This window comes from Cyprinus carpio, chromosome A21 (genome assembly GCF_018340385.1).
Source record: "Cyprinus carpio isolate SPL01 chromosome A21, ASM1834038v1, whole genome shotgun sequence".
NCBI classification, from domain to species: Eukaryota; Metazoa; Chordata; class Actinopteri; order Cypriniformes; family Cyprinidae; genus Cyprinus; species Cyprinus carpio.
In genome coordinates this window covers 25,039,754-25,111,842 of record NC_056592.1, presented here as the reverse complement: position 1 = coordinate 25,111,842, position 72,089 = coordinate 25,039,754, and the positions used below count along the sequence as shown (strand labels likewise).

The 72,089-nt window shown below is 35.8% G+C and overlaps 1 protein-coding gene and 1 pseudogene across 6 annotated transcripts; one reads left to right on the top strand and one right to left on the bottom strand.

The window, feature by feature from the left end:
• The first annotated feature begins 3,904 nt into the window (after window positions 1-3,904).
• On the top strand, window positions 3,905-22,808 carry LOC122134733 (rho GTPase-activating protein 26-like). 5 transcript variants are annotated; one of them, XM_042711411.1, is made up of 7 exons: window positions 3,917-4,646; window positions 4,928-5,087; window positions 15,366-15,401; window positions 17,858-17,893; window positions 18,547-18,639; window positions 20,262-20,353; window positions 21,345-22,808. In XM_042711411.1, the coding sequence occupies exons 1-7, from the start codon at window positions 4,508-4,510 to the stop codon at window positions 21,431-21,433; spliced, it is 645 nt and encodes a 214-aa protein (XP_042567345.1). In that variant the 5' UTR covers window positions 3,917-4,507; the 3' UTR covers window positions 21,434-22,808. The 5 variants fall into 5 exon arrangements, with proteins under 5 accessions (XP_042567350.1, XP_042567348.1, XP_042567347.1 ...); XM_042711412.1 differs by having other exon boundaries at window positions 3,941-4,646; window positions 4,931-5,087; XM_042711414.1 differs by lacking the exon at window positions 18,547-18,639 and having other exon boundaries at window positions 3,906-4,646.
• A 1,707-nt stretch (window positions 22,809-24,515) lies between these two features.
• On the bottom strand, window positions 24,516-54,416 carry LOC109065007 (annotated as a pseudogene). Its single transcript, XR_006153076.1, has 8 exons — window positions 54,389-54,416; window positions 48,394-48,565; window positions 41,133-41,249; window positions 37,752-38,029; window positions 34,070-34,214; window positions 32,459-32,589; window positions 30,097-30,254; window positions 24,516-26,110 (listed from the first exon to the last, which is right to left on the bottom strand). The product of XR_006153076.1 is annotated as a glucocorticoid receptor-like (transcript).
• Between the last annotated feature and the right edge of the window lie 17,673 nt (window positions 54,417-72,089).

Below are 72,089 nucleotides of genomic sequence, written 5' to 3'. Positions count from 1 at the left end.
TGTTAAGAACATTGTTAAGAAAGACTAAGTCAGTAAGCAACGAAAATTATTATTTACTATTATGTATCATTATTCTTATTATTATTATTATTTATTATATTATTATTGCTTTTGATTTCTTTTATTTATTTATGTTTTGTCCCTTATCGTGTCTAAAACAACCTCTGTTTTTATAGCTCTCTTCTCTCGCTGTACTCTTGTTACTGGGGATTCTTAGGATATCATGGCAGCCAGAGAGATCACTCTAATATTTCAATGACCTTTAAGAGCCCGTGTCTGGCTGGCGGATTAGCTTTGCCCTTAAATGGACACTGTTGTATCCGTCACGTTACACTAGGTGGCACTGTGCTTTTTACAACAAGGCAGACCACAAACATGCAACACATCAAAGCATTAATGTCCATTTTAATTGGAAAAAAAATGTGGCAGTGTGGGTCCAGACTGTGTGAGGAAGTGACCTCACAGAATCAGGAACAGGGATCTTTTTGTTCTGTTTCACGAAACATCAGCAACAGATGCAATGTTTCAGACCTGAAACGTGTCAGTGAATGTTGAAATGTACATAAAAATGTACACGGCCGAAGCCAGTGAGACCGGACTCCCATTCCTGCTGCGAATGCACTTGAGTCAAACACAGCAGTAAAACGCCTACAGTTCATGCGGAACAAAAGGAAATGTGCTTGTTTTCCTTTGCAACCACTTACTCTCTCGCTTCCTCTATCTCGGTCTTCCTAGAACTGGACAATCCCGAGGCGAGGGTGGCAGAGATCCACTCCACAGTGCACCGTCTCCCTGAGAAGAACCGCCAGATGCTGGAGCTTCTCATGAAACACTTGGCCAAGTAAGTTTTGGTGTTGACGCCCCTTTTTTACTGTGTTACAAATCCAGCAAAGACCTAAGAGGATTTCCATTGTAAAAACCACAACCCTGCTGATAGTAATAAAGACCTAATGTTTGCCCAGCTGAAAAGAGCGGCTTGTTTTCCTTCACCTGTCCTTTCCTCCATCTCCTTCCCCAGCTCCATTTTCTCTTTTGTGCGAGTTTAATTTGACACCCGGACTGCCGAGCTCTGCAGAGCCGCTCCTATGTGACGCTGGCAGCTCCAGAGGAGTATTTTGGAGCTTTATGGAGAAAGTCCACTCCAAAGCGAAAATGCTTTACACAAAGCAGCTTTCTGCAAAAGATCAGATTCATAATCCGAAAGAATTATAGGAAGGAGAAGATTAATACCCCCTTTGCTTGCCTTCAGGACAAGTTTGGAAATTATGTTGTAGTGTGGAATGAATAGTTTCATCTGACAGTAGCAGTGAATAACAACAGCATCTGCATAAGGTTAACTGGGAATTATTTAATATTGACAGTATGCTGATCAGACATTTGTAATAATTGTGTAAAAGTAGTTAAATATCTGACCAGATGGCTGAAAGTTTGCAAGTTAAAAACCCCCCAAAAAAGTTACACCATTAAAGTCCACATGAAAGGACAAAATGGTATTTCCTGTGTTGACATATTTAATGAGAGTGGGGCATATCGAATGCTTTGTCCTTTTTTAATTAGACAGTAGCTTTAGTTTGAAACCTGTTGTTCACTGTACACTCTTGCTTGCCAGATACACATGATGAGCGCTGCAAGACTTTATTTATTTATTTATGTTTTGAGTATCATTTGATGTATCAGGCTTTTATGGCTCATGGTATCAGAGAATTGTTGATATTTATATGCCCATAAAGTAAGATGAAATTCTGATATCTTGTAATGTAAATCAATGAGATCTTTGTAACAGTATAGAAGACTACTTACATCAAATGCATATAAATATCAGTTGCCTCTCTATACTGTATGTCCCAATAATATGTCTTAGTAAGGTTATATTTATATGTTTAGTTTTTTTGTTTTAGTTATGTTGTTTTTTTGTGCTTAATTTGTGATCAAAGCTAATACAATACAATGATTAAGAAATGAACAAATAAACATTCCTCAAAAGTCTGATGTATCATTTTCAAAACTTGCATTTTAACATGAAATATAACCAAGAAGAATATATATAAATATATGGATGTTTTTAAATTGATACAAAAAGGCCTGAAAGTATAAACTTTCAGTCAGACAGAAGATATGTAGTAGATTGTGTACAACAGTTTTTTTTTTTTTTTTCCCAGCAAAATTTTGATCATTATGATCATTTAGAGGCCTTAGATATTTGTGTATCAAGTATGATACAGTAGGCTTTATAGTTTTTAGTGGTTTTTTGGGTTTTTGGTTAGATTATATGTTTAGTTGTGTGTGGTCTTTTGTATCTGTTTGTGTTTTTTTTTGTGTTTGTTTGTGTTTTGTGTGTGTGTGTTTGTATTGATTAGTTGTTGTAGGTGTGTGTGTCTATTGTTGTGTGTATCAGTGTTGTTTTAGGATATATTGATTAGTTATTGTAGCTCTATTTTTTGTTATCAGTACAAGCTGACAATACAGAAAAAGCACTACAATACAATAAGAAATAAATGACTTCAGATGTCTTACTCTCTCACCAGAGTGGCCAGTCACCACCAGCAGAATTTGATGACGGGTTGCTAACCTCGGCGTAGTGTTCTAGCTCGGCCCTACGCTCTTGAGGGCCTCAGGAGAGAGACTGTCGCTGCAATCATGGACATCAAGTTCCAGAACATTGTGATAGAAATCCTAATTGAACCAGGACCGGCCATGGGTATGTTTATAAATGGATACCAGCCACTCATCACCATATTTTTCCAGGACAATTGGTTAAGCTTTAAAAAAAGAGATTTATTTCTGAACCTTAATGAGTGAAATGGCTCGTTAGGTTATTTCATTTCTATTGGTCACTTCTTTTCTGACCGTAATCACCATAAAGGTGCATGAGCTGTGTTGCTGACACCTAGGTGCGAATGAAGGATGTAATTCCCTTTCTGAGGGACTCACCCAGTCCACATTTGCTGTAATGGGTAACTTCAAACCCAGCAGGGGTTTAAAGGGTAAAGCAGCTTAGAGTAGTTGCCATGGCAACATGCAAATCGGCTCAAGGCTGATTTCTTAAGCTGAGCCCAGTGGTCACATGACATATGGCCACTTCCTCCTGCATGAATGGGTAAAGTGGGCGGCTATTACGATCAAGGTTGTCACTATGTCTTGTACAATTAACTTTCCCACATCTCATCGCCTTATAATACATGGCACACTCATATGCTCCACTGTGAATTAGGTTGAACCTTGTTAATGAATCTTTCAGCTTCAGCCTAAAAGCATTGTTGGCTACCTATCCTAAATATCTCAACAAATATACACAGTTATGTACAGCGGGACTGCAACATAAAACTGAGCCTCAAAGCACTTTTCATTCACAACCACACAATAGGCTCTTTGCATAGAAAGACTTGTGACCCCATTTTTGGCATCTTTTACTCACCCTCATGTTGTTCCAAACTTGTATGATCCATAAATGAGATATTATACATACAGTATAGAATAATAGATAGTGCCAAAACTGCTCTTTTTCCTTGCAAGCTTTTCTATTTTCTAAATGTATGTTATTGATATTTTTGCAATTGAAATATGTAACATGATTCAAGTAACATTTATTTTTAATAACCATCTAGTTAAAGAAAGTTCTATTCCAAGTGCATCACACATGAGTGCTCAACATGGTGTAAATGTAAATCTGGTGTTAAATGTCTTTGCAAAAAAGATGCATGTAATATGACGGCACATATTGTACAAATTTCATTGCGATTTTAAAGGATCAGTCCGCTATAGCATGTTAGCATGTTTCCTAAATATCTGCAAACATATTATGTTATTTTTATTCTTTAGTACAGTCAAAAAAATGACATACAGCCTCTTTAAAGATATTTAAAAGAGTATGTTGCAATAATTTAATAGGAACCAGAGCTGAGTATAGTGAATTCACAGTTAATTTACAATACAGTTTTTACAGTGCATATTTATACTTGCTGTGTTGCAGGAATCATGAGAACCAATTAATTAATCATTAATATAAAACTGACCGTGATTCGTGCTTGAATATTCAGACGTGCAAATGAGATTTAAGGGGTTTGATGGAGGAGAGGATATTCTGTGTGATGTGAAATATGTATCTAATTTCAGTCTGTTTGTTACACATAGCAAACGTATGACTTCAGACTTCAGACCTCAAATAGAGTGTATATGAGTCATAGGGATCTTTTTTTTTTTTGGTGTCTTTTAGAGCTTGACAGCCACTGGTAGCAGATTGATAGCTGTCATACAGTATTTTGTATGGAAAAGAACAGCTTTTTCCATGGAGGAAAAAAGTCATGTTTGGAACGACATGAAAGTGACCAAATGATGGTCGAATTGTCATTTTATGACCAGACACATCTGCGGGGTCATATCCTCCCAGGATCAGTAGCAACATTTCAGTCTGTTCTATTATTGTGGAGACACTCATCCCATCATTGTGGCGCTCTGACATTTTCATGTTGATTTGAATTTCCTTTCGGCTCTGCAGATTTTCAAAGACATGCCAGTGTCTGGAGGAGGGCAGGGCAACTCCCAGCCTAACCTGCCCAGACGGAGGAGTGCAGACAGCAAGGCCCCGTCCTGCAGCGAGAGACCCCTCACTCTTTTCCACACCCCCTCATTTTCAGAGAAAGACAAAGGTACACCAGCAAGTGCTTACTTTGGAAAATCTAAAATGATGATAGTTCATTATCTTCTTAATTCTTTTATTTTCATGTGACGAGTAAACTAGTCCCCAGTATTAGATCCCATTCAGTTATTGTCTAAAGACAGAAATCACTAGCAATATAACTTGAATTTGCTTATTTAAATACAAAAAATTAGATTCCACCAAACCCTGTTTTAGCCACAGGCTGGAGTAATTACATTAGCATACTATTAACTCTTCATTAGGATAGCAACATTTCTGCTTTTGCATCAGCAGTGGAGAAGAGGAACAGTGTGGTTGTAAACTCCAGTGCAGACTTGTCATCAGTAAATTGCAACAGCACACTCAGTTGCACTCGACTCGACAGCGTACCCACTGGAGACGGAGACCACGATGGGCTTCAGCTGCCCAAGCAGAGGCGGCCTAATTCACTGTAAGTACTTTCTTTAAAGCTAAAGTGAGTTAAAATACGGTCTCCTGTTCTTTTTGTTGCCTCTGTTTATTTGAGCGTTCCGGCCAGCCCAACACAACATTGGCCGAACCAATGCCATAAATTCTTTCAACCAACAGAGGGTAGGAGGAGTGTTCGAGAAGCTTAACTCTTTCCCCGCCAAACACGGGAATTTTCTGGGTTTCCGTGTTTTCACTGTTATATACTCAGGGGTGCTATTACACATCTCCTGAAAGAGTTCACAATCTCCCGATCAAAAACACAGACTAGGAAGACACAGAAAAGAGCGATCTCATTTGTAAGCTGATGCATATGAAAAATAATGAAATCACATGCAAATGTAATCAGCAATAAACAGCATATAAATGAAAACTGTCTAATTTTACTGAGCAAAATGGCGATCCAGGAAGTGGTAAAGGACTGTGAAGCTTTGGGGTGTGTTGATGGAAGTGATCTACTGCATCTATGCTTTGATCATCGAACTGAATATGATCCAGATCTAGTCTTTGATAAAAATGCGTTTTCTCAGCTTTTTTTCATGAAACCTACCTACATTCAAGTGTTGATAAAACAAGAATGCTGGAAGCTAGAAGCTTTTTTTAAGTAAAGGCTCTGTTCTTTATTTTGATGTATTGCATGTTCAAATATTCATACAACAAAATATTCTGGAGGCCATGAAATTTTTGTGAAACTGATGAAAAATGCTGGCGGTGGCTGGCAACTTTTATTCAAAAACGCTGGCGGGGAAAGAGTTATTTGCCATAATTTTCAGTTATCCAAACCAAGCAGGTTTCTGTTTCGTGTGACTAACTTAAACATGACTGAAACCTGAACTTTTTCACCCTCACTTGAAACTCCAGATTACACAGATTCCTATTGAAATGACTGGGTGGTTACCAAACAATGGTACACATGTTACCATACCTTTAGTCAGGGTTTCTTGCACCAAAAGTAGTCATAATCTAGTTTTGCTTGACCATTTTTCCTGTCTGTAATGGATTTTTAAGCCACTTTGAGGGCTCTTAGCTGTGCACGGCACAGAATAGGGGGTAGTTTTTTTTTTTTTTTTTTTTAAATGCTGCTTAACTATAGCATAGCAGATGTTTGCTCCACTCTGAATGACAAGGACAAACAAATGAAATAACCACCCAGTCTCCATGTTCATAAGAACTTGCTTTTCTGTTTTTGGAAACCTATTAGAAATCTGAATGCAAGAAGTTTTCTCAAAAAATTGTACTTTGTGGACTGCACTGAGGTCAGTTTAAAGTTTTCAAAAAAAGTTTTGTATTTTATTAGTGGTGTTTGATAAGGCAAACATTTCTATTACTATTGCTCATAATTCAGATTTGAAGAAAGTTCTAATTCAAAATATTATATTTTAGCACGTACTGCAACTTATCCTGCACTGTATGTGCTACTGATATCTTAAATTCACATAGCATAGCTTATTGGGGTGATGTTTGCCATTACTTTTCTATGCAATGGGACTTGTGAAAAGAAGGAAATGAAGGAGAGTTATGAGCCATTACTTCAGAGCAGAATATGATATAACCTGAAGCTAATATTAAGAGTCTAAGAACAATGTGATCAACATACATGCTACCTATATAAGGTTCTCTTATCAAAGTACTGAAATGGGTGTTCCTCAGGGGTCATTATTGGGAACACTTCTTTTTACATTATACTGTATATTAATGGTTCACCTGAATTTAAAATGTATGCAGACAATAGTTATGTATCAGGAAAGACCTCAAATACAATTTTGTGTACACATTTTGTATGATTAGACCTTACATATCAAGTAAAACAGCCAAGTTATATATGTATGCTCTGGATTATTTTTTTCTTATCTCTCATAATGTGTCCCCATTCTGTTATTATGCCAATTATCTCTATATAAAAAGGTAATATATAAACTTATAAGTCAATGATGTGGCATTGTTGGAAATATATATGTTATTTTTTAACTTTTATGTTATTGTTGTGGCATTGTTGGAAAATAACAAGAACATGAAATAACTAAAATGTAAAATGTAAGTGGGTTTACCCTTAAGGTTATTTGTCAATTAATAAGGAAACAAGAGAAAAGGGGACATACCAAGATGCAAAACAGCCTTGGGGCAGTCATCATTTTCACTGAAGGGAGTGCAATCATGGAATGCTTTACGATGCAGTTTAAAAGAGAAACAAAATTAAAATAATTCTATAAAGCTACTAAAATAGCTTAAAAAGAATCAAACTTTTTCAACCATTATTTAGGGTTTACATAACTAGTTAATTAGTTATTGTTGATAGGTGTTTTGATTCCCACATATATTGTTTTACCATGTTTTGATTTGATGCTAGATTTGTATTAATTTATTTACTTTTTCCTGTTATTAATATGTTTTGGTTGTTGTATATCTTAGGACAAGTGCTGTAAATGATCTATTAACTAGAAGCATATAGAACATCAGCTATAATGTATAATTAATAATACATTAAATAAATAAAGTAGAGACATCATAGAGCAACCATGTACTGTACACTGGCCTTAGCAGCCACTCAGAACACCCTAGTAATTGTATAACTATGCCTTAGCAAGAACACAATAAGAGCACCTTTGCTACTAAATTATTAGTATCTGAAATTAATAATGACATCTTTATTACTATTTGATCATTTTGGAGATCTTTATTGTCTTGCACATAGTTTTTAGTTGTATCTATATTTTCAGGGTCAAAGTGGCAGGTTTTATCAGAGACTGAATAACATTTTGATACAATCTGCATTTCATTTCATTACCTTACATTGGCTACAGTCTTTGCTTGCTTTGAGGTTTTATTATGTGAACGGAAATTATGAAACCCAGCACAGCCCTTCATTCTCTCAATTTCCTGCCAACATATTTACTGTCGAGAGCCGTGACTACTGAGTTCTTGATTTTAACCGGTGTTCCCCATGATTCTGTCCTCGGCCCTCTCCCAACTTCACCCTACAGTACCAGCAGGAGTTTACACTCTCATGTTTCACGTGGAAAAGAATTGTGTTGTGTAAACTTTAATCCTGTGAAATACACTCACAGTGATACCAAGATTATTGGGAAAAAAGCAAATCTTTTCTGGCCTTCAAACATTTAAAAATACTATCATATAAATATTTCGCTTTCTGTACATAATACACAAAGTCATTAATTAGTGTCAGGGCAAGTCAAGACATGTTCTGCTTTGACTTGGCTGAAGTAGCAGGTAGTCTTGCAGTGTTGCCATGTCCGCTTATTATAAGCAACATCTGCTTTTTTCCCCCATAATGTCCCTTATAATATAAGAAGTTGCGAGTTGCATTTTTGAGCTTATTTCCAGAATGCAGATACACACAGTATTTATAATTTAGTTTATTTCACCTACTTCCTTTTTAATATGTTTCATGCAGGTTTATAATTATGAAATTAATCAAAATCTCGATTTATTCTTGACCTGTATTTTGATCAGCCAAGTTGCTTATTTTGGGCTTGTTTTGTCTGCCCATGTTGCTTGGTTTTCTGCTATTTGGCAGCACAGTTCTCTCTCTCTCTCTCTCTCTCTCTCTCTGTCTCTCTCTCTCTCCCTCTCTTACTCTATCGCTTAACAACACTCTCTTTTGCAAACCATGCAAACAGCACTGTCGAATCTGCCATGTTTAACAGAGCAAGCAAAGAAACTCCACGCCAGAAACACACAAGAACATACATAACGAGAAGCAAATAGGGAACCAAGTATCAAGTGTGAATGCATAATTAATAAGCATGTATAATTTAGATTTTATTGAGCCAATTTTTGAATTCTGGGTATTTGGTTGGATTTTTTTTTTTTTTTTTTTTTTTTTTTCAGTCATATTTCACCATGGCCTAGTTCGAGGGGAAAATAAGAAAGCAAGCCAGCTGCTATAAGTGAGTGATAGCTTTGTATTTCTCTCACTGATAAGAAGGTTTATATGAGAATCAGTTATGTGGATAGCAGGAACCTTTTGACCGGGGAGGTAGAAAAATAAATAAATAAATAAAATAAAATAAAAAAGATTGCAAGACATTAAGGAAAAAAAAGCCCAAAGAAATATCACAAATATGAGATTAAATGGTGTGTAATTAATCTAATTTTTATAAAGTAACAGTAACATTTCAGAAGGAGGCATTGTGCTCTCCATTGAGCCCATGAAGCATGAAGTGAATGTGAGAAGGATAACTGCAAAATGTAGGTAAAACGTGATTGAATGCTATGATTGACTAATTACCTTGTCAATGATATAGTGCCTGCCTTCATGCTTGCAGACGGTCCACAAGTGGGCCTAAATGGGTCACAAATAATCTTGTGGCTATTTATAACTGTTTTATGTGTTGGTGTATAAATCTCAATCATATGTAATTGTATGATCTGCTTACGCCCTGGTGACAGCTATGTTAGTGTTGGACCTTCATAATTACTTTTTTTCTAAAGAATTCTAGAAAAATAATTCCCATTCTACGAATTCATACAAAATCATCATCTTTGTAAAACAGTTACTCTTTAAAGGGAGTTGTTTGTTGACAAATGGCCCAAAAGAAGATGACTAATAAAAATAACAGACAAACAACAGTTATAATAAAATATACACAATGTGCTTTTCACCATTTCAGTATAGTTAATGTTGTGTATTAAATGCACAAACTTGATGTCTTGATTTGGTTGTAATAAATAGGGCTGTAATGTTAATATAAACAGTATAGTAAATAATAGTACACTATATTAAACAAACACAAATTTATATTAGACAAAAAATAACTCTAAAGTGTTTTTTTTTTTTTTGAAAAAAATTTTTTTTTTGTTTAATTGTATTTTTTGATTAATTAAAATTTTTAATATAGTTAATGAATCTCTAGAAGGCACAGGGCGATTATAACTTTATCTGATATAATCACATAATTATTCACATCATCCAGTTTCTTTTCACATCAGCAGATAATGTGCTTGCTGCTTAACATTCAAATGCTTGCTGTAGCAGTTGCATTGCGCCTCTACCTTCCCCAGCTCCACCTGTATAGATCTGCAATGGGATGATTTCATGTATGTAAAATATGGGAGTTTTATTCATTTATGTTATACATGGGGGGATATTTGTTTATGTTGTATGTGCAGCAGCAGTATTTCTTACATGCTCAGCAGCATGTCTGTGGATCTATTGGCAGTAGCAAGTCTCAGTACTTCCTCTGCAGCAAATCTTTTCCGCCAAGACCAAACACATTAATATTGCCATGTATATGACCATGCTAAACTCTCCGAGAGTCGTCATGACAGATCTGCATTTACATAATACAGAGAGGAACATAATGAAGGTTAACTAAATGAACCTACTTTGGTTTATTGGACTGAAATTTTAAAAAGCACTACTGACTGGCTGTGAAATGCAGAAACATAAAGCAAAATAGAATTCAGCAGTTTATTCAAATATGTCATGATAGCAGTTATATAGCATCTTAATATTTTCATGGGTTAAGCCGAAAATCCTGTTTCTGCAATCCGAGCAGCACCTATTTGTTTTGTAGTCAGTGAAGGTTAATCCAGGGAAACTTCCATGATATTATGAGATTAATAGTCATAGCAGTGTTGTGTGTGTGTGTGTGTGTGTGTGTGTGTGTGTGTGTGTGTGTGTGTGTGTGTGTGTGTGTGTGTGTGTGTGTGTGTGGTTCAGGTATATGCTATGTTATGGGGACAAAATGTCACCACAAAGATGGCAATATCCAAAATCCTTGTCCTTGTGGGGACATTTTTTGGTCCTCATGAGGAAATAAGCTTATAAATCACACAGAATACAGTTTTTTGAAAATCTAAAATAGCAGAAAGTTTTGTTTGAGGGGTAGATTTAGAGTAAGGGGATAAAAATACAGTTTGTACAGTATAAAAGCCATTACGCCTATGGAATGTCCCTATACAGCATGAACACCTTGTGTGTGTGTGTGTGTGTGTGTGTGTGTGTGTGTGTGTGTGTGTGAGAGAGTGTTCGGTGGTAAATCAGCTGTGACGATTGGTGGCTCAAAGCCACAGGACTGAGATGAATGCTGTCATCTATATATAGACATATATATTAAGTGTGGCAGTGCTGATCTACCCGTCTCAAAGGCCTCAGAGAACCCAGCAGGCTGTAAATCAGTAGAGACCTGGAGATTGATTAACTACTGAGAGAACGTGTGATCAGTCGAATTATGTTGGCTCTCACAGTCTAGAAAATGAAAGTGGTGCCTTTACAAGAAACTGAAGTAGCTGAATGCAAAGGGCAAGTGTATGCAAACACCTACACATGGATGAAAGTCATAGGAAACTAAAATAATACATATTATGATAAATACATATATTAAACTTATGAAGATTCTGGCAGCAATTATGGACAAGCAAACTGTTGAGTGGATTTGTTAGACCATTCACAAAAGTGAATTAAGGAAAAGTAGTCGAAAAGCTGTGATTAGATTTACTATTATTGTCCGTTTGATAACGTTATAACCAGTAGGTGGCACAGTGACCAGTGGTTTTCTCAGATCAGATCAATGATAGGTAAGTGCCATTAGTAATAAATTTCATGTCAGTATGTAGAAGTGTTCCGAGATAATGACTGACTTCCTATTTGGCATTTTCATTAGTAACTTTGAGGGAATTATAGCAAAAATAAATAAATAATTGAAATTCTGAATCTGGAAAAGTTAGTGGCCATACTAATTTAGACATGGAGGTTTAGGGAAAATTATTCCAAATTATACCCTTTTTTTTTTTTTTTTTTCCCTTTTTATGATGCTTTGGCCAGTAGGTGGCACTAGCACAGAACATCTAGTACGTAATGCTTTGTGGTAATGATACCCAGCAAGTTGTGCCATAATATTCTACTTCCTGATTGATGTCCTCAGAGCATGTGTTATCGTGGCATGGGGCCCAATTAGATCTTACACAAAATTTGGATTGATAAAAGTTCTGAAAAAAAAAAAAAAAAAAAAAAAGTAATTATGTTTTTTGAAAGAAGACTTGTTTTCTTCAAGGCGTAACTTATTTGATCAAAAACACAGTAAAACATTGTCAATGGAATTAAGTTTTAATAATTGAATTTCAAATCACTCTGAAATTATAATTGGATGCTAAAAACATTTATTATTTTTCCATTGTTATAATCATTGTTGAAAACAGTTTTTTTTGCTTCTTAATTTTATTTATTTATTCATTTTGTGGAAACCATGATGCACTAAAATTCAAAGTTTGGGATTATGTATCTTTTTTTTTTATTAATAATTTTACTAAGCAATGACACGTTTAATTGATCAAAAGTGACTGCAAATCCATAATGTTACAACAGATTTCTTTAAAATATTTTTTTTTCTTTCTGTTCTTCAAAGATATTCGACACAAATAATAAGCATGTCTTTATGATTCCAAACGTTTGACCAGTAGTGTGTACAATACAACAGATTACAAAAGTTTCAAATGACAATATATCCCACAGATATTATACAGAATATAATATCTGCTGTGACTTTGCCACAAAGAAATCAAATAGTTAATGGTTACTAAAAATGGATTCATAGACATTCTGTGTCACATGTTCAGAATGAGTATTTGGAGTGGGACGCTCTTGCCAACATCATGTCATTTTGCTAACATATTACAAACAAAGTTTAGTTGAAGTATTTTATTTTATTCAGCAAATTCGTTAGCTTTCATCCTCCTGCTGGATGATATAGTTCCTGGCAAGGTTAATCGACTTTACACAGTGATACACAAATAAACAGAAATTTGCATCATAACTGTAAATAGCATGTTTTGGCATGGCTAAAACTCTTTTATTGACCAGTGAGCACAGGAACTTTTCATTTTATAAACAGTAAATACAGAAGGATGGAGACTAAATGCAGTTTGACTTCGACTGAGTGAGAGTCCATTAACACTACTAACTACTGCTGTTCCCATGACAACCCCACTATCTACTGTGAAAAGATGCTCATCAGTTTAGTTTAGCAGCGTTGTTTCATTAAAGGGATTGTTCACCAAAAATTTAAATTACCTCACGATGTACTCACCCTCAAGCCATCCTGGGTTTATACTGTATGACCTTCTTCTATCAGACGAATACAATCGGAGTTATATTAAAAATGTCCCGGCTCTTCCAAGCTTTATAATGGCAGTGAATGGTTGTTGAGATTTTGAAGTCAAACAAAGTGCGTCCATCCATCATAAAAGTGCTCCACACGGCTCCAGGGGAGCAAAGGCCTTCTGAAGCAAATCGATGTGTTTGTGTAAGAAAAATATCCATATTTATAACTTTATAAACATTAATCTCTAACTTCTGCTAAATGTCCTACGCGTGTCCACGAGAGAGTGGCTTTTTATGATGGATGGATGCACTTTATTGTACCATTGGATGAGCCAATATTGGCGGTCAGAATGCTAAAACAAACAGAAATAGTAAGCACTCCTCAACATGTAGAAAGTTGTTTCAAGCGTCAAAAAAAATAAATAAATGAATAAACTGTGAAACCTGTGTATTAAATAAATTCAATGCACACAGACTGAAGTAGTTTAAGTTTTTTGTTCTTTTAATTGTGATGATTTTGGCTCACATTTAATAAAAAAATTCTAAAAATTTTATAATATGGTTGGATGCCAATCAGCTAATCAACTTAAAACACCTGCAAAGGTTTCCTGAGCCTTCAAAATGGTCTCTCAGTTTGGTTCACTAGGCTACACAATCATGGGGAAGGACTGCTGATCTGGCAGTTGTCCTGAAGACAATCATTGACACCCTTCACAAGGAGGGTAAGAACACAAAACGTTCATTGCCAAAGAAGCTGGCTGTTCACAGTGTGCTGTATCCAAGCATGTTAACAGAAAGTTGAGTTGAAGGAAAAAGTGTGGAAGAAAAAGATGCATAAACCAACCGAGAGAACCGCAGCCTTATGAGGATTGTCAAGAAAAAAATCGATTCAAGAATTTGAGTGAACTTCACAAGGAATGGACTGAGGCTGGGGTCAAAAGCATCAATAGCCACCACACACAGACGTGTCAGGAATTTGGCTACAGTTGTCGTATTCCTCTTGTTAAGCCACTCCTGAACCACAGACAACGTCAGAGGCGTCTTACCTGGACTAAGGAGAAGAAGAACTGGACTGTTGCCCAGTGGTCCAAAGTCCTCTTTTCAGATGAGCGCAGGTTTTGTATTTAATTTGGAAACCAAGGTCATAGAGTCTGGAGGAAGGGTGGAGAAGCTCATAGCTCAAGTTGCTTGAAGTCCAGTGTTAAGTTTCCACAGTCTGTGATGATTTGGGGTGCAATGTCATCTGCTGGTGTTGGTCCATTGTGTTTTTTGAAAACCAAAGTCACTGCACCTGTTTACCAAGAAATTCTGGAGCACTTCATGCTTCCTTCTGCTGAGCAGCTTTTAGAAGATGCTGATTTCATTTTCCAGCAGGATTTGGCACCTGCCCACACTGCCAAAAGCACCAAAAGTTGGTTAAATGACCAGCAAACTTACCAGACCTCAACCCCAGAGAGAATCTATGGGGTATTGTCAAGAGGAAAATGAGAAACAAGAGACCAAAAAGATGCAGATGAGCTGAAGGCCACTGTCAAAGAAACCTGGGCTTCCATACCACCTCAGCAGTGGCACAAACTGATCTCCTCCATGCCACGCCGAATTGAGGCAGTAATTAAAGCAAAAGGAGCCCCTACCAAGTATTGAGTAGATGTACAGTAAATGAACATAGTCTCCAGAAGGCCAACAATTCACTAAAAATGTTTTTTTTATTTTTTTTTTTTATTATTATTTTTTTTTTATTGGTCTTATGAAGTATTCTAATTTGTTGAGATTGTGAATTGGTGGGTTTTTGTTAAATGTGAGCCATTATCATCACAATTAAAAGAACCAAATACTTATACTACTTCAGTCTGTGTGCACTGAATTTATTTAATACACAAGTTTCATAATTTGAGTTGAATTACTGAAATAAATGAACTTTTCCATTAAGTTGTATTTTTTTTTTGTTGAGATGTGTATGTATATATATATATGTGTGTGTGTGTGTGTGTGTGTGTGTGTGTGTGTGTGTGTGTGTGTGTGTGTAACATGAAAATAACTGCACAGTATTTCATACTTGCATGACCGTGCATGGAGAAACAACTTTTTAATGTTTTAATAATATGGTACATCTTTTTCTTTTCTTTGCATATTTGTATAATCATGCATGTTTAGCTGAGGTGGCAAAAAATATTTGAACATTGTTTCTATTATTTGCAGTCAAAATCCAAAGGTTCTCAGCAGTATGTCGACAGGGTAAGTTCATCCAGTTTTATAGTCAGCATTGCAGTTTTCATGGACAATTTTGAGAGGGCTAAAAAAAAAACCATCAGATTAATATGAGATTACTCATGTTACATTAACACAAATTATCACTAATGTTTTTCCTCAGCATGTTTAACTCAGGAACAGTTCCACTTTTATTCACTAAACCAGCGTCTGACTTTCTATCTCCAGTGGGAGGACAAAAAGAGATGCTTTTTGACAAATAATCACACTGCTACAGTATTTCACATGCAGTGACCCAGGGTCATTTCAGGAGCAAATATCCTCTTGTGTTCACACAGGACATGAAAGACATGAGTTGCATAAATGATGACAGAATGGTCATTTCTGGCTGAACTTTTCCTGTAAGCCTGAAACTCTCGAGCATGTTTAACTACGTTTATGTCTATTTCTTTAAACCAATGATGCAACTTCCTTTTAAAGTCTCTTGTGAAAGTTCTAATTCCACAGCTGCCGTAACATAAATGTTGGTGCTGGGATCACATAGTGTTCTCACCTCACCTCGCTCCCCCTCATGGCCGACGTTCTCTGCCCCCTCCAGCCCCTGAGCATATGAATAAAATTTTAATAATTGATTTTCAAATAATTCTGAAATTATGATTTGGTGCTAAAAACATTTTTTATTTTTCTTATTATAATCATTGTTGAAAACAGTTGTTTGCTTCTTTTTTATTATTATTATTTATTTTGTGGAAACCATGATACACTAAAATTCAAAGTTTGGGATTATGCATCTTCTTTTTTTATTAATAATTTTATTAAGCAATGACACGTTTAATTGATCAAAAGTGACTGCAAATCCATAATGTTACCACAGATTTCTTTCAAATAAATGTTTTTTTTTTTTTTTTACTTTCTGTTCTTCAAAGATATTCGACACAAATAATAAGCATGTCTTAATGATTCCAAACGTTTGACCAGTAGTGTGTACAATACAACAGATTAAAAAAGTTTCAAATGACAATATATCCCACAGATATTATACAGAATATAATATCTGCTGTGACTTTGCCACAAAGAAATCAAATAGTTGATGGTTACTAAAAATGGATTCATAGACATTCTGTGTCACATGTTCAGAATGAGTATTTGGAGTGGGACGCTCTTGCCAACATCATGTCATTTTGCTAACATATTACAAACAAAGTTTAGTTGAAATATTTTATTTTATTCAGCATATTCGTTAGCTTTCATCCTCCTGCTGGATGATATAGTTCCTGGCAAGGTTACACACAGTGATACACAAATAAACAGAAATTTGCATCATAACTGTAAATAGCATGTTTTGGCATGGCTAGAACTCTTTTATTGACCAGTGAGCACAGGAACTTTTCATTTTATAAACAGTAAATACAGAAGGATGGAGAGTAAATGCAGTTTGACTTCGACTGAGTGAGAGTCCATTAACACTACTAACTACTGCTATTCCCATGACAACCCCACTATCTACTGTGAAAAGATGCTCGTCAGTTTAGTTTAGCAGCATTGTTTCATTAAAGGGATTGTTACCCAAAAATTAAAATTACCTCACGATGTACTCACCCTCAAGCCATCCTGGGTTTATTTTGTATGTGATTTACAGTCGAGTAATATTGGGTTTATATTAAATTTTTCTATGATATTAATAGATTTATAATGGCAGTGAATGGTTGTTGAGATTTTGAAGTCAAACAAAGTGCGTCCATCCATCATAAAAGTGCTCCACACGGCTCCAGGGGAGCAAAGGCCTTCTGAAGCAAATCGATGTGTTTGTGTAAGAAAAATATCCATATTTATAACTTTATAAACATTAATCTCTAACTTCTGCTAACTGTCCTACGCGTGTCCACGAGAGAGTGGCTTTTTATGATGGATGGATGCACTTTATTGGACTTTATTATAAAGCTTGGAAGAGCCAGGACATTTTTTAATATAACTCCAGTGATATTCGTCTAAAAGAAGAAAGTCATATACACCTAGGATGGCTTGAGGGTAAATCATGGGGTAATTTTCATTTTTTTGAGTAAACTATCCCTTTAAGCTCAAAGGTGAAGTGTATCGTTTCTGCGCCACTAATGACAGCAAATGGAACTTTTGGGGTTTTCCATCTTAGAGTGGCTGGACAAACAGTACCACAAACTCGTACCATTGGATGAGCCAATGTTGGCGGTCAGAATGCTGAAACAAACAGAAATATTTAGCACTCCTCAACATTTAGAAAGTGCAAGAGTATCAAGCGTCAAAAAAAAAAAAAATTATATATATATGATATGATATGTGAAAATGATTGATTGGTATTTATTTCTTGCATGACCGTGCTTGGAGAAACAACTTTTTAATGTTTTAATAATTTGGTACATCTTTTTTTTTTTTTGCATATTTGTATAATCATGCATGTTAAGCTGAGGTGGCAACAAATATTTTAACATTGTTTCTATTATTTGCAGTCAAAATCCAAAGGTTCTCAGCAGTATGTCAACAGGGTAAGTTCATCCAGTTTTATAGTCAGCATTGAAGTTTTCATGGACAATTTTGAGAGGGGTAAAAAATAAATTAAAAAAAAAGACACCTTTACATAAGTCAACACAAACCATATCAGATTAATGTGAGATTACTCATGTTACATTAACACAAATTATCACTAATGTTTTTCCTCAGCATGTTTAACTCAGGAACAGTTCCACTAAATATGACAATTCAGTCATCTTTTATTCACTAAACCAGCGTCTGACTTTCTATCTCCAGTGGGAGACAAAAAGAGATGCTTTGCCAAATAATCACACTGCTACAGTATTTCACATGCAGTGACCCAGGGCCATTTCAGGAGCAAATCTCCCTTTTGTGTTCACACAGGACATGAAAGACATGAGTTGCATAAATGATGACAGAATGGTCATTTCTGGCTGAACTTTTCCTGTAAGCATGAAACTCTCGAGCATGTTTAACTACGTTTATGTCTATTTCTTTAAACCAATGATGCAACTTCCTTTTAAAGTCTCTTGTGAAAGTTCTAATTCCGCAGCTGCCGTAACATAAATGTTGGTGGATCACATAGTGTGTGTGTGGGATCATATAGTGTGTGTGTGTGTGTGTGTGTGTGTGTGTGTGTGTGTGTGTGTGTGTGTGTGTGTCACAGCCCGGCTTCACCCAGTCCCACCTCACCTCGCTCCCCCTCATGGCCGACGTTCTCTGCCCCCTCCAGCCCCTCCAGCGAATCCTCCCCCGTCAGGTGTGTGTCCTGCTCTGGCCTGCTTAGGCAGCTATCTATAGCAGTGCAGTATTCTAATCGTTCGGTGTTAATCTTCCACCTCGCACATTCACGCCTTCCCTCCTCACATCTGAGCATATCCATCAACTAACTTCATCACTGGGGCCATGTTTGATGGATTGTGGGTAATAATATACTGTGCTTTATGGGAAGTGTCATTTCTTTTGTTGCATATACTGTATGTATGATGATGTATTTCATGAAGATGTTTAATGATCAGTATAAGTGAAGGTACACCAATCATATTTTGGGTGCACTTTAATTTACAGTAAGTGTACATAGTACAGTGTACTTACCTAAGAAAGCACTGGGTAAAAAAGGTTAGAATAGGTTTAGGCATAGGTTCAGGGTTAGTACCTAACTATCACCCAGTCATATAATTTACTATAATACGTATGCACATTCACATATATATATTATATACATTATATATATATATATATATATATATATATATATATATGTATATGTATATATATATATATATATATATATTAATCCTTACTGTGGTACATCCATGGTGATACTATGTACTATGCTACTATGATTCGAATATTAATGTTCTATGGTACCTAAATGGTGATAATTTAAAGAATACTTTGTTTACATTTAAACGTTATTCAAATGTTATATATATACTAACTATGAATGCACAATATATCTGTACCATAACATCATTGATACTAGAGGCTGATTTTTATTTATTTATCAGTATCAGTTGTTATTATATATTAATTAAGAATGCTTATAGCCCCTATTTTTTACATCTAGATTAATTTTTCAGTCATCTAGTGCTAACATTTTATGTTTTAGATAAGTGAATAATTTAATAACGCAATAATATCTTTTAAGAAATATATTTTTCATACTGTACATGGTACATTTGTTTTTCATAATTTACTTTGCATTTAAAATTCACTAGCATTTAAAATTATTGTTTTATTTAGTGTTTTATTTTATTGTGTTATTTTATTTATTATCATTATTATTATTATTATATATATAAAAAAAACACATAAAATATTAATATTAGCTGGTATTTTTTAATGGGTGCATCCTTATTATATAATATGGTACAGAATGATTAACACATTCATATACCATAGTACAGTTTTTACATGGTAACACAAGGTATTTCAAAGACCAACATTATATATATATATACACACACACACACACACACACATTCATACATAAAATTACCATGGCATCATTTTAAAAAGACATGGTGATATAATGGCACTTTTGAGATGTTTTATTTATTAATATCAAAGCTCTATATATTTGAACTCATTAATGTTTTAATGGTTTTAATGTCCGATGTCAGGTGTTTTATGAAAAAGATAGATATTTTATGTGATTACACTAATGAAATAGTGCATTAGCCTGCTTAAACGTATACATTTGGAGCTTGAAGTACCAGCTTCAGATATAATTTTTTTTAACTCGATGTCTTTGAATTATCTTCATGTGGGTATTTTTCTGATCAGATATTGATTGCAAATAAATTAATAAATTAATCTGCAAATCATGAAATTAATTCAAAGTTTTAAAAGATTAATATATATTTCTATCTTCTCCAGTCCTCCGCCACGAAAGGCACGTGCACTATACGCCTGCAAGGCTGAACATGACTCAGAGCTGTCCTTTATCGCAGGCACCGTTCTCGAGAACGGTAAGTCCCCAGCAGCGGGGTTTCAGTGGGTGTGCTGGGTACTGTATATCTGGTTAGGTTTGAGCCTTGCGCGTCAGCATAAGAGCAGCAAACTGATATCTCTGCTTTGTTCCACCTTTTGCCCCTTAACAGGCATCAGAGCTCCAAGCTGCCGCAGTTTGACACTTGAAACCGTTCAGCAGTAGATCAGATTATTGTTTAATGAAACCTCAGGCGTGTTCACTGCGGCTCTACTGCAAGAGTAAACGGAAGTGTGCCTCCCGTCTAATAAATTGCAATAAGCTTAGTTACTTTTAATATGAAACAAAGTCTCAGATTTCAGATTCAGTCCATTTTATTACAAAATTCAAACAATAAATGCCATTTTGGTGCTGTTTAATGTGGAGTGACAGATCAGTGTAGAGCCTCAGATCAAGAGAATGCACCACATAACATTTCATTATCATTTTTTACTGTTCTACAGCTTTTATCTTTGAATAATCCGTCAACAGCCATCATTTAAATGTTTGTATTTCATAAAACGAATTGGAGTAAAGTTAGCATTATAACTTTATAATTAAAGCTTTGAGTGTAATTTGTGTTTGTACTAATTTGAACCTTCAATATTATAATAATGTAGTACCAACTGACTTTCACGCATATTTTACACCCCCCCCACACACACACACTTGGGAAAGTTTGCCATGTACTGTACCTTATATACATCCAGAATAATTGATATTGAATCGAATCAATTCAGAATTTAAATGAATCACATGCTTGTGAATCAAAATCGAATCAAAACGTGAAATTTGTGTCAGTACCCAGCCCCACTACACAGAGGCTTCAGAAGATTAGTTATTGGACCTCTTTGGTAGACACAGGTTTTGGTGGTTATTGTGTGATGCTGCTTATGCTTATTCCTTTCACACTGTGAAAATAGATGATAGATTGGAGGTAAAGTTGTCAGTGGCATCCAAAATGATCTTCCGTTTGCATCTTTGTCTCGTAGTGCATCCCTCAAGAGAACCAGGCTGGCTGGAGGGCACGCTGGACGGGAAGACGGGGTTAATTCCGGAGAACTACGTGGAGTTTGTCTAGCTGGAAGTCAGTGAGAGCGGTGCCACACAGAGACCGCTTTTGAAACAACTGAACTTCGACAGAAAAGCCGAGTTCATATGCCTGTGTGATAGTATGGGTTTTTTGGCAATCCCCTAGCGCTTGTTCCACGCATCCCACAATGCATTCCCGCTGTTTAAGACAAAGTTCAACACAAGATAAAAGGGAAAAAAATAAATAAAAAACCCGGGACCAAGTTGTTGCTGCTATCTCGGCCGCAATCAAGAAATTGTGTATTTAGGGGCTCATTATTAATTATGGATTTATTTTTATTACTAATAAATAATGCTTTTATACGTGAGCACTTCCCGGTTCACCATGATGTAAACTCTGTGTGGTTTCTGTGCAGACTGGGGCTTTTTGAATGTCTTTTGTGTCCTTCAGGTTTTGTTTAGAACTGCTAAGAGATGACTGTTAATTATGGGAAAGAAAACTCTTGCACTCTTTTGTATATCAGGAAGCATTTAAAAAAAATCTGAATTTTTTTTTTCTCCTTTCTTAGCATGCAAGTGGAAAAGTGTAAATTATTTCTTAATGTGAATTAACATCGTATGTAAACCACTCGTATTTAAGCATCATCTCTGACGAGATTTGTGTTCGTTTGGAGTGTATTAACATTGTAAATAAGTGATGAGGTATAATTTTTTGTAAATGTGAATTATATATATTTTTATTGTAGCACACTAACTTAATTTTTTGATAGCCCAATTGATCTTTTTACTTTTTTTTTTTTTAAATTATGTTAAATTTTCTGAGCCTTAATATTCTTTAGGATTTCAAATAAATAAATAAATAGTTCAGTTTCTTTTCTTTTTCTATTAAATAAAAATGTTAATCAAATCTTGGTTTAATAGGAGTATGTTTGGTACAGATGAACTATTGTATAAATCTATCTTTTTCATCTGTGTCCAAGTGTAGCTTTGTGTCAACATTCAGATACAACGGGAAAAATAGCAACTCAGCACAATGATTTCACAGTATAACAAAGACGCTACCCGCCCTCTGAACAAATTCTGTCCAACATTTAATCAAATATGTGTAAAGATCGACATTGACTACAGGAGAGGTGTAATACAGAAGTCATACAAAACTATTTTTTCAAACAAACAGACATTTTATATCCTTTACATTGGATTATTTTACATATAACTGAAATGCAAACAAAACAAAACCAAAAAGACTTTAATGAAAGCCATATACCAGTAATATATGATTTGCCCTTAATCTTTAAAGATAGTATCTGCATGAATTTTTGTACAAAATATACTATGTCAGGCCAGTATTAGGGTAGTGCAATTTCTCAGGCTCGGATACGTTACACACACAGCTTTATTTATATTTTTTCTAGTTCATTTTACAGCATTATACATGAGACCAAAGCCTAAATCTTTAGAAAAGGATAAAATAAAGTAAAAAGAGCCTAGAGTTGGGTAGTAAGTGCTACTGTAAAATGTAACTGCTTTAAATATATATTTTTATTTATTTATTTATTTTTAATCTGCGTTGCTTTGGTCACTCTGTTGCACTATACAAAATACACTCGCATCCCCGACTTATAATTTTAAGCTGTCATTCTTTAAAACAGTGATTACTCATATATTCCCTATAGATTTATAGAATGTACATTTACATACAACATAACACTTTTCTCAAAAGTGCATCTGTAATACAGTTCTTGACAAAAAAGATAGCAATTTCAGCTTTATGTATTAAAATTGTTTTGTTGTAAAATGATGTGTATATCAAAGAGAATCTGCGTTACTATATTTTAGTTTTAGTTTCATTTAAAAGTGATCAATGATTAAACAAATAACATTTGCTAGACATTTCAGTATGCTTCTAATTTATACAACCTATGTTTTATGGCTCACCAACTCCCTTTGCAAGGCCTACTGTGAAACGAATAGAAAATGTGACATCTCACAAACCTAGCGAGGAGTTAAATGAACCTTTAACCCTCTGATCGCCACGGGAGTTTTAATACTGTACATGGCCATACTGGCAAAATTAACATCTGAATCTTGTCAAATGACCAAATATAGTTTTATATTTAAAATCGTTTTGTTAGGTCAATGTTTGGATGTTCAGATGACTTAAATACTCAAACAAACGAAATTCCAGAAATGTGCAGGATACTCAAGTGCAAAAAAAAAAAAAAACGATTAGAAGGAATATCATATAATTAAAAATTCTGTCATTATTTACTCATTATTATTTGTCATTCCAAACCCATATGCTTTTTTTTTTTCTTCTTCTTTTTTTTTTCTCGTGGAACACAAAAGATGACATTGTGAAGAATCTTCCACACAGCACTTTTCCATACAACATAGTTCATAGTGACAGAAAAATCACTATATATGTGACCCTGGACCACAAAACCAGTCTTAAGTGTCAATTTTTCGAAATTGAGATTTATACATCATCTGAAAGCTGAATAAATAAGCTTTCCTTTGATGTATGGTTTGTTATGATAGGACAATATTTGGCCGAGATACAACTATTTGAATATCTGGAATCTGAGGGTGCAAAAAAATCAAAATACTGAGAAAATCGCCTTTAAAAATGTCCAAATGAAGTTCTTAACAATGCATATTACTAATCAAAAATTAAGTTTTGATATATTTATGGTAGGAAATTTACTAAATATCTTTATGGAACATGATCTTTACTTAATATCCTAATGATTTTTGGCATAAAAGAAAAATTGATCATTTTGACAAATACAATGTTTTTTTTTTTTTTTTTTTTGGCTTTTGCTACAAATATACCCCAGCGACTTAAGACTGCTTTTGTGCTCCAGGGTCACATATAAGTTTGGACCAACATGTTGGAGAGCAAATAATGAAACAATTTTCATTTCCAGATGAATTATTCCTTTACACTGGTAATCAAGCATATCTGGTGCAAAAACCCTGAAGCGCAGACATGAATGTCAGTTGACACATAACGACAAGCAAACACATGCAACAAATGTTCCTTTTGTTCTGATGTTACCACAAAAAGAGTACATCTGTGGCTTGGCACCACAGGGATACATCAAAGACAAAGACAAGAAAAGTGGGTCAAAACTTGTGGGCCTCATATGGGTTACCGGATTTAGAATATGCAGAGAGCATTCCAAAAAAAAAACATTTAAATTAAAAACGGTTTTCAAGGATGACAGAAAAAAGAAAAAGAAGAAGAAGAAGTCTGAGATGTTGGCAGATGTGCAGCTTCAAACAAGCACAAACACTGACTGAATGACATGAACACACAGCAGGGGAATGCTGGGATATGCTAATCTCAATATGACCAGAATGGATGGAAATCTGACAAATTAACCCTGAACTCATTCACAGATCACATGACTTACCATCACCTCTCTCTCTTTTATATCCAAATGCTTACAAGTAAAAATGGCCATTTTTATGTGAACCTGAGCAAATAATCAACATAAAAAAAAACCCTCTCTAACAATAGTTTTCTTTTATTTATATATATATATATATATTAAATCCTGGACTTTTCCCCCCCCCAAAGTAGTGATAAACAATGAGGACTGACGAAAATGTCTGATTCATAAATGTGTTGTTTTTCGAGTCAGATTTTCACATTAAATCAGTTGATCATAAAATGTCTAAATGAACCAGACTGATCTGGTTCTCAACAGCTCACTAAGGGAGACATTTTCAGTGAATAATGACTTTGATTTGGGTTTGCTCATCACACCATGCTATCGTATGAATTCATAAGATTGGAACACAGAGAATGAGTCACAGATGAGCCACTTTTACAAGACTTTTGTGTTCTACGGGTTTGGAACAACATGAGAGTGAATAAACAGTGGAAGAATTTGGGGAAGAGTTTTTTGGGAGACCTATCCATCCCTACAAATTATATTTCAGTGGAACCTATTCAAAAAAACAGAGAAACAACTCAGTATTTAATGTCAGTCATGGAACAGATTTTGATTTGAATCAAATTATCTTGTGGTTTTCCATGGTGCTCCAGGCTTGGAGATTCGATGAGATTTAAAAAAACAGCATAATATGGTCTTATGTTTCATGGGCTGCTTCAGAATTTGGAGCTGCCACTTCCAGAGAACCACCGCGGCAGGTTTAGACACGGGCAGAGACGGACGTGATGAATGTGAATCATCAACAGAAATTCTGAATGCAAAGTCATTGCGTTAGCCTGAGAAATGTTCGAAATCGATTCGCAAAGCGCAAAAAAGGCACATTTCCCTTTTTTGATATACCTTTGTAAACATTTCAGCAGTGTACATGCAAAAAAAAAAAAAAAAAGAGAGAGAGAGAAAATATCACTAAAAGTCATATTCTGTCTGCTCCAAGTACACCTGCTCCATGAACATTTCTGAAGAGTGCAAGTCACCTCTTTCCTCTGAGAATCAAGCAAAAGCGACTGTATCCCTCAATTCATTCAGATGTTTGGGGGAAAACGGGCAGGCTGGACTAGCGCTGGTAATAAAAGAGTGGCGTTTAAGGCATTGTTATGATCTTAAGGCAGTCATTTCTGATGGAACAGAAGAGGCTTGACACTCCCGTCTTTAAATTTTGGTAGCTGATGGCTGATGATCTCCGCCAGCATCTCAGGAAACTCCACGCTCAGAGATTTATTCACAAATGTGTAGAAACAGAAGTTGAGAAGCCCCTCCACCATCTGTGGAGAAAAGTAACATTTCAATAGGGCTTTTACAAACTGCATGATGCCTACAACGCAACCTAATTAGGGCTGCAACTAACGATTATTTTGATAATCGATTAATCGGTCGATTATTTTTACGATTAATCGATGAATCGGTTTATGTACTTATATTTTAGTTTTGCCCATTTACTTTTTTTTCCCCAAGTAAATTATTAACAAAGGGTCTATTATCATTCAACATAGACTTTTTAGAGATTTTTTAACCATTTTGCATTGTCATATCCTCATCAAAAACATACCTGGAGTTGTGTTTTTTTATATGTTTAGTTATCCTTTGTCAAAACTCTTCTGCAATCAAAACACTGACCCATACATACTCTAGCAAATTTCACAAGGAGATTTCAAATAATGTTTTCACCATGGCAGGTCCTTAGGGCTCCTAAAGTAGTTTAACATCCCGAACAAAGCTTATTAAGGAATCTTTCAGAACATATTATCACAAAGAATAAGAATAAAACAGAATTAAAATTGCAGTAAATTGCATTTTATTATTTTTTTCCTGTAAACAGCTTTATAGCTTCTGCTGTGAAATTGTAAACAATCCTTCCAATAAAGTGCCAATGGCATGAAACCTGAATGGAACTCACATTTTAAAGTAAAATTTAAAGTTAAAATCCATCAGAAGGTTGTCAGGAAAAAAAATTGGACACACACAAAAAACCTGCTGTGTGAAAAAGAGCAGTGGATACTTAGAAAAAAGTGCATTTCAAATACATTTAAACATTAACCTCTCTCAGTCAGTCATAATTAGGCTGCAAGACTGAATTATGAACTGTAAAACGACAAAGCTTTAAATGTTAATTGTTAAAAAGCAATGTTATCAGCTTTTACGACTTAACATTTGCAAACAACATTGTACTGCAGAATCTATTTCAAGAAAAGTCTTTGCACTGTGATTTTCATCGGATTTAAATATGTAGTTGTCCTCATAACAGTGCAAAATTCAAAAATGTAATAAAGCGATAAAATGTTAACAAAACAGCTTATGCCTGAACTGACAGGAATTCGACTACCTGTGGGAAATGAGGCAGAACACTATTCACTCATTATTTGAGAAAAACTTTGCATTGCAGTGCAAAAAGGGTCAACATGTCCAAATGTTCAGGGCTTAACGGTTTGGCTTGCTCTCCTTTTTGCTCCCACACTTTGGATGACCTCGTCCGATTAGTTTTATCTTCCGCTTTTTTTTCTTTTTCTTACTCGAGCTTACTCCACTGCCGCCTGCCTCACCCATCACGCTGAATGCAGCAGAGAGACGCTGTATAACGGGAAGCACGTGACATAAAACGAGGCCAGCTATTGGCTATTCGCTGCTTCTCCTGCTGTACTGGCTGATGTAAAACCTCCGGTGGCTCATTACTGCCACACTTTGGTCACCGCAGCAGATTTAAAATATGCACGAAATGAGCCGCTTACAAGGGCAAATAAAAATTATTTAGCAACGAATCGATTACTAAATTAGTTGACAACTATTTTAATAATCGATTTTAATCGATTAAATCGATTAGTTGTTTCAGCTCTAAACCTAATGCGTGCACATTCACAAGTAATGATCAGACGATATATCACCATAGCTGATATATCTGCAAATATTTGCCATTTTTAATTATCGACATCGGTCGATACTTTTTTTTGGCTGGTAAGTAACTTTATAAAAAAGCGGGAGACCCCAGCACACGTTATCCATCTTCATTAGTTTACTGTCTTTGTTTAACAGTTCTGCCTAATAAAAAGGCAAAACGCTATGGTAATTAAATTTATGTATGTTATGATTGTTTGTTTTTTTTTTGTTTTTTTTGTGTTCAAAAAATAATAAAAAGTTAATCACAAAAAAATGCATGTCTTAAAATGCCTATTAAATATTTTATTTTTTATTCACATTTTTAACACAAACAAATTTAACTGCGTTATTTATAAATGTATATAAACTTGGTTGTGTTATTTAATATCTTTAAACAGTGATATCATATATATATATATATATATATATATATATGTGTGCTTTATACTGGTCATTGAAGATACTGTCACCTGCCAAAAAAAAAAAAAAAAACCTAGTATTCAACGTATAAGGATTATTTATTTATTTATTTATTTATTTATTGTTTGAAACATGGTATAAATGATTTTCAAAACCAACATAAATACAACAATTACATTTGTAAGAAGTACACACATATAAGTCTAAGACCCTCTTTCAAAAAAAAAAAAAAAAAGTTTTCAGTTTTCTCTTTAAGGTCAACTATGGCAGAGCAACTGTTTTCAAGAGAATCCGATGTACTTTTTAAATACTTTTAGATTAATTTTGACCTAAATAAATATATCTTCAATTCTTTGTTATCGACAAACAAGTGCATTAAACATTACATTACACTGAGGTTTCCCGAACTGGGGGTTTGTAAGGGAATGAAAAACTAATCATTTATTAAATCATCAAATGTGAAATTGAACTAAATGTGTGACCTTTCCATTTTTTTGGTGTGTGTGTGTAATAATAGTCCCTGACTTGTAGCTGCAGTTGCATAAAACTGGAAGACTTTCCAAATGTATATAAACAGTAGGATTTTTTAGAAAGGACATTTTAAGAGAAAATAGAAGAATTAAAGGGATACTCCATCCCAAAATGAAAATGTTGTCATTAATAACTTACCCCCATGTTGTTACAAACCCGTAAAAGCTTTGTTTGCCTTCAGAACACAATTTAAGATATTTTGGATGAAAACCGGGAGGCTTGTGACTGTCCGATTAACTGCAGAGTAAATTACACTGTCAAGGTCCAGAAAAGTATGAAAGACATCGTCAGAATAGTTCATCTGCCATCAGTGATTCAATCAGAATTTTATTAAGCAACGAGAATACTTTTTGTACACGAAGAAAACAAAAATAACGACTTTATTCAACAATCTGTCTCCTCTATCTCTCTCCGCATCACCGTAGCGCCATTTTGGAGAACACATGCTGAACGCAAACTGAGTATGCTCTTCTGTGTCAGCCACGACACAAGGATACGTTTTCTAAGTGTATTTACACTTTGATTTGAAGGAAAACAGCGCATGCATGCAGCGTGGCTGCTTGCGTTCAGTGGATGTTCTCCAAAATGGCACTACGCTGATGCGTGTACAAAAAGTATTCTCGTTGCTTCATAAAGTTACGGTTGAATCACTGATGGCAGATGGACTATTCTGACAATGTCTTTCATACTTTTCTGGACCTTGACAGTGTAATTTACTTGGCAGTCTATGGGACAGTCACAAGCCTCCCGGTTTTCATCCAAAATATCTTAAATTGTGTTCCAAAGGCAAACGAAGCTTTTACGGGTTTGGAACAACATGGGGGTAAGTGATTAATGATAAAATTATCATTTTGGGGTGGAGTATCCTTTTAAGGCGTTTTGAAGAATTTACTGTCATTGTGTAAATAATATGTAATCATGTACTCTATAAGAAAAAGTAAATGTAATCAGATAACGAACACTTTAAAATGTAATATAATCTAATTATAAGTACTTAATTTTTTTGGAATCTGGTTACATAATCCAGATGATGTAATCAGATACTATGCAGCACTGTTTGTTACGGCAATGACGATGCACTTGAATGTATTCCTTAACGCAGTCCAAACCTGTTTCTGGAGCTCCAGCCCCAATCAAACACATCTGAACCAGCGAGTGAAGATCTTCAGGAACGCTTGAGAATTACAGGCAAATGTGTTAGATCAGGGTTGGAACTGAACTCTGCAGGAAGGTAGATCTCCAGGAACAGGACTGGGCACTCTGCCTTAACACAATGCACGATGAACGCAATATGCTGCCCAAACATTTATGTACTTGCATAAAGTACGTACGTGGCCAGGCGTGTTATTCTCTCTTGTAGATGCAATAAAACCATCTGCCAGTAACGTGTCTTTTTTGTGTTTGCTGATTGTAAGAGATGCCCCCTTACCTCCTGCATTGAGTCCAAAAGCTTAGTGAGCTGGTAGAACCTCTGCCAGTTCTGGCTGGAGTTCTCCTCGCGTTTAACAATGGCTTTGCCCAGCTCCTTGATGTACGACATGCGGATTTCATCAAACACAGCTTGGCTTTTAAGGCCGTCCTTTGGTACTGTGGAAACAGATGGGGTCAGGATGAGACGTTTACTTTACATTATTGCCGTTTAATCAAGAAAATATTCCAAGGAGAAACAAATTCTGTATCTCATTAAAGAGTCAGAATGAAACAAATGCCACATGCAAATACTAAAAAAGGCTTTCACACAGGAGAAAGCTCTGAAAGAGCATTTCACAGATCAGCTGATCTCAGAATTGTTCTAATCAGAAGTTACTGACTCTTCAAGCTTTATGAAAGGTCATACTTGACTGTCTTGACATCAAAATAGCAGTGGCTTCAACATCTGGACACATTTCTATTTGACATTGTACTCGCTGACGTGCTTTATTTTGTCTTAAATGTTTTGCGAAAGCACATGGAGGTCAATTAAGTCATTTGTTGTCATTAACAAGACTGAGCAAATGGATATATTTTGCGTTTGTAAGCGTCGTCATAGAAACAAATAACCGATGAGTATGAAAACGTGTAGATATTCAAGTTGACAATTTGGCCCCTTGGAATTATAAGGTTCTATCTGACATTTTTGTCAAAATTGAGTTATTCACGTATTCTTATTCTGTGTCAACGTATTTACATTATGTGATAGATTTTTTAATGTTGTGTACATTAGGGGACTTCTTATTTAAAAAACAATAAGGTTCTATCTACACAGTCAAATAGAACACAAAAACTTTGAAGCTCAATATCTCAAAACTACTCGGAATGCAGATAGAACTTTATAATTCCAAGGGGACTATTTTGTAATCGCGGTAATTCCAAAATGCCGTGAAGATCTGCTTTGAGGATGTGAAAAACTTTGAAAAACAAATAGCCTGTTTTGTAAAAGCGCAGTGGATGGTTATGAGAGTGTTTGTGTGTTTCTCCTCCACATTTTCACATTTTTCCTCAATTTTTTTTTTTTTTACACCATTTTCATTGGTTTTGCAGCATTCTCTGATCCATGAGCTCTGGTGTGCCGAGGCAGTCCACTTTCAAAAGTGAGAGTAGATGCACAAAAACAACACAAAACATATCTTTAATTTCATTTAAGGGAATAAACAGTAAAAAAGTTTTAATGTTTTTAACAAAAAGTAAAAGTATCCTATGTTCACCAAGACTGCATTTATATTGCAATTTAAAAGACATGTTTTAAATTTATTTTATTTTAAAATTCAATTTAAAGCTGAATTTGCAGCAATTATTCAAGTCTTCAGTGTCACATGATCGTTCAAAAATCATTCTAATATGCTCAATTATTATCAGCTATTATAGTTATTTAATTATTAATAACAGCTCTCATTACTTTAAATGTTAAAAATGTTTTTTTTTGGTGCTAAAAATTGATGAATAGAAAGTTCAGTGAACAGCATTTATTTCATATAAATATCAAATTTTGTAATATTATAAATGTCTTTAAAGTCTCTTTTGATCAATGGCACCCCTGCCTCAATAAAAGTATTGATTTCATTTTTTTTTTATACTTATATCAAACTTTTGCATAATAGTGTATCTTGGTTTCCACAAAAATATGACGCAGAAAACAATATTTTCAACATGTAAGAAATGTTTCTTGAGCACTACTGATTTCTGAAGGATCATGTGACACTGAAGACTGGAATAATTATGCTGAAAATTCACATAAGTCATTTATAGCATTGGTCAGTGGCTCCAAAAAGTATTTGGACACTGAAGTCCCATATTAAAATGAAGGTATGCATAAGTGTCCCTCAAGTGCACAACATAACCACAGGTGAAGTTCATCACATTAATTATGAACATGTTCCACTAACGTCAACAAAGTGTCCAAATACACTATTTAGTCACACTTTATATTAAGGTCCAATTCTCATTATTAACCATAACTTTTGCCTCAAAAAACTCATTATTATTAAAAACATATTCATTATTAACAGTGAGGTAGTTGTTAAGTTTAGGTGTGGTTTAGGAACAAGGGATCTACAATATGGTCATGTACAATAAAGCATTAATATGTGCTTTATAAGTACTAATAAACAGCCAGTATGCTAGTAATATGCTACCATAGTAATAGTAGTAATAAAGTGTTACCCATTATTTATTTGTTTTATTTTTATTTTATCATGTGAAATATCTGTGCTGTCTTCTTTAAAATAAATCCCACTTGACATACTTTTTGAGGTCACTGTACATGTACACTTCCTGTATGCAACACACTTCTGAATTCTGATGCGTGCTGATACCTGTGCTGAGGAGGAGGAGCACTTTCATGCAGAGATACTCGTCGTAGGACACCTGCAGCCTGACCAGCTCACTGGTGATCTTCAGCATCTGGCTACACTGGTCATTCATGTAGGGTAGTTTCATCCTCTCCCTTTAACACACACACAGAGACATTCACATTCTGCGAGAATTTCACAGAAAACATCATGGCTGATAGAAGTAACTTGAACATTTGACAAAATTATTGTTGACATTGACATAAAGCAGCATGCCCATGACATGAAAAACTGTTTGCTGATTGCATGACAAATTACAACTACTTAGTTAATTAAATCACAGCATTTTGTAATTGTATAAAGGCACTTTGCCGTATCGTGTTTTCAATTTCAGTTTGTTTGAAAGACGCCTTTTCTAAAGCAATGGTGCAAAACACAATGTCAAATGTCAGGTTTAACTGTATTTCTTGACGATGGAGGATATATTGACAGAAAAGAGTATGTGATGTGTCATGAGCAAACTGTAGTCTGTAAGCATACTTTATGTATATGACTGAAAATTGGAGTATATACATTTCCTAGTTACGCATTAGATGTACCAACACCCACAAGCGGTCATTTCTCACATAACACTGCATGCAATACATAACAGCAGATAAGATGGAAAATCTTGTGCAATTCACACTTTTCCTTCAGAAATGGTAAAAATGCATTTTGTCCATTGTTTGGTATTCTTAAGATATTTACATTTGTAACAGACTTATAATATGTATGCATAATTTAACTGATTGTGAAATATATAGTAGTATAATATATTTTTAAATATTATACACAATTTTAAAAATTGTTGGAGCTTAGATGCTATTTTAGTAATGTGAATTGTAAATTCACTAGCGTTAAATATTATATACTAAATATAATATAAATACTGAATATACTATATTAAATTACATTAAATTAAATATAATAATACATCATCATTAATTATTATACATATAATTTTGGATTAAACTGTATTTATAATAAATATAATATTAAATATAATACATTCACTTATATTAAAGATCTGGGGATTATCCATCTTAAATCAAAAAGTGTTTTTTTAATATACTGATACTTCTGATAGTCAATGGGGAAAGATATTTGACATAAGAGGTGTAGCCAAAAGCTTTAAGGAATTAAATCTGCAGGTAATTCAAATTAGTATTTTATAATGTTATCACATACCATGTTAATTAACATTAGCAATGTAAAATAAAAGATGATACACTAACATGTGCTCCTGTAGCTCAAGTGGTAGAGCATTGTGTTAACAAGCGCAAGGTTGCGGGTTCGATTCCGCGGGAACACATGATAGGTAAAAATTGATAGCCTAAATGCACTGTAAGTCGCTTTGGATAAAAGGGTCTGCTAAATGCATAAATTTAATTTTTAATTTAATTTAAATTTAACATACCACACTATTGATTCATTTTTCCATTCTTAGAAAAGGACACTTTGGGTTTTGAATGAATGCCATATGACTGGCTTTAGTTTACGTGACATTTGACTATGACCAGATACGATCTTGAAAACCACATAATGTGTCACTGAAAGCCAAAACATTCCAGCTGTGGGTAGTAAAGGTGGGCTCACTCATTGATGACGAGGTCTGGAGCGAAACACAGCATGCCTCCGTTACACTGCTGGTAGGATCTCCAGCCCAAGCCGAAGGACATGAGGAAGAGCCAGGAGCACTGCAACAGCGTCATCTGGTCATCCAGGTGCAGGTTTCTGAAGCCTAATGTGATACAGACAATAACTCTTAAAAAACACCATCTCAAGAGACCTACAGTACAAAAGTTCATAATATGAAGACAAATCTCTGCTGAACCAAAGAGCTGCAAAGAATCCTTGAAGAACCATCATTTAGGTCGTGCCTTAAAATGCAAAATGGTTTTAATTACACTTTTTGTTTTTGAGATTTAGTATTATAATATTATATGATTGCTGTAGCTTCAGAACCCTCTGGTGCAACATCATAATGACATCTCTCTGTTTTGATTTTTGACATGATTTTGATGTCACTAAAATCAAAACCAACCTTTGGCTTATGCATTTATTTATTTCTTTTATTTTTTTTGTTGAATAATCATAATCATCTTTCCTGGCATCGAAACCTTGCAGAGACACTGGACCAGAACAAATTTGTGTAAATCGTTCATGAAACCACTGTTACATAAAATGTCAGATTCAATTAAATGAATTAGTCATTAGAACCAGATATATTCGTTACATAAGAAAACCGAGAGCAAACACTTTAACATTTAACTTTCACATGCCTGTCATGTTTTCAAATCTCTGAACGCCATTACTTGTGTTGTCAGAATGCTGGCTACATTATAATGTTGCCTATTTAAAGAGGATGTACAGCGCACAGGAACGAGTTTGCTCAAGCGTGTGGTGCTTACGTAATCCTCTTCCACAAGTATTTTGCCCAGTAGGCCTATGACACACAACCAGAGCAGAGAAGAGAAAAAAAAAAGCTTGCAGCGATTAGAAAATCATGTGCTGCTTTTCTCACGCCATTGGCTGGTGAGGTCCACAGTGTTCGTCCTAAGCTAGTAGCCCTTACATTTGAACAAAACAAAACACATGTTGGGTTCGAAAACTATCCCACGCTGGGCTACAGATCTACGCAGTCACGAGCAGGTGAGCAAAGCAGCTCATTTCCTTTTCTCTGACAATGAATTCTTTTCAAATCTATGGAGTAGGGGTGGGCGAAATGACCAAAATCTTATTTCATGGTATGAGAAATTTTATTTCACAATAATGCTATATCTTGATATAGATATTTTTATTCAAATAAATAAAAATAAAATAGATAAAAATAACACAAAAATAAAAAAGACCAGAGAAGCAAACACAATAGAAAAAAATTAAATAAAGTTAAACTTAAGTCTTTCAGCTACTGTGGGTTTATTTAACATGTAGTAATAAATGCTACAAAAATGTAATAATCAAGTGTATAACTAAGACACTGCATAGTGTTAATTGTATGAATCAAATATGAATTCAAAAGTAATTCAGTCATACACAGTGTGTTATTTTCTCTGTCTTTTGTTGTTCGATTAACATCAATGACAGACAGCAGCAGGTAAATTAGGCTGCTGTCCCATTAAGACCGACTGCACAGATCCAATTTACTGAAACCCATCCGGTTTTCTCCCAACTGTTAACATTTATTTAACACATAACTAGGGTTGCAAAAAGGTGGAAAATTTCCAGTAAATTGTCCACCCCTTTGCAACCCTACACATAACTGACTGTGATTACATGAATACTTCACACGATGGGCATTTTGAAATTACTGTGTGCGTATTTGACCATTCAAGCACAATAAGACACAAAAGAGATCTGAATTCACGATCGCATGCTGTCTGTGCGAGCCATAGACTGTATAAAAACGTCCCCCGTAGGTTTCTGAAGAGCATTTTTGAAGCCTAAAGTAGGCGGAGCCAGCCGTCGCCATCTTGGCAGTGCGTCACTCTCGACATACTCAAACATAGATGGCTCTATCACAGCGCTTGCCATCTCAAGAATCAAAACACACACCATGTTATGAAGTAGGTGTGGATATAGTGCAATGAAGTTAACCAATCACAGCTGTGGGCGTTTATTTCTGTTTCTGCGAGAGGTTATTTGGTGCAAAAAACTTTGCAGTCTTCATTATCTAACCTAAAAATCTGAAACTGCATTTCATGACCCCTTTAATATAAATGTCAGAACAACAAAAACAAGAGCATCATTACATCATTAACCAAGAAGCCCTTTTTCTAGTTCTAATGTTCTATATTAAAGACAAGGTTCTTCAAAGTGACTCAACGTTCATAGGATTTGCTACGATAATCGAAAATGGGCAAAGAGGCGGGACGTGGGTGGAGCTGAGGTGACTGGTTGCTGAAACCACACCCACCTAGCTAGAGGGTGGTGACAGCAGTGGGAATCCACCTGTCACTCAAGTGGCCACACCCTTAATTATGCAGAACTTTAAAGCTTAATATAATTAAAAATATATATATATATCTATATAGACCAAAACAACTTTTATTCTGCTGTAAAGTTGGGCATTTTAACATGGGAGGTCTATGGGAATGACTCCCTTTTTGCGGCCAGTTGATGAATTGCAGTTTAAGTCACTTTTGTGTTGGTTTCAAGAGAGAGACCGGAAGGTAGCTGCTTGGTGCGAGCACTTCGGCTATGTGTCAGTCAGTGCAAGCACTGCATATTTTTCACTTCATATTGCTTTTTTACATCAAGCACGTCATACTCTTTATTTTCTCATTTATGCATGTCCCTTTGTCACTCTTAGGTATAAATAACTTTTAAGAAGTACTGTGCTATGCAGATATATTTGGATACCAGGAAATAAACAATATAGCAAAATCTTGTTAACACTTTACAATAACGTTCGTTAGTTAACATTAGTTAACTACTTTAGTTAAGGAACTAAGAATAAACAGTACTTCTAAAGCATTAATTAATCTTAGTTAATGTTAACTTCAACATTTAGTAATGCATTATTAAAATCAGAAGTTGTGCTTGTTTACATTAGCCTAGTTAATGCACTGTGATTTAACATGAACGAACAACTGTATTTTCATTAACTAACATTAACAAAGATTGATAAATACTGTATAAATGCAGTGTTCATTGTTCATGTTAGTTAATACATCAACTAACATTAACTAATGGAACCTAATTGTAAAGTGTTACCAAAATCTCTAACAATAGACACTTTATACCGTGGTAACGATACATACGGTCATACCGGCCAGCCCTACCATGGAGGGATTTTTTCAATCCCCTGGCCAGACATGATGTCAGCCTGCCCGCAGATGCTCATTAGATCTCTAGCATAATGGATTCGTTCTACAACTTTTCAGTCTCTCTCTGCTGACGAACTAGTGATTGGCACATTTGACCCTATAAGTACACATTTAAGATGACTGCACACATCCACAATGACATTCTGCCAACATAGTACCTTTTCAAGTGGAAGAAAAAGGGAATACAATAAGGGAGAAAACAAAAAAACAAAAACAAAAAAAAACAAAATCAAAATAAAATCAAAACAAAACAAAAAACACAAAATAAAATAAAATCAAAACAAAGAACAAAAGTCACCTTTATTTATATAGCATTTTAAACCATACAGATGGTATCAAAGCAGCTTCAAAGGGATGAATGGTAAATAATGATTAAAACAAAACAAAACAAAACAAAATAAATGGTTGAGTAATGATTAACTGTATTTTAGCGAATACTGAGGGCTCACCAGGAAGGGCTTTAGCCCACTTGACTGCAGAGATGACCTGACGGCCTCCCAGACGGTTAAGTGTGGTCATGATGCGGGTGGAGGTGTCCGGGATGGTGCTGTCGTAACCCGCGTAAATGATCTCAGGCTCAATGGCTTTGAGCAGGGACAGCATGGTGGGCACCAGCTGGGCATGGCTTTGGGCACCAGCGAACACATGCGCTCTTCAGGCAGAGCTGGGGCCTGCTCACTTGAGGACGATGACCGTAATCGCATCATCAGTTTCTTGTTTTTTCGAGCTAAAAAACGAAGGGGAGAAAATGTGATTATTTAGACTTCAATGAACAGTAATTTCATCTGAATGTTGAAATCAAAGGTGTAACAGTGAATAGCTACTCGATTCTTGCATGACTAATCGATGACTAAATACATTTTTATCTTTTGTATCCTGATACAATCTTATATTCGCATAGCTACTTTTGCTGCACCAGTTTTGTAAACAAGTCAGTGACTAGGATATCAAAGATGAATAGAAAGGAAATCTTTTGAAAAATCTAGATAAAGCCTATGTGCCAAGTCGTAAGATGCTTGCATCTGGCAAAAAAAGCGCAAAATTGCAAGAGTGAAAAACTTTCAAGTCGCATATTCCTGTACACTAATTTATCTAATTCTAAAAAGTCTCATTATTTGTATAGCACTTTTCACAATTCACATTGTTTCAAAGCAGCTTTAATAGAAAGCTGTACTATCGTCATGCTTTAACATAAAGGTTTATAATATTATAATAAGATAATATTGTTATGGTTACGTTCTGTTTTTTGGACTTCTATTTTGTATCACGTTGTTCCTGTTACCATATTTAATCATTTATTGTGTCACATCTGTGCCTTGTTTTACCCATCATCAGTTGTCTACGTCTAGCCCTCTTTCAGTTCAGCTCTTTGTCTTTTAATTAGTTTACTGAGTCTTCTCCTGCATTTCTGGTTATTTCTCCTTAGATTACCTTCTTTATTTTTGATTTAATAAATTTAACGCTGCATTTAAACCCGACTCGCCTTGTCCTTGTTTCCCTGACTCACCTGTGACAAATATTAATAATAATAATAATAATAATGAAGAAAAAGAAAATATCTTGACAGTTACACCAAACTGTACATATTGGACCGCAAAAATATTATTTGTTATATTTAGGTACGATTTAAAGTCAGAACATGTTCATCATAGAGAAGATGTATTTAAGTTCTAGTATGTATGAACTGCATCTATTTTTTAAAAAAAGGTCATGAAATGAAGAATCAAAATGTTCTTGATGTTTTTGCGTGTAAGAGGTTACTCTACAATAAAAACATACTGCAAGCTTCAGAACTCAAAATTAACTCCCCAGTTGAAAAGATACTTCTTTTTTTTTCATTGCTTCAGAAACAGCTGGATTTTAAATCAGGATCTGACTCGGGCTCAAACATAGATGGCTCTATCACAGCACTTGCCATCTCAAGTATCAAAACACACACCATGTTATGAAGGACGCGTGGATATAGTGCAATGAAGTTAGCCAATCACAGCTGTGGGCGTTTATTTCTGTTTCTGCGAGAGGTTATTCGGTGCAAAAAACTTTGCAAGCTTCATAAACTAACCTAAAAATCTGAAACTGCATTTCATGACCCCTTTAATATAAATGTCCGGAACAACAAAAACAGGGCATCATTACATCATTAATCAAGAAGCCCTTTTTTATTTTAAATAAAAAAAAAAACCAGAAGATCTAATGTTCTATATTAAAGACAATGTTCTTCCAAAGTGACTCAACGCTCATAGGATTTGCTTTCTACTCATTTACTGGAATTCATGCAAGTACTGAGTAAGGCTGCTATTACTTCCTCAATATTATTATGATCGTAAAACAATGATGAGGCAGAAATTTGAGCACGCCTTGTATAAGGTATATTCCCACTCATACTGATTTCTTAAAGTAATATTCCAGTGTCCTTTCTTTGTGAGAATCTTTTGAATTTTCAGCCCAGACACTATATAAATGAAGCTTACAGATACATGTACGTGTAACGCATGTTTCGCAACAGCTACAGTGAGTGGGGAAGGGGACAGCATTATCTATTAGAAATCTAGAGCCAGATATCAGAAAATAAGATTCCAGAGAAATCTCAAAAAAAAAAAAAAAAAAAAACACCCTCAAAGGTAATGTCTGTCATCTGTCCTACCAGATTGCCAAAACATTATATTCTGCTCTGTTTCCAGGTGTGGATTGGAAATCAAGGATTGCTAATTCACAACACGGACACGTAACCTCTCACTTAAAGGGTTACTCCACCGCAAAAATGAATATTTGGTCATTATTCACTTACCCCCATGTCATTATACACACACTCACACACACACACACACACACACACACATTTATATTTTTCTGATTCATATTAAAATAAATACATTTTACATTGCTATTCTATTATTAATATTACTATTCATGTTACAGCCATATAAACAACAAATTACTACCTGTAAGTATGAATGATCTGGGTTACATATGCCTCTGTGTTTTGATGTGTGAATGCCTTGAAGGTTTTCTCTCGTAAAATCACTCAGCCGTTCTGCTGATTGAGAGCTTACCATCAAACACAATGTCATTCTGTCTCATTTTTTTTAATTTTCTGCCATAAATGTTTCTATGGCAACTAAAAGCCTCTCTGGTAGAACCCCAGATTTAGTTTGCAGCTACTGCATCAAGGTCTTTTTTTTTTCTTTTTTTTTCCTGTTTGGTGCTTCACGCAAATAAATCATCCACAATTTTAAAGCCTTGCACAGAGATGGATGAGCTCTGTCCAATAACTGTGAAGTACATCAGCACACTGTCAAAGAAGCACTGCTGCATGTTCTTAAAGCTTTAGGCTATTTTAATACCTTCCTTCATCTTTTGTGCATGAAGGAAAAATCTTTACACACAGTCCTTGGTCTCACTATGTTTCCACCACCTACTTAAGGGTGTGAATTGAAAAATTGTGCATACGGAAAAAGCAAAGTGATCTGTAAAATCAGTAATACACACAATAAAAAAAAAAAAAAAAATGGAACTCAGTTGTTTGATAAATTAGAAAACTATAAATTATTTGATGACATTTGATTTGACAACATTTCATGAACATTGACATGAACAGTGTACCAATTTGAAAATTGGTCTTTCCTTCAGAACTGCTCAGTCTGGATTTATTGGGAACAAAAGCAAGTGAAATGTCATGATGGAAAGTAAATTATTATTTTTGGGAAACTCAAATTCCTCTTGACTGTCATTCCTAATTGCATACTGGTTTGCACCCCTGTGGAGTGGCATATAAAGGTCATATAAACCAATCAAGCAAACTGCTCGTCAAACTATCAGAGCATCCTCACCTTCCAAGTTCATGCCGGCCTGGAGACACTTGCGAAAGCGGCATGCCGGGCAGTTTTTCCTTCTTATCTTGTCGATGATGCAATCATTCCTTCCAGCGCAGAGATAGTTGTGCTGCCCTGGAAGAAATATGGGTATTACTCATCAGCTTTATGGTGAAACATTTGAAAGGATTTAAAGTTATAATAAGCACCTCGGATGTTTTCTTTTACAGCATCACACCCCAATACCCAAACAGAGTTTTATTTACAGCAGTAAAGTGACCACTGAATGCATATACTACTGTGTTAGGTGACTGGATTCATTTCGCTGGAGGGTCAGCAAGAATCACGCAAAGTGACAAACCGATTAGGTTACAAACTGTTTTTAAAGCTAAAAGGAAACGTAAAACTAACTAAAGCTGGCTTGAGTCCCTGATCTAATGATCTTTTCAAAGTAGTAAAGTCCCACTAAAATCCAATGCGACACTGAGATAATCATATATGAATATGAAACAACTATGAAATATGAAAACCTGATTAATAAAAAAAGCTTGCTTTAATGATTTTTTTTGGGTCTTTGGGGTGAAAAAAATCAATGAAAATTTTGGTTAATAAGGTGAAATCCAGTGCAAAACATCAAAAGTGTCATAATCTAGTTTATTACCTTCCGTCTTGGCTACTAAATCTTATTAATTTTAGAGACTAGAAAGATGGTAAAAAAATAATAATAAAGTCACTTTAGTTTAGGGACCAATTCTCACTTTTAATAAGTTGCTTATTAGCATGCCTATTATTTCACATATTGGTCTGTATATTAGTACTTATAAAGCACATATTCTGCACGACCATATTCTACATGCCTAATCCTATCCAATACCCAAACTTAACCAACTACATTACTAACATTAATAAGCAGCAAATTAGGAGATTATTGAGGCAAGTCATAGTTAATGGTTGGTTAATAGTAAGAACTGGACCTTAAAAATAAAGAATTATAGTGTGACCAATAATAATAATTAACTCAAAAACGTATGTGTGGTGTGTGTGTGTGTGTGTGTGATTGTGTGTATATTATATATATTTTATATATATATATATATATATATACACACACACAACACACACACACATACATATACACAACACCACACACACACACCACACCACACGCACACAAACACATATAATATGTATGTGTTATGTAATAATTATAGTTTTGGCTAAACTATCCACATAAAATCCATTCAGCTCCATGCCAGCAGAAACCATCACATCTTTATTCATTCCTATTCGAGAGAATCCAAAACTTCAAAAAGCTTTGAAAAAATCTTCAAAGCCAGACATCTTTGGAATTAGTACAGAATCATAAGCCAAAACAGATGAATAATCAAACGCCAACCCTCAACCAGTCGACCTGCCAACCACTCAGCCAACGACCTTTAAGCATTTCTCCATTGTGGTGTGGAGAACATGCCATCCACAGTCTGTAGAGACCCAACTTGCAGAATTGTTCATTTTGAAAGCATATCAAGCATGCAATAGCCAAATACAGTATTCAGCGCAACTAAAAGAGGTTTCTGTGCCTCTTCGTTCTATTTTTCAGCAACCAAAACCATTGCCAAGGAGGTTTTAGTAAGAAGCTATCCAGAATCTTCTCTAATGGCTATTTTTTTTACGGTGGCCAGAAGGGCAGAACAGATTACAATTATGAAGACAAAATATAACAATTACAAACGCAAATGCAAATCTAAAAAAACAAAATAACAAATTCATAAAACACAACAACAATTCAGAAAATAAAGTATAGGGTAGGTTTAGGGTATGTGTAGGTGCAGGTGTAGGGAGGGCTTTATTGTAACCATAAGGTAGCATCCATTTAATAATTTGAATTAAAATTATAATTTACACTCAATACGTTATTATTGCATACTTTTTTATAATGTACTGCAATACTGAAGTGCAGATAATTGCCACTATTTGCAACAAGTAGTATACATAGCAGAAAATCCTGCTATTTTGATACAGTGTAAACAGGTATTTGCACTTAGTGTAAATAACATATTGCTAAAAAAATACTGCTATTTTCACTTAGTGTAAATAAAATCCATTGCTAACACGAAATTTGAAAAGGGAGAAAATAAAGTTCGGCAAAAAGTGGTGGGGATCGAACAACCCGGGTGTCGATCAGTCTAAAAGCTAAAGAGAAGACGCTTAAACCATCTGCACCCACAGGAGCTGACAAAATACTGATACCAAAATGCCAATAAGGCAGATAATTTGCACAAAGTGTAAATAGACATTCCGTATGTTTTATTCCATAGTAAGCACAATTTATTACAATACATTTAAACCGAGCTACTTTAAGACCATCTCCGAACTTTCTACCACGACTCTGCTGTTTTTCTGCTGGTTATTTCTGTATACTTTGACAGATGTCTCGTCCAGTCAGTGGTGAGTAATCCCAAACCAATGGCGCTGTCTCAGACTATACCTACCTCTTCTAGTTTGTCCGATTTGTCGTTGTGTTTTCTGACTTGTTATTTTGTTTTCGAATTTGTCATGTGTTTTCTGATTTGTTATAATGTTTTCTGAATTGTTATTTTGTTTTTTAGATTTGCGTTTGCGTTTGTAATTTGTTATTTTGTTTTCATAATTGTAATCTGTTTTGCCCTTCTCGGCCACCGTAATTTTTACATTTTATTTAATGAATATGCCAGAACGTTCCAGGGAACCAAAAAAAACTGACAGGCATCGGAACTGCATTCAGGTTGTGACAACAGCACCTTGTGACAACAGAGAGCTTTATTTTTCATTTTTTTTTTAACCAATAAACCTCACTCAAATTTGTTAGAGTTTATGGTTAAATTAATCTGTTGCTCTGGCTATCACTACCTTGAAATATTAGGAGTATTTCCACAGTGTGACTTCATACTCTGCATGTCAATCAACTACTTCCTGTCTGATGCTGCTTTGACAGGTGTCCTTTAATTGGATTATACTTCGATGAACCTGACTTTGTTTTACTTGACACACTTACAAAACAGAGCACTGTTGAAATCCATTTCTGTCTGCCTTTCAACGAAATTTCGATTTTTCCGTGCTGAAGCAAAGTCAAGGAAAAATTCACCAAAAGGCCAATCCTTATCCTTATACTTCATCCCCGCCAAGACCACCGCTCCAAGCCATTTCTTTTGCATTAAAGGTCAGAAATAAAACCAATAATGTCACACTTCAAACATGTTTAGCAGGCTTGAAGCACTATGACTCAAGTGTCTTTCCATTAGTCATGGTCATGACACATCAGCAAAAATCACGATCAATATACTAATGCAGTCATACAGCAAACTCAGAGGGGACTATCTGTGGTGCAAGCAAAATCCAGAGAAGTGCAACTATATGATTATCAGAATGCAAATTAGTGACTAATAAACTAGTTGCCGTTAGCATGCTTTTTGAAGAGGGTCAGAAATAAACTAGCGTGAAAAAAGGACAACCACAAGTGAAAAAATAATAGCCTACATGTATAAACATATTTACTTTATAGAGGCGAGGCTGTGTTGCAGTTGCTATTATAAGCTATGATTTTTTTTTTGGAGAACAACAACAACAAAAAAAATCAGCTCTGAAAAAAGAACATAAAACACTCACAAGGTTAGTATATTGCTTATAATTACTATATAGACTTGCCATTTATTTAGCATATATATTAGATAGATAAATAAGATAGATAGATAGATAGATAGATAGAAGGATAGATATGATAGATATCCTGATAAAGGTAAAAGTGCCCTTGACGAAAATCAAGTCCATCTGGCAATATTGGCCCTTAATAAAAAACAGTTAATTTATGCCAGTGTCTGTAGGTGATTCTTTTCCTCGCTGTAATTGAGTTTCATTGAGGTCAGTGTTACTGATACTGGTGATTATTACTATAAGACTGAAGAGCATTTTAACACAGGTGCCTTGTGGGTCGCCTGAAACTGGAAGCAAAAGCATTATTGAAGGTGAATTTATTTACCCATCTTGCGTTTTGTGTCGCGCTCGGAATCCAATCCTGTCACCATTGCCAGAGCAACCGAAGAAATCAGGGAGAGCAGAAAAACAAAAATAACAGATATAAATGTTGTTCAAGCTGCTGAAAACAACAGCTCATTCCTCTTTAAGTGTCATGCTGACACAAAAATGTGAAGTTAGTTAGCAAAAGCAATTCATTTCAGTTTGGTTGCAAACTATGAAGTTTAAAATACGAAAAATCCTTGTTAACACTTTAAATTATGGACCAATTCTTACTATTAACTAGTTGCTTATTAGCATGCATATCACTAGCGTATTGGCTGTTTATTAGTACTTTAAAGCACATAATATAATGCATTATTCTGCATGACCATATTTTAGATCCATAATGCACCGTCTTCTTACCTAAAATTACCAACTCCCTTACTATTATATAAGTATACAAATTAGGAGTCTTATTTGAGGCAAAAGTAATAGTTAACAGTTAGTTAATAATGAGCAATCAGTCCCCCAACTAAAGTGTAACCAAATCCTCTATGCAGGACCCATTCATATCTGTTATTTATTTGGCATAAAGTAGACTTACATATTCTTCTTTTCCCTGAAATCTCAAAGCTTCTTGACACACAAAAACACATTTTACAAGTCCGATGTTTTTCACTCATCGCTCTGACCTTTTAAACAGTGTCCTAACCAGCCCGCACAATTAGTCTCTACACATATTAAATGCAAATCATAATCTGATGTTTAACATCAGAAGTATAAACCAAGTGATTTGCCATTTTAGCCAGCATTAAACCAAACATTTTTGTTAAAACCGGTTACATAAAAAGCCATTTATGTTTATAGAAAAGCTAACGTAACCTTTTATACTGATTATGTGTAGGCCTTACTGTCAGATCGCTTGTGTAACACTGTCTGCTAACTGTACCTTTAATTTAATTTTAAATTTTTCTACACCTGTACCCTCTGTTAGATCTGAATGCCAAATCATTATGCAAATTACTTACTGATCACATATCAGCATATAATCATCGGCATCCAACAGAAATGTTCATTTTCCAGTGGAGACCAACGAGAAAGGTATATTTGTTTTTTTTCACAAATTTTCTTGGCACTCTAGAGTGTAGCAGTGCACTTTTAGCAGTCTTGCTTCTAAAGCATTCATTTTCAGTTAAAAGACTGAAGGCATGAATCAAAACCAATCAGCTACCAAATGAATCATATCATAAAAAAAGACAAGACTGTTTACTTGACTTTTTTTTTTATGTAAGGCAAATTAAGCTTTGCACTCCCATAAAGCACTGCTTTGATTATGAACAATCAAATGGCCATGCTTACACCCATGAAACCTCTTGACTTAGAATCACTGAGTTTATGATCATAAAACAATCATATATTAACTCGACAACTGCACAAATGATTTAGAATCAAATACTTTTCTAATTTGTGGATTAATGGAAGTCTTCTCTAGGACTTTGGCTATTACCCATGGTTTCCTATCAATGCAATGCGCACCTGACTGTTCTGTGCATGGTTCTACAGAAACAGCATCTCTTCTGAGCACAGGGACGTCTGTCCTCGAAAGCTTTATGCATAATCTAATTCCTGAGGTGAAAATGAATTGGATTTTTTACTTTTCGAAATGCCACTGTCGAGCTCTATAGAAGAACGGATGGTAGAGGGATGCCAGTGGAGTGGATACTGTAGCAATATCATGCAGAGCTTGGACTCTGGTTTCAGTGCTCAGATGGAGCATGTCACTTAAAAACAGGAGGGAATTTTGTCAAGGAGCCAAGCACATGAGTCTTTATTGCTGCGTGCTCTTTTTCTAGAATATGTCTGTGCTCCAAACATAACGGGAAATATCCATCTCAAGTATTACACACCCTCTGCAGGAAACCACACTGACTTGACAATGTGATTCTTTTCCATGTCTAATTAAGGCAAGCTGATCATACTGTCTGCTAAGGTTTCAGTAAACCATGACTGATGGAGTAGATCACAAAAAAATATTCAAAGGATAGTGATTTAAAAGCACACTCTGTAAGTGCTTTGTGTTAATGATTCTATTATGGGGAAAATATGGCGGGGTGAAAACCTCTATGATGAACAAATGAAAAAGAAATATTATGCCAAACATTCTTGCAAAAGAAAACATTATGCCAAAATAAATGAAAAAATTATTTCAGACTCTGCAACTATTTGCTAGGTCACGTGATTTTTGTGACAATGCCATATGACACGACTGTACTAAAGGTCAAATTTTCCCTGCTGCAAATGCCCTTGGGAACACTCTCAAGTCATGCTGAATAACATGGATCATCAAAGCTTCATATGGTTTTTGCTTCATCATTGCTTATATGGCAGTTTCTGCTTCCATTATGGGTGGGGGGGATGTCTAAAGAAATTGATTCAACTTCAATTCAAATTATTGCAGTAATATAATTTTTAATGAACAAAAAATATTAACCTAGAAAAATGAAGCATTTTAGACCCCCAGCTACTCCATGATTTTGAACACAAGCAGGAAATGGATTTACATAAATATTACAATAATAAATCCACCTATCAGGAGATATCAGGAAGAAATAATAACAGACAATGGATAAGTAAATATGATTAAATACAAGTCGATATAGCCATTTTAAGATTGTACTGGCTGATTAATCGTAATCATTAGAATCTCAAATTTGACAGTGTACATTTTCTGTTATTAAATACTGCGTGAAATAAATGTTTTTATACTTTTAATAAATGTTTTTTTTTTTTTTTTCATTTTCTGTGACACTCATTTGCTACCATAAAATTACTATTAATAGTTTTAAGTTTTCCTGTCTGTTTGATGTATTTCCTGTTGAAATGGAAGCTTGGGGCAAGAAGATACAAGTATATATCTAGTAACATGGTAAGGTGCTCATCTGGTAAATTTTTAATAGACATTCCAAAATTAAATTCACACATTTTAATATGACCTAAACAGACATAAACTAAAAGCCAATACAATGTTTTGGGTGGCTATATACAAGCATTATTTTATCAGCCATCAAACGCTAAATCAAAATCTATTTGACACGGACAACCTTGAGCGGTACATGCAATAACCTGTTGTTGTTCAGCGAGAGAAGGGGGGAAAAGGGGAAAAAAAGTGGCTTTAATAAAAGTGAGATTCAAATGATTTATCATCCCAGGGCTAGTCACACTGAGTTCAGAACTACTGTCAAAACAGGAACATGAAGGGTATATATGTGTGTCCGCGCAGACTCACCCTCTACGGCTCTTTTGAAGAAAAACTTTGCAGCTGCCACAGGTGAGCCACACCCCATAATGACACCCAGAGGCCTCATCGGAGCACACCAGGCAGATCTTATGGGTGTTTCCGCCGGGCTTGACCTGATCCAGACGAAACTGGAGGCGCTCGCTTTCAGGCCTTGTTTTTACTGTGGTCAAAGAGTTGGAGACACAAAAAACAATAAGGGGGGACGGTTTAAGACATTTCAAATAAAATGTAATATATAAATACATAACTTGTATACAATCCGACCCAGATATTACATTAGATATCAACCCATCAGGGTATTAAATAATAAATGTTTACACGACACCATTTTCAACTAAAAACCGAAACGTTCGTATGCATTTTGCTGTTCATTTACATGACAAGGGTGTTTTGGGGGGCTGAAAACACAAACTTTTAAAAACAATAAATAGTTCATAATCTGTGTAAACTACAAAAACATAAAAAAAAAACAAAAACAAAAAAAAAACAAAGTAACATCGCCAACTACTGGCCTGGAAAAAATAATACAGCATTTTTTAGTTGTTTTTCGTGGATCTGTGTGAATGTGGGGGTCAATTCGATAACGCTGTCGTCTGTACACAAAATGTAAAAAATAATAACAATACATTTTAAAAAATAAATAAAAACCAAAAAGGAAACCCTTTGTTTTTAACATATTGTTGTCATGTAATATTAGACATATTTAAGAAACATACTGTGTTTATCTGAAACACAATGCTACAGTCAGTTTATTCTCCTTAGAAAAATGTTCGTTCAGGGTCGGAATGTATGGGTCTCTGTTTTGGGTTTGTGAAACCCCGCACACACTGCCAGTTTACCCAATTGTATTTCAGCACCATTCATCGTCAAGTGCGCTCATTCCTGTTGGTGCTCGCTCGGCCACCTGCGCGTTGCGTCAAGTCTGAGGAGGAGGGGCCAGGTGAAAAAAAAAAACGCTCTCCAATATTTGAATTTGGACTGCAATACCTAGTTCAACCACTCGGTTGTCAATCCTACAGACAGCACCTTTAAAGTTAGCTTGCTTTTACCAAGCGCAATTTGCACCAAAGTAGACACATTAGATGAAACAAGATGGGAAGCATTTTCTCCTCCTGTTTTATAGTTGATAAGCCAACTTGTAGGAGTTTCCCCATTTAAATTTGAAAGTTTTAAAGTAAATTTTTTTAAGTTAAGTTTTTAAATTAATCAAATGGTGATTTACCAAGGTTTGTGGGAGTTTGTATCCGAAATCAAATCGTCTACAAACCATTACATTAAAAAAACATATAATGATAAGTAATATCAGCTAACAACATGGTACCAATATATCATGCATACTTAAAGAAAATAAATTTGTGACGTTATATATATTTTCTTATCTTCAGACTCCAAACACACGCGATCGATACGAAGATTTAAAATGTTTGATATTTGAGCCAATTTTATAACATTATTTCATGCATCTCCTAACAATGAGATGTGTGTTTCTGTGTGAGTTTGTTGCATTCAGAACAGCCTGAAAGTCTGGTAGTGTATCATTTAGAGTATGAGGTCCTTTTAATAAAGTCGGCAAGTGCATGATACCTAGCTGTAAGTTCCCCTGCAGGCACTAATTTTATCCCTTAAAACTCATCTTTGATAATCAAAATGACATATTTAAATGTTTTTTTTTTTTTTTTTTTTTTTCTCCATAAAAATAATTTATGGCTTGAATATAACTCTACACCTTTACCTCATTTAGAACCAGATTTACTAAACAGGGCAAATTCTAGCAAAGGCGCAATTCCAAAAAAAGCACTAATGAAAGTGGAAATTTTTGCCAATGCACAAATTAAAGAACACAGATGCAGCCAGATCATTTTCATAATGAACAACACAATCTACCAAGAGGAGCGCAAATTAGCATCTGCTTTAAAGGTGCAATGTATTATATTTACAAAGATCTATTGAGAGAAATGCAATATAATATACATAACTATGTTTTCAGACCTTACTTAATGAACCGTTATGTTTTCATTACCTTAGATTGAGCAATTTCTATCTACATCCACCGCGGGTCTATGGGATCAGAATCCCGCCAAATGTATTGCAGTCATAGATCGAAAAATAATAAGCATAAATAAAATATTTAAAAACACTAAAATAATAACGCACAAAACTGAAAAAAACAAATGCAATTTTTTTTTTTAAATAACAAACAACGCGGTCATTGATTGAAAAATGATAAGCGTGAATCAAAAATGTAAACACATTTAAAATTATATTGCACAAAACTGAAACATGAATTTAAAATTTTCCAAATCGCAAACAAAATCAGGTTTCCTGCTCATATGTTATTTTTTTTGTGTGCTTATGGTCTTTTCCCCTTTGCTCTTGTTTTTCCACGTGTCTGCGCTTGCGTTTCTAAATGTTGCAGTTAGAGTTTCATGTAAATCAGGGCGGGCTTCAGCGTCACCATTGGGCCACAAGTTCTAGATTGACAGCTGCTCCTCTAGCCAATCAGTCCAAGGGGGAGTTGACGTCACTCCAATGCGACTCGTGGCTGCTGTGGCAGGTGTGTGTGAAGCTGGATAACCAGTGTCAGCAGGCAAATCCCGGACGATCTCAGGTAATTAGCCATAAATATTTTGTTAATGGGTGACAGAAACATTCCCTTTGTGTGTTATGATATTTTCTGCAAGCTCTATGTTGTCCGACTAGGCCGATATGTAGCCCGCTAACACTTGTCTTGTTAGTTTGGTTTAGTGAGCAATACTTCATATTTTAGGCAGTAGGGCTGCACTATAAATCGCACGATATTTTGATGCTCAGCTTGTCAGTGAAGCCGGTTCTGTAATCAGCGGTAAATCTCCATCACCTGCGCACTTTCATGGAGCAGCATTTACTACACAGAGCCGTTATGCTGCTCCATGTGAAAGTGCGCAGGTGATGGAGAATTACCGCTGATTACAGAACCGGCTTTACTGACAAGCTGCGCATCAAATATCGTGCGATTTATAGTGCAGCCCTACTGCCTAAAATATAAAGTATTGCTCACTAACAAGACAAGAGCTAGATCGGCCTAGTCGGACTACATAGAGCTTGCAGAAAAGATCATAACACACAAAGTGAATGTTTCTGTCACCCATTAACAAAATATTTATGGCTAATTACCTGAGATCGTCCAGGATTTGCCTTCTGACACTGGTTATCCATTCCTCACACTAGATCTTCACACTGTTAATCACGGGATTGGGACGGGGACAGGGAAAAAATGTCAGCGGGAGTGGGCGGGGACCGAATCGGAATCGGAATATAACACTTTGATCCCCAACTTTTATACACAAGTATAGCCTACCTTTTAAATAAACTATAAACTGTAGGCTTATATTTTAATTTTGAACTCAATTCTACTTCCCCTGCCCTGTGTCTTTATGTTCTCCTCCTGTCTGCTTTGGTGTGGCTGGTTCAGTGAATGACCTGCGCGTGAAGGACAGACCGTTAATGGCAGGTCTATGTGGTAATACAGTAGCCTACATCGGGCAGGACATCCAAAAGCCCAGCTATCATTCATAGACCTCAAATATAGCTTTTCATCTAAAAGATGTATGTAGTCATAACTTTACATGGCCGCTCAATCTAATGTTAACCCACAGGAAATGTGCGCTATTGAAGTGTGTGCGCAAACTGAACAGCAGCGCACTCACATCAGGACAGATAGGCACCGGTGCTCTCACTGGCTCTTAAAATACTCCGTAATCTTTGTTCATACAGATAAAAGTAATAAATCTTTCGAATCCGTATACGTTCATTTGTGTGCACTTAGAATAACAACGAAACGTGCTTCTGTAAAATAATTAAAGCAAATGATGCGGTTTCTGTCGTCTCTGTAGTTTTATTTTTTGGGAGTAACTTCGAAACTCTGTGTATGAAAAATAAATCTATAGACAGGTGAAAATGTCTACGCTCAAATGAAAAAAAAAAAAAAAAAATAGAAAAACGTGTGTGTTAGCATGGATGTTTTACATTAAATTTAATGTGTGTGCAATGCACAATGTGCATTAAGATGGCTTTCAGTTCAATAAAATAACAAAAAAAACTACATTTTGAATTTTTATTTAACTAAAGTGGGCATGCTGTGATCTGTACTGTATTTTATTTTTATTTTTTTTTGTGACAGATTCCGGCCAAAAAGAAACACAACATAGTGGGAGGGAACGTGAGTCATTCTTCCGGGATTGAAACGGGACGGGATTTTCCCCCAGTATTTTTTGTGTGATTGGGACGGGATGGTATCTTTTTTTTGCGGGAGTGGGACGGGAGAGATTTGAAAATCCACTCCCGTGTCACCCTCTACTTCACACCAGAGCATGTGAGCGGAGTGGAGCGGTGAGAATCTCCGCTCATCGCTCACGGAACTGTTCACCCCTCCGCTCCCCCGCTCAAAGCTACATCACGCCGCTCCTCTCATTATCGCTCAGCGCTCAACACAGTTTGCTTCGCGCTCCACTCAAATCGCCCCCCGCTCGCTCCAAAAAAGAAAAAAAATCTATATATGACTTTTAGCTTAGACCACAGCCTTACCTCCTAAACACTAATGAGCAACAACAACATTTTTCAAATAGAAATGTTTTATTTCAAATTACAAATGACAAATTAGTCACAAAAATTCCTGTAAAATTAAACGAATAAATGGGCCTAATAATATAAATAAAAATTATATAAACAAAAATATACATAAACATTTTAAAAGTAAATTAACTATTAGGCCAACATTCTTATAAATGAACTTTTGCGCAGCGCGCAGGATTAAAATTTAAATTGGCTTATATCAATTGTACGAAAAACAAAACCTGCTGTAAAAAAAAAAAAAAACTGCTGTAAAAATTAAACGAATAAATGGGCCTAATAATATAAATAAAAATTATATAAACAAAAATATACATAAACGTTTTAAAAATAATAATATAAATAAAAATTATATAAACAAAAATATAACTTTTTGCGCAGCGCACAGGATTACAATTTGAATTGGCTTATATCAATTGTACAAAAAAAAAAAAAAAAAAAAAAAAAAACTGCTGTAAAATTAAACGAAATAAATGGGCCTAATAATATAAATAAAAATTATATAAACAAAAAATATACATAAACATTTTAAAAGTAAATTAACTATTAGGCCAACATTCTTATAAATGAACTTTTGCCGCAGCGCGCAGGATTAAAATTTAAATTGGCTTATATCAATTGTACGGACCAAAAAAAAAAAACTGCTGTAAAAAAATAAACGAATGATAAAATGGGCCTAATATATATAATAAAAATTATATAAACAAAAATATACATAAACGTTTTAAAAGTAAATTAACTTTTAGGCCAACATTTCTTATAACCGAACTTTTGCGCAGCGCACAGGAGGATTAAAATTTTAATTAGCTTATATCAATTGTACAAAAAAAAAAAACTGCTGTAAAATTAAACGAATAAATGGGCCTAATAATATAAAATAAAAATTATATAAACAAAAATATACATAAACGTTTTAAAAAGTAAATTAACTATTAGGCCAACATTCTTATAAATGAACTTTTGCGAAGCGCACAGGATTAAATTTTAAATTGGCTTATATCAATTGTACAAAAAAACTGCTGTAAAATTAAACGAATTAATGGGCCTAATTATATAAATAAATCACTGTTAGTTTCGTTTTTTAATAGTACACCTGTATGATTTCTCGTTTTCTTTTTTTTGAAGTAGGCTACTTTTTGAACTCCATTATTAAGCCAAGTTTTTGAATGAAAATAGTCTGTTGATGACAGTAAAAGACAGATGGATTCTGGGTCAGGCTTGACTGAGCATGCTTCAGACTCGTGGTGAGCGGAGCGAAATAGAGCGACGCTCCGTCCTTTTAAAAATGCCGCTCTGCGCTAAGACCCGCCCGCTCGCGCTCCCCGCTCCCCGCTCGCTCCCGCTCCACTCCGCTCACATGCTCTGCTTCACACACCTGCCACCACAGCAGCCACAAGTCGCATCGGAGTGACGTCAACTCCCCCTTGGACTGATTTGCTAGAGGAGCAGCTGTCAATCTAGAACTTGTGGCCCAATGGTGACGCTGAAGCCCGCCCTGATTTACATGAAACTCTAACTGCAACATTTAGAAACGCAAGCGCAGAACGTGGAAACAAGAGCAAAGGGGAACAAGACCAGGGGGAAAAAAAAGCACACAAAAAAATAACATATGAGCAGGAAACCTGAACCTGTTTGCGATTTGGAAAATTTTGAATTCATGTTTCAGTTTTGTGCAAATATAATTTTAAATGTGTTTACATTTTTGATTCACGCTTATTATTTTACGATCAATGACCGCGTTGTTTGTTATTTTTTTTTTAAAAAAATGCATTTGTTTTTCAGTTTTGTGCGTTATTATTTTACATGTGTTTTTAAATATTTTATTTATGCTTATTATTTTTCGATCTATGACTGCAATACATTTGGCGGGATTCTGATCCCATACGGGTCTCCTTACATGGAAGTCGCCACCATGTTTCTACAGTAGCCCTAAATGGACAAACTGCTCTACAGAGCGCGTTTCTTCACTTTGTTGTTCTTGCGAATAAAACACTGGCCAATGAACAAGTACATTAATATCTGCAATAACATTGCTTTATTGAATAATCAAGGAGATATAATTCCTTAATTTAACTTTGTACAGAAATCTCATTGCTCTCTCATGCTGTCTTGACCAATGACATCTTTCCTGTGTCGGCCCACCGTAGCTTCTCTAAAAGGGGGTAAAAGGGGGGGGTGACTGAGCCGTTGGTTGTAATTTGCAACCTTACCGCTAGATGCCGCTAAATTTTACACACTGCACCTTAAAAGACATGCTGTTTTTTAGCTTTAAATAATGCGCAAATACCAGATAATATTTGACAGTAATTTGACATGCGCAAATGTTAGTAAATCGCGTTGCGTGATTCATTTTAATAATTTTTTTGCGTCTGAAAGGGAAACTCCTACAAATGCATATTCAATAAGTTCATGCGCAAAAATAACTGTGTCCACTGCGCGTCTTTAATAAATCCCGACACTACTATTTTAACGCTAAAAGATGATTTGCTCTTCTGCAAGCTGCTTAATCTGGCCCTTAGTGTACACAGATCCATGAATATGCTAACTATTCCCACCTCTACTCGGACCTGCTCCACTTTTTACTGTTAACTGAAATAATAAACGGTAAACAACGGCGGCAAGTGGCAATATTGGATAAATGTTTATCCAGAGTGAATCCATTAGTGAATTTATTTCAATTCTAAATATATAATAGCACAAAATGCAGGTAAATAGCTCTCCCTTTGTAATCACTAAAAGGCTGTTACTAGGGATGTCCCGAGCTTATCTCAAGGATCGGGATCGGGGCCAATCAAGCATTTTGTTAACTGATCATTATCGGCTCACCTCAGTCCGATCCTTATTTTACGTCAGCTGTCATGCCGGTGTAGTGCAGTGTGGTGGGGCGGTACATGACTTTTAAGTGGGTTTGCCAACTCCCATTAAAAGGAAAAGATGACGCTCAAGAAAAAGTGATGTTTGTTGTAGCGCGTTCACACAGGTTTGAGCTTCCATATTTGATGTGCACTTTTGTAACAATCAGGGGGGTGGTTTCATCATTTATTTATTGTTTACTTTTATCAGCAGTCTGAAGATATCGTTGTCATGACGCGTTGCTATGGGTTGCGTCTTGATTCAGACTTGACTGATAGACCGGCGTTCTGACAGCGCAAGATTCATGCTTTCTAACTTTATCTTCACTTTATTGTTGCAATTACTCTGCCTTAGTACACATATAAAATACAAGAAGCTTACATCAAGCAGTCCCATATTCATAATAGTGACCACAAAGTCTGTTTACAATGTCTACAATTGTAATGTTTACAGTACATCTGCCAATGTCTGTATACAGTGTGTGCATATATACACATAGAGTGAGAGAGATAAAATCTGCTCAGATTTAAAAAATGTGTTAGTAGAGTAATCCAGCATTTAGCATTTAACATGACGGGGCCCGCCATCTGAGGTTTATCACTACTAATTAGCAGGCAGGAGACGCTCAGGACAGCTAAATAATCATTGGCGGCATAGTGCCACAAAGCCACTGGTAGTCAACAACTGTTTGGAGCGATTTCACTCTCCCGATACAGCTTCATTTGTGCTGGTTTTACCTCTTTGATGATCTGCTTTAGGTATTACAAATCCCTGACACCTTCTCATGTAACCAGAACTGTCTCGCAGGTTAGCCAACATGCCGAAACCCTGCCATATTTAGCTCCCATCTGCATGAAAACCTTAAGCCATTTGTCAGCTGATCGACAGGCTATTCAGAGCAGAGAAATATGCTGTTACAATAAGTAATACCTTCCCACACATTTAAAGAACTACACCAATTGCAATAAGGGTTTCAGGTTTCTGAATACTGTAATACCAGGCCCCATGTTTAGCTCTCAAGAATGCTTGTATTCTCAAGCCCAACAAGTCTGACCTAAAGTTAGGTCTGTGGTTAGACTAGAAGGGGTCACTAGAAAGATGACACTGGTTATAAACCGGCGAGGCAAGCTGGGACATTTGATGTCAGCCAAAATCACTTACGCTGTGACTGCAATTCAGTGTCAAATGAGTAGTAGGACGAGCAATCGCTTCCTTTAAACCTTTTTTCTCCCTGTGAGTTACAAATACTGTGTTTAAGGTGTTTGGTGATATTTTGCAAGCATCCGTTTCCAGATCCAGTCGCTACAATTCTTCGCAGCAATGATCCGGACAAACCCGGTATATGTATATGAATTATATAACTAAAATTAAATAACTGTAATTACAGATTTAGGTTGAATAAAGTAATAATTCAATAATAAAAATAATTTGACTGTTTCTCATATTCTGTACGTTGCTTAAAAACAAAATATATTGTGTCCAGTGGGAATTTTTTTTTTTTTTTTTTTTAACCCTGTCATTCAAAAATAACACATTTCAGAGCTGTAACAACAATACCGTGATACCGTGAAATTTTTGCTTAAGGTTAACATACCATCAAAATCTCATACCGGCCCATGCCTATACGTTGTACTGTGTATTTTTACATACATGCATATATTTGAGAAGTATATGTAATATATATTTATGACACCAACCTTTATTTTTGGATGCGATTAATCGATTTGATTTTAACATTATTAAATTCCATATTAATGGTATTAAAATGTCTTTTGAACTGCACAACAATTAATGACAGTAATAATGTCATATGTGTTATTCTCCATCAGAAACATCTGTGAGTAATGATGTTTCCATGGGAACGCGTATTAAGAGACACTCCCATGTTTTAATTTTTTTGCTGTCATGTGAGAGAGATGTGCTGAGCCAGTAAATGCATCAACTGCAGCTCTACACTGAAGTATTATTTTATCCATTTTAAAAGTTTAATATTATGGCGGGCCGTCACAAATAAATCAATGTGGAAATAATGGGTAGTATTATGAAAACAGCACTAGCATAACTGCCACTTCATGTACAGTACTAATATTATTTGCTCATATTTTAAACAAAGTTATGTCAGCAGTAACTTAAAATAATAAACAAACAAGGACTGCAATGCTTCACACTGCACAAGACTAACACTGTAGTCTGCACTGATGCTAGACTTATTATTAGGAATCTGATCTTTTGGTTTGCATGCATCAAGTTTCAAATAAAAAGAGAAAAGATTCAAATGAGAACGCAAATGAAAAGTAACACAATTAACTGCATTAACCCCCCCCTAACCCCCCCCCCCCCCCCCAAGCAAAAATAACCATTGTAATAAATGCAGTGAGCATGGTATAAAATTAAAATGTAAAATTTAAAGTTCAAATTCTGGTTATTCCACACACATGTAATGGTATTAATTATAATAATCCTTGTGCAAACTGTAAAGAATTAATTTAACAGCAGAATGCATCACATTCAGTATAAGAAACAGCTGATTCAATGGTGCTGTGATACTTAAGCTGGTCTGTGATTAGAGTATCTAGACAACCCTAGTTAGTACACCATTTAAAAATGACGTGTTTGTACAAGATCAGTCATATTTCAAATTGTGTTACATTTTTGCTGGTTTGCACAAATCAACAAATGATTCTAATACTGGAGTTATAATCCGATGCTGCCAATCCGAGGCTGTGCCTGCAGGGTTTGTTGATTTCCCCACATGACTTTTGGGATGTCGATTTGAGCTCCATCCAGCAGGTGGTGTGTGACTGCAAACCTGTCCTCTTCTTGACATATTTCCTTCTACTCTCGGCTTGCATAACAGTCCTTTGAGAAACTGAGATCTTCTCGACACAAACACACACAGCTCCGCACCAGGAGAATGCAGTTCAATGACCTCATCAATCAGTTGCCGCCTCCCTGTTTGCAGGCCGAGGAGAAAAGTGCAACGATCATAACCCGTGTCTGTGCTAACTAAACACTTCAAAACTTTAACTATGAACTACTGAAGTGTTTTGGCACCACTGATGGTGAAAATAATGCTAATTCATTTGTGCCTCCATGAAGCTCTAAAGCACTTCACAGACTGTAACGTTTCTTTGCGTTCTAATAGTAAGTCTCTGAGTGGTAATTTATACTAGTTTAAAGCCGGATGAAACAGTGCTGACAAACAGCAGAAACACTGTGCACAACTATACAGTCAGAAGGTTTTTAAATCTACAAATCGCCATCATTTAAACTAATGGTTTAATAAAACAGTCAGAATAACTATATTTCACAATATAAAAATGAAGTTTCACCATATAAAAATGATGAATAATAAATTTATATCTGCATCATAACTCAAGCTACTACAACTGTCAACTCAAGCTACTGTCAAATATGAATTTCTAAGAGACAAAAAAAATGAACATTATTAATATTGCAGCCTGCATTGCAAACTGTACTTAAGATACATATATGGTTATGAAAAATGCAAACTGTTCACCCAAATGTTAGAGTAGCGAGGCTACATTACATGTGATCCTATATGAGGCGCTCCCTCCTCACTCAATGTTTATTTTTGGGAGACGTTCCTCACAGCAAGACGTTAAAAGATACTCTTCTCCGAGAACCAAGCGCACTAGCAGATACAGCTGAGCACACGCTCCTCAGTGACATGACACATCCTGAGATTCTTGAAGAGGAACATTTTGAAACATTTCTCGCACACTGAGCATGTACCAAAACTAAGTAAATATATTCGGGAAATTGGACCTGACATGTGGTATACAGTCGGTGCCATTCACAGAAACGTTCAATTCTCTGAAGTATTAGACACAAATAAGTGCCATGTGTTTAATAAATTATAATAACATTAGCCTTTTTCCTTAGGCAAAGTGTCTCATCCAAACAATGCCTTAACCAACGTGCTAATGTGCAAAACAACTTTGTTAAATCAAATTGGAACATTTTACAGCTATTAGACCCAAAAAACAAACTAAAATAAAAATAAATTTTGAGTCTTTCTGCAGGACCTTTTTATCTTCATTCTCAAGAGCAACTCCATGTGAATCACGGGTAAGTGGTAAATAAAATATGATAATGATACATACAGTATGAATTTTTGGTCAAACGGAGGGGCTGTTATCACTGAGACTGCTCGTCCAACAGGAAAGGCTAGTTTCATAACAGCCATATTTGCAAACTGCTGAGAAATTACCCCCCAAAGGATCATTTAAAGGAATGTTTGTGTTCATTGAGAAAAAAAAAGGCTTTGGAAAGAATCAAATCTTGATTCAACATAGAATTTATTACACAAACTTTTAAGGCTACCATGTGGACATAATATTGTTTTCAGAAGCTGCATCTGAAGTGACATTTAGGTATATTTACAAAGACTGTTCAGAGGCGGCATGAAGGCATTTTACACTGCAATTAGAATTGCACAACTAGTGCTAGGAAATTGGGTAACACTTTAACAATAAGGTTCCATTTGTTAACTACATGTAATGCATTAAATAACATTAACTAACAATGAGCAATACATTTGTTACAGTATTTATTCACCTTTGTTAACATTATTAGAATCAACATTAACAAAGATTAATAAATGCTTTCAACGTATTTTTCATTGTTAGTTTATGTTAACTAATGTCAACCAATGGAACCTTTTTGTAAAGTGTTACTGGAAATTGAGTTTGAAATGGGCATTAAAAAATTCATACTGAAATATGATTTTTTTTTTTTTTTTTAATGAGATATGAAACTATGAAACCATGTCGGATTTCCGTGACCATATTCAGACAATGCTGGCAAAAAGTTATCAGAAGATTTTTGACAGACCAAATCATTCTTATATATTGCATCAACAAATTCGACAAAGAGCCTGCCAAAAGGGAAGTTAGGCTATAATTCCTCTCATTACAAGCCTGACCTGAAGGAACGTACACTGTTTTCTTTTTGAACGTACAGTCCTTTTTGCCAATAACAGTTTGGCCAAAAATGTTTTGGTCTCATTAGATTCGGTGTGGTATCAAGCAATACCTGATTTTCTCAAGAGCTTTTTGGCAGCAAACCTACCAGGGATATATAAAAAAAAGTACCCCATGACCACCGATGAGGGGAAACACCAACATGGAGCTGGGACTCTGAAGGATCTGGAGTGATTCCGTATGAAGGAATGGTCTCTGATCTCTTGTCAGGTGTTCTCCAAACTCATCAGGTATTACAGGAGAAGACTCAGAGCTGTTATCTTGGGAAAAGGATGTTCCAGTAATTGGGTGCCAATAATTCTGGCCAATGTGAACTAGAGAAAAACATTTATTTCATAATGAGATTTCCCCCCCACTTTCCATTGTTTTACTTCAATGATAGGTTAGAATTTTGTAAACTTTTTGGAATTAAAGATCAAAAGGATAAACAATGTAAATTTATTTTCACAGCCGCCTATATTTAATACATGTCTGCACATATTTACCAAGGGGGCCAATATTAGTGGACAGCACTGTATCTTTTTTGTCAGTACCTCACACCACTAAAATGTACATGTTCTATTGTGAAACATCAATGTTGAAGTCTTAAAAAAAAAAACTTTGCCTAAAAACTAACATCAGTGCTCCTTAGAAATGTCGAGCCCTGAGTGCAATGTAGGGCTGTGCGATTAATCGAAATCGAATCACAATCGCGATTTTGAGACATTGTGGTTTGCTAATCGCAAAGCCTGCGATGTGGACGCGATATTACTCTGTTCCAGAGCATATGCATGACTGCTTTTTTTGAGTTGGTTTCTTGGTAAACATTGGAGTGAGCGCACCTCCGTTCTCCCCAATCAGCACTGCTCTAGCCAACTGCGTAAACACACACCATTAAAAAAAATAAATAAATCAGAAAGCAGGAGAGAGAGAGTGTGTGTGATTATGACGTCTAAATGGTCAGATCGATAATTAATACTAAAGAAAAACTTATGTAATATGAGATTACTTCAGCTTCAAAATGACAGATGCCAAACAAAAAAGGTAACATTAATTTGCAAGAGCTTTGTCACAACACGTATCAAGAGCTCCCTTATTGGTTCTGCTTTCAGTACCGGAGAATAAAAGATGATTTTTTTAGATCTTTTTATAAGAACATGAACGTTATATCACACATTTTATCTCCCCAACAGTTTCTAATTTGAAAAAAAGTTTATAATGCATGTTCGCTATTCCCAATTCAGAAGACCGCACACACAGCCTGTGTCTCTGAATGCTTCTTATACTCGCTCCTCTCTGCCGTGTCTCACGGAGGAGCCGTTTACACTTGCCGCACACATGCAGTCTGTCTTGTAATGCTCGGTTATACTCGCACGCAGCTCGGCACCGCAAGTCTCCACGAGCGCATCTGGCAATATGGACGAGGCTAGACACGCGTGCAACCTGTGTCAACTCGTGCCTGGCTCCGCATTTAAAACAAGTGTAAATTCATTAGCTTTGCTAATTTCATTTGGATGAAAGGAATAATTCAGCACATTTTCCACTTGATCTTAAAATCCCAAATACTTAAAAATGAATAAATCAACCTATGTAACTTATGTAATAGGCCTACTTTGATAACTGACTAAAGTAATAGTTCTTTACACAAAATAAAATAATCTTTACTGTGAAATTCAGTAATTAAATAAATTCTATAAAAGTAGTATTACCATTATAATATTTCCCTGCTGAAAAAAAACTAAACAAAACAATAGAACACCTCCCAAAACAAAATAGAAAATTTTATGGATTTAAGGGTTATAATGGGAATTATATTGGCTTTAATGTAAACTATAATGGTGTCTACTGGTATTTGTTGGATTCTATTGGTGGGATGTAATCTGTCAGATGGGAAACAATAAAACAACAGTAATTCCTTTTGAAATAATGCCCAAAACACACTACAAAATTCATTTTTTAATTGTTTTAATGGAAACCACAATAATTTCTGAGATGGTTTCTATTGTTTTGTTTTTTTGCTGTTTGTTTGTTTTTTTCAGCAGGGTAACGATACCCATACTGTGCTGCACACTACTGACAATATTAAGCTGAAGCTTGACTTTGCAAAATTAAAATCGCAAATCAAATCACAATATCAGTCAAAAAAATCGCAGTTAAATATTTTCCCCAAATCGCACAGCCCTAGTACAATGTACACTGAAGTCTAGCCAATGTCACATACAAATCACATGTGTTGGACTGATAGAGCAAAGGGCCTAATGTTTGACTTCCCCTGAGGAGAACACACCAGTTTGTTGGCCCTTTGAGTGAAAAGAGTTCTCACGGGTCTCACTTAAAGAGTGTATTGGAGAGATGTTTTCTTCAGCTGCAGAGCCCTGCCCTCTCTTCCTCCCTTAACTTTCACTCCAGTTATGAGGTGCTTATATAAGATCTAAACCGCCATTACGGCTGCCCTTGCAGAGCTTGAGCTCGGCCAATCCCATTACACATGAAAAATAAAAAGGAGGTCACGCGGATCATGGGATTATACGATTCCACCACCCGGGTAAAGTCAGAAACACACATGTAGATGTTTCTTTCAGTTCTCTTTGCACTCTTATGGTCACAGTTTTTTTTCCCCACTTTTTCCTTGGGCAACAGATCATAGTGCCATAGATGGTGTTTCTGTCAACTCCCGCTAATGTTATGTACTGACTTAACAAATATTAATGTTCTGGAAACTGGAAATGAAACTAATGTTAACCACAATAAAAATTGTACTACATACCCTCATTTCGGTCCAAACCTGTGTGCTGTTACTTTTTCAGTAGAACACCAGAAGAGGATTTTCAAAGTTTTTTGAAATGTTAAAAATGTGACAATGCCAGCATTTTCTGCTAGCATTCTGAGCGGATTCTTAAAAGGCTCTGATTGGCCATTATGTTCACATGCTCAACAGATATGACTGTGATTGGCTACAATGATCATCGCTTCATGCTTACACAGATACACACGGGGGCGTTTAAAAGGCGCGTCTATCAGCGGATCCGTCTATCAGCAGACATATTAGGGTTCCATGGCCTTGAATCCTTTGCCATTGCAAGCAACATGCTCCACTGTTTGAGCTACAGGAATGCTGGATATAATAGCAACATATCATGCTTCAATACCGTAGCTACAGTAGCTGAACAAATTCACATTAATAGCAGCCAGTACAGAACTTTCAGGAGAAAAGAACTTCTATTTTCACTCATGTTGATGTTTGCATGTTTTATGTTCATTCTCTTTAGCCAATAAAGTGTGATTAGCCAAACTTGCCATGTTTCTCATTACCACTAATTTCCACAGAGGCTGCCGACAGATCACTGAGCTTTCATGCTGAAAAAAGAAAAGCTGTTATTGCAGCTAAATATGATACAATTTGTCATTCATTACTGAAGAGTGTGACCTAAAACTATTGTGCATTACCTTCAGTGAATCGCTGTCTTTTTTATAGTTTAATGAAAGTGTCTATTAGACCTCCACAACTCTTGATCGAGAATTTAATTGCGGAGGGCATAACAAAAAACCCACAGTGTTCCTTTTGTGCATCCAATTTGTGTCTGGAACGCTGAAGAATGAGCCTTCTGTTTTCTTCACAGTTTTCAAGAATATCATTTGGACTCATCGCTGAAAACCATCTGACCTTCCACCTGCTAAACTATTTTAGGCCCTCTCTGGATGCATCAATCTCTTTAAGCAATGGCATTCACCGACATGGTGTCCTTCGCATAATGCTATAGGAAAGATCTGTGGACTAAATGAAGTGGACAATCAATATTGCTCTCATCAAAGTTAATCATATGCAACACCTGTGCTAATCACTGAAGGTGCAAAGAAGAAAAAAAAGATTTTCTTTTTGTAAATTAAAAAAATATGACTTGAAAGCAAAGTTAGCAGCTAAAAAAATCTTGGCAAAGGCTCATCGAATCTCGTTTGTAATATTAATAATAATAATTGAAAAAGTGACTTAAGACTTAAAGGCAGGGTAGCTGATTTGGTTCAAAAACATTTTTTGTTATGCTGGTTGAAAGTCTACTCACATCCCCACAGCAATCACTAAGTTAAGTGGTCTAAATGTATATTTTCTGTGGAGGGTGTAGGACCATAAAATGTTTGTCCAATCATATTCCTCGGTCCAAGGGCTACGATAGGCTATCCTGCCTGCCTGATAATGTATGTACTTCCACGCACCCTGTTTGCGCAGACATGCCACGTCATAAGCGCGTTCCGTTACGCTATTGCAGACCAAGCGAGAATGGAAGGCGTTATTATTGTAATATTATGCGCTTTGTACTGTAATGTTTTCTCACCAGTGAATGAGACATGAGGTGTGGAAGTCGTGGCCTAATGGTTAGAGAGTTGGACTCGTAATCCAAAGGTTGTGAGTTCGAGTCTCGGGTCTGCAGGAATTGTATTTGGGGGGAATGAATGTACAGCGCTCTCTCCACCCTCAATACCATGACTGAGGTGCCCCTGAGCAAGGCACCGAACCCCCAAATGCTCCCCGGGTGCCGCAGCATAAATGGCTGCCCACTGCTCCGGGTGTGTGTTCACAGTGTGTGTGTGTTCACTGCTCTGTGTGTGTGCACTTCGGATGGGTTAAATGCAGAGCACGAATTTCTGAGTATGGGTCACCATACTTGGCTGTATGTCACGTCACTTTCAGATAGTCTGACAGCGTTGCATTAAACTTTCCACCAACGCCGCATCTCCAAATTCACCTACCCTACTTTAAAAAATAAATAAATCTGGCATAGAAGCACATAACCATAAGAAAAGCTATTCATTCCCTGAAAAAAAAAAAAAAAAAAACGTAAAAATTACAAGAACGATGTTACACTGTGTCAGATTATGCGATTTTGATTCATAAAATCTTGTTGTGTCGTGAACAAGAAACAATATAAGATACTACCCGACCATTCTTCGCATGCCATCATCAACAACGTGCATGCTGTCATTAATAACGTGAGACCAGACAGAAGGTGCTACGTGCGTAAACAAACAATGTCTAGCAAACAGTGTGTTTTGCCCTGTCGTGTCATCAGAAAAGTCCAAAAAAGACAGAAAACCTGACAATGGACAATGAATCGTGCGTCCCAATGCCCATTGTCGAATACAAATCCCCACGACACCCTACGTCAAGCAGATCATGGCAAAATCGGGCAAAAATCATGCAGTCTGAATGAGGCTTGAGTCATCATTAGCCTATCACTGCACTGCACCGCTATCACTAAAGAAAGTCCACAGTTCCATGTGAGTCATCAATCTTTTAGCACATCTGTAGAATCATGTTAGAATGATAAAATGAATGAACACAGAGATAAACAAGAAGCAGAGACAGCTAGGGTTGGGTATCGTAAGAAATTTTAATTCATTTAAATGAACTATTATTATTATTATTATTATTATTTTTACTATTTTACCTTCATTGAATGTAGTGATGCTGTACGGTAGTAAGTAATGTTGAGTAATGCTAGTCCATCAATCAGCATGTGCTTCAAAGTAGATGTTTTTTACACTATCAACAACATTTTGCTTTTCAAGCAGGAATAAGCTGGTTGGCCAAAAAGTCCCTTGAGGGCTAAGACACTTGTTCATTTCCCTAAATTAATGAAATATAAACTGTACATATAACCATGTATACACACTCCATAAAGCCCCCCCCCCCTCCCTTTTTTTATTTTTATTTTATTTTTTTATTTTATTTTTTTACAAATAATAATGCAGTCAGGAGATGGTGTGATGCAATGAGTGGCTTCCACATTTTTAAACATTTAAAATGCATGAAAATAAATATTTTCCATCACTTTGTTCATCACTCTTGAAATGACCTGTACACTAAATAATCTAACCCTCATACTTACCTAGCAATAGCAGTCTATTTATTTAGTGGCCCAAGTTGAAGTCAGTGTTTATATGAATGACAAATATAATTTTTATTTATTTGTGGCAGGAGCTGCGCACTGCCAGTACGTGTACAGTCAGACGAAACACCGTGCACAGTTTTTGTTTGTTTGTGGTAGGAGGTGAGAACTTGCAGTGTTTTTAATGTGAGTAGAGTCGTGGTGAAGGGTTTTTTATGCTGTTGGAGACGCAGTGCGAGGCTTCTGTAGGCACTTGGTCACAAAGTTTTCGGAACCGAAACTTGTACATTTCTTACAGTTCTGGTTCTTTTCAAAAAGCAGAACCGGTTCTCGGTTCCCAACCCTAGAGACAGCACAACTTTCTTTTGCAAAATGGATTCGGCTTCCATTTTAGAGTCTTGACACAGAGACAGATATCTGCAGTACGGCACGAGGCAGGCCAAGGGCAGTGTGGCGGGCCAGCCAACAGCCAGTCGTGACTAAGACTCCGGAATTTATCTCCATAACACCTTTCTAAAACCTCAAGGCCGCATCCATGGGTTATACCTGGCAAGGCAGAGCATCTAAGTACCACCCTATCCTCACATAAAAATTCAAGCTCTGACATTTCCAAGGACGTTTCTGTAGGCTGTGGTGACACTTCTATAGTTTCAGCTTGCAGAAAAGCAGGGTGAATGTTCAAATGATGCTGCTTCTCAACACCACAGGGCAACAATAAAATAATTCACGGACTGGGTGTAGAGAAGCCAATTCGATTAACACCTGACACGTCCTCAGTGTTAAAGCAGACGGATGGTTAGGGAGTCAGTGTACGCTGCCATTTCCTTGTCCGTTTTATGCGATTAGCCTTCATTTAGAACATTACAGCTATAGCGAACCTAATGGTAACACATTGTTTGTACAGATTAAAGCAGCCATGCTCTGACTTCTGTGCGCTTTTATTCCTCTATTTCTGAGATTTCCGTGGCCGCTGGTTTCTTGCTTCGAAAAAATAAAGACAGTAAATGCTCTGTGGTGCACTTCAAATCCTCGCTAAAGAACAAATCAATGGTCAAAGCTTTCAATCTAGGTTAGGTAAACAAAAAAGGAAAAATGTGTGTGGGGAGCAGAAACACTTTTTCAGAGAACAGTCATGTGAGATGAAGTAAACAATTCAAGGAAAATGTTGATCTGAACAGCAAACTGCAAAGAGAAAAAATGTGTGAAGAACAATTTGTGTGATAAAAGAACAATTACAGAAAGGTAAACAATTTTGAAAATGCAGTTTTTTTTCAACTGATGAAACTTAAGTCTGGAATTTCAAACAAAATTTTAAATCACGTTAACATGCAGTAATTAGACTTTACTCCCAAATACATGCGGTTCATTCAGTCATCAGTTTTCTCCACAACATAATTTCTCTGATATGCTGCTGAAATGAATATGGCATCTGAGGACTATTTCACTGTTTGTTTCCCATCGTTTAGCTTTATTTGATGTCTATTTCACTGACCGATTCTCTCCTACGTCATACTCCGATGTTTTATGCACAGATGTGCACTAAATGGAATGAAAGATATAGAATGTACTGCATGTTAACTTGCTTGCGTAAGAGCATAATGTAAATCCACATGCCATACTAAGAAACTTGTTCAAACAATGCTGTTTGTGATGTCCTTTGGAACTATGGTTTCGGGAAATGCAAAATTGCTGAATTATGTTGAACTATCTAAAGATGATTGGGCCGGTGCTTGCTTCATCATGGAAGTTTATCATTTGCACATGCATGGTTTTAGGTCTTGCCAACTTAAATATTTAGGGGATTTAGGGAAGTGCAAGTATAAGTTCAAGTACAAGAAGATGGGTAAGGAAACTCAATTCTGAAGTTTTTTCACCTAAAAGACTTCTCAGTCAGTGTGCAAATACTGAATTGAGTTCTCACTTCCATCTTTTTTCACTTGAATTGGCAAATACACACACAATTACACTTGTCTTGGCGAATATCCTCATAAACGGTTGAGAAAGAGATCAGAAGACTATCGTATTGGACAACGTGCTGACATATAGCATATGAAGAGAATTTCAACTGCATCTTTATTCTAATGTATTTATCTCTGCTACTGTTTGCAATATGTTTATTTGTTCTTATTTTATTAATGAATGTTCACTTAATGTTAGAACTTTATATTAGTTAGGCTAGTAGTTTTTGCTGTATAAAAATTGGAAATGAGAACTGTGAAATTTCACTGGTATCTAAAACTCTGGTGTCATAATTCATAGTTTTCAGTCACATGACTGGCTCGAAGACCTGGTGGCCAAAACATTTGTAGAACTGCAGCACAAATCTTCCATCTGTTTCCAATCCACAAATATTTAGATTATCTGAGAAAAGCCTTGTTTTGCCCTCCATGTGGGCGTTCCTGTAAGGGTGTGACGTCATGTGAAAACGATGAATAAGCTAATTTATTAGAAGACAAAGCTACATGGATACGATAAATTTCCCATCATACGGCAATATGGCTGCCCGAGCAAGCAGAGAGTCCCATAAATGTAAGTATTTTTGGCCATATATAAGAATTTTAATAAACAATTGTTTGTTTCATGTTGCATTCAATCTTGTGTTCATAAGTACAGTTATGTTTTCCGAAGAAATGTTTGCAAAAAATCACTATGATAAAAGTTTGCTTATTTTATTGACTACACGATAGTTCCACAATTCTACTGATACCTGCTGATTTTTTGACAACATAAATACTAGTCCGGTGGCAGGTAACTTTATGTTTTACCACACATATGAGTTAGATAGCGACGACACATTTCTTAGGGGAATATTTTCCGCCCAACCTCTTGACACTCTGTTTCAAGGGGCAAGGGAAAAGGGTAGGCGCAGGGATAGGGGAAGGGGTATAAAATAGAATTGTGACTGGGCCTTTTAGTCTCTGCATGTTAAGCCCCTTTCAGATCACCTTTAAATTGTAAAATGTGTAATCTGCTGTTACAGAGAAATCAGAAAGAGAATAAATCCCTAGCAACAATATCTCGTTTTAAAGGAAGTGTCTGAAATGTGTAAATTCTTGGACACCTGCCACGGTTAATTAAAGTGCACCCAAAAGGGGAGTGGCATCTTCTAGACAAAACAGCTCAGAAGCCTCCGAGCTTGCTAGATCTAGCAACTGCCCAGGGTTTTCAATGCCAACACAACAAAGGAGCAGAACACAGTTAATACGGAGGAGGAGTGTGAAGCTTTTTCAATCTGACACCTGTTAGGCGATGTAGGGATTTTTCTGTCCCACTGTGTGACCTGTTTTTCCATATATACAGTATGCCATCACATTTGAGGAAATATAGAAATATAGTATAGTTTAGTTATGTATTTTCATGTAATTTATTTTGCTTTTTATGTTCAACAACTTGTACTGTTTAACTTTTAATGCACTTGAAGGCATAATTTACCCAAAAATGTAAATTCTGTTATCATTTATTCACTCTCAACAGGATTGTGACAGTGATTAAAATTTATCGGTTAATTAATCGATGAGTGACAACACCGGTAATACCAGTATCACTGGGGTGGGGGGGTGGGTTGTGCTCTTTAGATTTTTTTGTGTGCTCATTTTACTTTCACTTTCAAATTAGTGGCAATTGCTTCAATGGACAACAACAAAACAGTACAAGGACAAACTCACTTACATCAAACATAGAACTTTTAAAACATTAAAAATACACCAAATAAATTAGAAATATAGAACGTTTATTAGCAAAACAAATAAGAAAGTTTGAGGCACGGCATACACCTTGATGTAAAATAAAAGAAATAAATTACACAAAGTTTAAATAAATTACACAAAGTTTAAATAGAGTAAAAATCTGCAAACACTGTGGAACCAAATAAATCAAAATCCAAAATATTGCCAAACGCTTTTGCATTTCATTTTGAAATTAAATCTTTGTCATCGTCTTGTCTGTCTCACCTCACTCTTCTTGTCGGTCAGCTCAACTCACTCTCCTCATGTGATAAATGAAATCTGACTCCAGCTGCTGATCAGTGATGCGACTGCGGCTCGGCACGCTGCATTGAGCAGCCACGTTCAGTTTTTAATTGTAGTGTCTGTTCTCAAACTGAACTAAATGATTTTTATTATTCGAAACGGCGGTCGGCCGGCAGGTGGTGCGAGGTGGGCAAAATCCGGTAACACTGTCAACACCAACCGAACCCTCAAGTTGTTCCAAACCTGTATGATTCTCTTTCTTCCGAAAAGGTATTTTTCCACAAAACAGTTGACAGTAGCCATTGACTTCAATAGTATGGGGGAAAAAATACTATGGTAGTCAAGGGCTACAGTCAACTGTTTGGTAACAAACATTCTTCAAAATGCCTTCTTTTTTGTTCAACAGAAAAAAAAAAAATGTTTGAAACAACTCGAGGGTGAGCAAATGATGACAGAATTAGAATTTTTGGGTGAACCGTTCTTTTAAAAAGCATAAATCCCCCTGAAGGATCCTGCCATTTCTTCCAAAACATAAATAAATAGGCTTTTTTTTTTTCAAAACTCTAATAACCCTTTGTACTCTACGCCTTGATACTAGAACAATCTGTTTGTACTGGAAAGACACAAAGTACTTCACCACCAGTTGCTGTTCACTTGTGTCTTTTATTGACATTTTTTATTTGTTCGCATTTGCCATCTGTAAACACCCGAGCATCACCAATTCCAAGCAGCCCAGCTAAAATGCCCTCAAGAAGGGCAAGAAAACGCAGGAAGTCTATGTCCTCAGCTGCCCTGAAAGAGACTGTAATCAACATGTGTTTGTACCGGCACAACAACAGGCCAATAAACCTTGTAAAGGCATTAGATATTGATGATATATTTCAAAATTAAAATTATGTGTTAATGTTCTATATTTGAAGTCATCATTTGAACTTCAAGTGACAGGTCAGTGCGAGAGGAAATGGAAAAGAGGTCACCTCAATGGAGGATGCCACTGTGTGCATGGCAAGCTTTACATCCACCCACCAACTCACCCATGAGGTACAGTGCATACGCTCAAATGAAACCAAAAGGAAAGAAAAATACAAGTCAGGCTTTTCCTGAAACAAGAACAGTTACTGTAAACATAGTGTCACAGTTCAATGTAATCCGGTGTAGGCGAATAAAGCATTTTAGTGATTCATTTTATTTCTCGACTTTTTCTTCCTCCTAGTAATGGCAAACAGCCCACCACCAGCACCAGTTGATAACATTCAAAAAAACAGCCAAGGACTACAATTTTTGTCCAATTTGATAGCATTTTTTTCCCAAGCTCCTTGCCCAGCCTTACACATGCTCTGCCTTCCTGAGAGATTTCTGTCTCTCGATTGAAAGACCATTTCACC

What these genes read in the sequence shown, in the direction of transcription:
- LOC122134733 (XM_042711411.1), top strand. Translation starts at nt 4,508, where the DNA reads ATGCCAGTGTCTGGAGGAGGGCAGGGCAACTCCCAGCCTAACCTGCCC. An exon ending in AGCGAATCCTCCCCCGTCAG is followed by an intron (nt 18,640 to 20,261) that starts GTGTGTGTCCTG and finishes TATCTTCTCCAG; the next exon opens with TCCTCCGCCACGAAAGGCAC. An exon ending in AGGCACCGTTCTCGAGAACG is followed by an intron (nt 20,354 to 21,344) that starts GTAAGTCCCCAG and finishes TTTGTCTCGTAG; the next exon opens with TGCATCCCTCAAGAGAACCA.